A 72,089-nucleotide genomic window follows, 5' to 3' on the forward strand; every position below is an offset into this window, starting at 1 on the left:
TATTCTAGGATAATTATTAAAGTAAAGACTTAAGATATTGAATTAAAAAAAATATAGTTTTATTATTCTAGGATAATTATTAAAGTAAAGACTTAAGATATTGAATTAAAAAAATATAGTTTTATTATTCTAGGATAATTATTAAAGTAAAGTCTTAAGATATTGAATTTAAAAAATATAGTTTTATTATTCTAGGATAATTATTAAAGTAAAGACTTAAGATATTGAATTAAAAAAAGATAGTTTTATTATTCTAGGTTAAATATTAAAGTAAAGTCTTAAGATATTGAATTTAAAAAAAATAGTTTTATTATTCTAGGATAATTATTAAAGTAAAGACTTAAGATATTGAATTAAAAAAAATAGTTTTATTATTCTAGGTTAATTATTAAAGTAAAGTCTTAAGATATTGAATTTAAAAAAATAGTTTTATTATTCTAGGATAATTATTAAAGTAAAGACTTAAGATATTGAATTAAAAAAAAATAGTTTTATTATTCTAGGTTAATTATTAAAGTAAAGTCTTAAGATATTGAATTTAAAAAAATATAGTTTTATTATTCTAGGATAATTATTAAAGTAAAATCTTAAGATATTGAATTAAAAAAAAATATAGTTTTATTATTCTAGGATAATTATTAAATTAAAGTCTTAAGATATTGAATTGAAAAAAATATAGTTTTATTATTCTAGGATAATTATTAAAGTAAAGTCTTAAGATATTGAATTAAAAAATAGTTTTATTATTCTAGGATAATTATTAAAGTAAAGTCTTAAGATATTGAATTGAAAAAAATATAGTTTTATTATACTAGGATAATTATTAAATTAAAGTCTTAAGATATTGAATTAAAAAAATATATATAGTTTTATTATTCTAGGACAATTATTAAAGTAAAGTCTAAAAATATTGAATTTAAAAAAAATATAGTTTTATTATTCTAGGTTAATTATTAAGGTAAAGTCTTAAGATATTGAATTAAAAAATATATAGTTTTATTATTCTAGGTTAATTATTAAAGTAAAGTCTTAAGATATTGAATTTGAAAAAATATAGTTTTATTATTCTAGGATAATTATTAAGGTAAAGTCTTAAGATATTGAATTTAAAAAATATATATAGTTTTATTATACCAGGACAATTATTAAAGTAAAGTCTAAAGATATTGAATTAAAAAAATATATAGTTTTATTATTCTAGGTTAATTATTAAGGTAAAGTCTTGAGTTATTGAATTAAAAAATATATAGTTTTATTATTCTAGGTTAATTATTAAAGTAAAGTCTTAAGATATTGAATTTGAAAAAATATAGTTTTATTATTCTAGGATAATTATTAAAGTAAAGTCTTAAGATATTGAATTTAAAAAAAGATACTTTTATTATTCTAGGTTAATTATTAAAGTAAAGTCTTAAGATATTGAATTTAAAAAAAGATAGTTTTATTATTCTAGGTTAATTATTAAAGTAAAGTCTTAAGATATTGAATTTAAAAAAAGATAGTTTTATTATTCTAGGTTAATTATTAAAGTAAAGTCTTAAGATATTGAATTAAAAAAAAATAGTTTTATTATTCTAGGATAATTATTAAGGTAAAGTCTTAAGATATTGAATTTTAAAAAAGATAGTTTTATTATTCTAGGATTATTATTAAAGTAAAGTCTTGAGATATTGAATTAAAAAAAAAGATAGTTTTATTATTCTTGGATAATTATTAAAGTAAAGTCTTAAGATATTGAATTTAAAAAAAGATAGTTTTATTATTCTAGGATAATTATTAAAGTAAAGTCTTAAGATATTGCATTAAAAAAAGAAAGTTGATTTTTTTTCATACCTAGCGTGGAAGGGGGGGGGGCGCCCAGCTTTGCCAAGTCATTAAATATGCTTAAATATGATATTTTAAATTTTTTCAGATTTTGTATATATGATTATAGTAAAAACGTATTTGGGTGTCATCAGCTAGAATCGAAACCAAAATCAAAACTGTAACATTCAAAGCTGGTGACGTCACTGGAAGTAATTATCTCCCTTCGTAATTATATTCGTTTTTATTTAACATTTTTAATTAACACACGCATATTGAGAGTAGATATTGTAAAAAAATGAAAGGGGGGGAAAAAACAAAAAACACACAAAAAATGAAACAAACAAACAAATTGTTAACAACACAAAGAGAAAAGATAAGAATGGAGAAGTTACAAAGCGCGGAATGGGGAGTCGTATGCGTAAGGAAATGAACAACACAGCTAGAAGTAAGGGGGTCGGACATGTGGGTAAAAAAATAAATAAAGTTCGTAGTTAAGACGAAATAATATTTTAAAAAATAACGTTAAAAATATTAAAAAGTGTTTTTAAGAAGGAGATATATAATGTTTCTTACCGGAAATGCCCTAAAACGGCGAAGGGCAACGAGGTAAACGACAGAGGCATGTGCGGCTAGAAAGGATGCTGACTACAATTAGGGAACACGTTAAAAAACGACCCTGGTGTCTAACTCTGTCCCGTGGGGAGGCATAGTAAATAGGTACAATTAGGGAACACGACACCGGTCAACTTACCGGTGTTGAGTCAGGAGAAACTCTATAATAAAAATATCCGACCAAGGGAGGTAACTGTTGAATAAATTATTCATGCAAAATAGACAACTATTTAAAAAAGAAACTAACTTTTATAATTATTGTAATTTATTTATATTTTAAAAAGTATTTTTTTTTAAAATTGAAAAGACGGGTTAAAAGTTAATCTTGAAACTTAACTCTACTGTTTGGTAAGTAAACTAGTTTTAATTTAACCGATTTCGAACTTTATTCTAACTTAAAATATTTGTGTATTTCTGATTATATATATATATATATATATATATATATATATATATATATATATATATATATATATATAGTAGAGTCCAAAACAAAGGGACAAAATTATAAAACCTAATATTTGTTATAAGTGAAAAGCTGAAATTTTGACAAGTGGCAGTCGTTATTATCCATAATAACATACTAAAATTTGAATTATTTTCTAAAAGAATTATAACAATTATTATTATATTTTTTTTTTCAAAATAAGAACGTCCGAAAATAAGGGACAAAATTGAGAAAACAATGTAAACAGTATGCTATATTCAAATGTTTTGATTTCCTCTAAAGAATAAGTCTTACTTAGTCATTTGTAAACGTTGCATTAGCCGGCACCATGGCAAAACGCCAAAAACTTGGTCACTGTGTGAGACAAGCTATTGTGGAGCTACACAAGGAAAACAACACCATTAGAGAGATTTCAGAAAAAGTGAAACGTTCCAAGAGTGTTGTAGGTAGGGTTGTTAAATCCTACACTGATACTGGCAAAATAGTGCTTTTAAAACCTGCAGACCCCACAAAACTTCAGCAAGAGAAGAGTGAATAATGCAGCATAAGTTTAAAGCACCTTTTAAAGTCTTGTACAAAAATTAAAAGGATTATGAATAGTACCTCATGTGTTAATGTGTCAGGACAGATTGTTTCTTGACTACTGCAAGAAATAAGGTTGTTTAATCGAACCCCAGGGAAGAAACCACTTGTTAGTTCGAAGAATAGAAGAAGAAATAGAGTTAGGTATCTAATTTGAATAATGCAGTGTATGTCATTAAATGACCGTTTTAATTCTTGCACAGAGATCAAAAGAATTATGAATAATACCTCATGTGTGTCAAGACAGATTGTTTCTAGATGACTGCAAGAAATAGGGCTATTTAATCGATCCCCAGGAATGAAATAACTTGTTAGTTCGAAGAATAAGAAGAGATTAGAGTTTGCAAACAGGTATGTAATTTGGACATGAAAATTAGGCAAAAGTATTTTTCAGTGATGAAAGCAATTTTAATTTATTTGGAAATGATGGGAAAAAACAAAGAGACGTATTGGTAAAAGAAGTGCAAAGTGTCAAGCTTGTGGGCGGAAGCGTCATGGTATTTGAAATGTTTGTTGCGGGGCCGGTCGTCCGGGAACAATCGACCCAACAACGAACAAAGTAGACATGGGAAAATGTAAGCAGCAAAAATGCAAAGAAAAATGACAGACACGGGTTGTTTTGTTAAAGATGAGGGATCATCTTTTATTTGCAAAGAAAGCTAAAAAGCATATGATCTGGATGTTAGTTGTCTGGAAGGTCGCATATCACCAATAGCTAATGTCTGAAGGTCTGGAACAGTTTCTCTAGACGCAGAGTGTTTTAAGGCTGCTCTGAGAACGCGGGGGTCAGTGTTAAGGAACGGGCGACACTGAGAACGTAGGATCAGTGCTAAGGAATGGACGACACTGAGAACGTAGAGTCAATGTAAAGGAACAAGCAACACTGAGAGCGTAGGGTCAGCGTTAAGGAACGGACAACACTGAGAACATAGGGTTAGTGTAAAGGAAAGGACGGTCGGTAGGGAGCCAGCTGCAAGTAAGGTTGCATGCCAGAGGAGCGAGGTGCAAGTGAGGTTGCAGACCGGAGGAGCGATGTGCAGGTGAGGTTGCAGGAAAGCTGCAGGAGTGAGCTGTAGGTTCTGGAACGAGCTGGAAGCGCTGGAGACTGGGGGTGAAGTCGCTGCTGGTGGATCTCAGGAGGCAAGTAGTAATGAATCACATTAGTAGAAAAACTTATTAGTCCTGATAAGGGCTGTTTGAACTACTGCTAAGACGTCTGGTATCACTGGGACTCCTTCAGCTGGTGGATTTGGTCGATGTAATTGGTAGCATCAGTTGTCGCCTCGGGAGCCTTTCCTACTCCCCGGCCGAGCTGCTTTGACTGGACTGAAACGGGCTGTATTCATTGGCGAGGAGTAATATTAATGGTGTCGCTCCTCATAAGACAAACAAACGACTCTAATTAATTCTAGGACAGAGTTTTATGCAATCAAAAGTAGTTTGTGAGTTTGTTGATTCCATTTAAATTGCTTTCGTCTAAAAGTAAAAAAAAATCAATAGTTTGAATTGTTGACGTTAAGCTGGATATATTTTAATTCCGACGTGTGTAGAGGAGTTGATGGCGGAAAGAAAGGGAAGGTGAATGTATTCACTGAACCCGGATATGGTTCATACGTTTAGGTTGCGTTAGTCTATCGCATCCTTTGTTTAAGGGAAGAGAAGGCAAAGGGAAACAGCGGTGGTGAAGAACAAAGAAAAACAAAGGAAAATGGAGACAGTGATTTTGAAACTGCAACATGTTTTCTAGCCAAGGTGCAGTGCTTTTTATCCGGTTACAAACTCGTATTAACGTGCAGATTTATAAAAATATTGTTCAAGATCATGCTGTGCCAATCATACAGAATTAAGGTCTCGATAGGTCTACTTTTATGCAAGATAATGCCCCATGTCACAAGGCAAAGGTGGTAATGAGTTACCTTAGCTAGCCAGATTTCGAAATTATGGATTGGCCACCGCAAAGTCGTGAATTAAATCGAATAGAAAATCTTTGGGAGACCTTAGGAGTGAAAGTTATTGAAAGAAATCCCACTAACACGTAGGATTTGTAGGTGAAGAATGGTCTAAAATTCGTTCTTGTAGTCGAATATGTGCAGCTATCTTTGAGAACAAGGGTTCATTTACTAAATATTGATTGTACATGTATTTTTATTATTTTTGGCTGTTTACATTGTTTTCCACAATTTTGTCCCTTACATTTGGACCTTCCTATTTTGAAAATAATTAAATAATTGTTGTAATTCTTTTTCTATCCTTTGCAAATGATTCAAATTTTAGTATGTTATTATGGATGATAACGACTACCAGTTGTCAAAATTTCAGCTTTTCACAGTTGTTATTTCTAAAAAATATTAGATTTTAAAATTTGTCCCTTAGTTTTGAACGCTACTTTACATATATATATTTATGAATATATATATATATATATATATCTATATATATATATATATATATATATACATTACATAAAAGTGAAAGTTTGAAAGGTAATATATATATATATATATATATATCTCATAGCATTAAGAAGAAACAAATATTCTATTAAAAAATAAAATCAATTTATAACTTAAAACATTGCAGCATTAAGGATTTTTTAAAAATTCAATTTCAAATTATATAATCAATTCCTTATGCTGCAATATTTTAAGTCATAAATTTATTATATTTTTACTAGAATATCTTGTTTTTTTTTGTTTTAACAACTAGTCCTTTTACTTTTCCAATTTTCATCTTAACCATATTAATTTTATGTTCGCATTTTCTTTGTAATCCATGATTTTTTCAGGCTTTAATTTGAAATAATATTTTCTTTCTGTTTCACTTGTTATACTCTCTCTCTCTCTCTCTCTCTCTCTCTCTCTCTCTCTCTCTCTCTCTCTCTCTCTCTCTATCTCTCTCTCTCTCTCTCTGGATTGTGCCATTCATTCAGCAGTTAGTTTTTGCAAATGCAAAAGGCCAGTTAGCACTTGAGCACAGCTGAGCGATAAATCATGACAGCGATGAATTATTAACAACAGTTTTTTTTTAAAATATCTTGTTATGTCATCATCTCCGTCGTCCCAAGCTGATTTGACATAGCATAACAGATTTCGTTGCTATAGTAATCAACAGCCAATCAGAAAAAAACTGTTGTCTCATTCCTTACGAATTCTAAGAATTTTGGAATTGTAATTTTATTTTTAGTAACTTTTATTTTATAAACGAAAATTGAATTTTTTTTCAAAATATAGATGAGAAAGTGATCTTTGAACTGCAAAAAAAATGTTTGAAATTTAGTCGGAAAATGAATAAGCGGTAAAACTAAAGCTTGTCCGAAATTCCGAACAAATAAGCAGGCTCCTCATTGGTCAGTTTGTCCGCCCACGGTTTTGTTTGAACCATTCAGATATCTTGTTATTACTAATTGTCGAGGGTACTCTTGGCGCCAAATTTATCAAGTGAAGATGTTATTAATATTTCTTGGTCAGAAGATAATATAAAAAGTATTAATTATAATTTTATTATGTTGTTTGTCTGTTGCTTAAATGCTGTGTTGGAAATTTTAGTTTTTATATAAATTTGGTCCACCATGTGGTCGAAATTATTTTCGGCTTAGCGAAGGTATTGGTTATCTCCCTTGCATTATTACATTTATATCGTTGCTTTACTAGATATTTTATTTGGCAGTGATTTGGGTTCACAAATTCTTCCTTTTTTTCTTTCGACGACTATAATTTAATGTTGTAGTTTTACGTCTTTTTTTATTCCCATGTGAGAACGGCCATTTTGATTTTTCGCTAATTGGGTTATCGGTAGCGTCGAAACATAATGGCTAATTCGAATTTGCTTTCTCGAATAGAAGCAAAATAATTTCGAATAACAACGACCCTAGCTTGGATAGGAGAAAAGCTAGATGAGGAATTTAAAAGAAATTTTTCTCCAGATATACATAAAAATGGATATCGAGTTGGATGATCTTTTCGACCAGTTTATTATAAAATCCTCAGTGGAAGAGAGATTCTATATTATCAAGATTCGGCGCAGTTTATGGCGGAAATTAGAAGGAAATAGCAAGTTTTGGACCTGACTTGGGAAAGTCTAATGTTAATGTTTATATGAAAATTAATAAATTTTATTTATTAATAAATTTTGCAAATTATGTAGGGTTACTGATCACCCGACTAAAGTTTGTCCCAAATATCTACTTTGACTCGAAAATTATAAGAGTAAAAAAACTCAAATTATGGATCAGGTGGCTAGGTAAGCACTCTGAGACTGATTGCAAGGGCATAAAAATGAGGAATTTAAAAGGAATTTTTCTTCAGATATACATAAAATGGATATCCGAGCTAAATGATGATCCTTGCGCCGTTTGTTGATTTAAGAACCATTTTTCTATTATGTGTCCCACATCCTTTGTTGGACGTCCATCATTATCGGGACAGGAAAAATGTATATTTCCTGTATTCAAAATATCAATGAAGGCGAAAAAGTGTCCGGTCTATTTTTACTATCTTTTGGATGCAGTAGCAAGAAATCCTTCTTTTCTGAGGAAATATTAAAGCGTTTAAGTCCCGGGAATAAATTAAAACCATGGACGGTGGAAATGCCTGTTAGTACGCTTGCGGGGACTAATTCATAAAAAACTTAGAGAATGGAAGTATCTTTTAAATTGAGACATCAGCGTCTCTTTTCTTTTTTCTGCTTTGTTGGCAAAGAATTTCAAATTAAAACTTCAATAGATAAATTTGATGAGACCACGTTAAAATTGACTAAAGAGGGGGTTCGTCTTTTTCCTGGATATTCTAAATTGAATGGGTCTGCTATTCATGGCATAATAGGCCTGGACGGTTAAATTATCTCCGTTTAATTGAATGTTTGGGAGGTTCAGCTTGAAAACTCCCAAAGTACATAATTCCATTCGGCCAGGGGTTTAAATTTTTGTATTTCAATGCAAATATTAAGGAAGAGTTACCGGCCTTTGATCAAGTTATTACAACACTATCTGCATGCTATTCATACTTAATTGATATACATAATTATTCATACTTAATTAATATAAAAATTATTCATTTTTAATTGATATCAATAATTATTCATTTTTAATTGATATCAATAATTACTTATATTTAATTGATATCAATAATTATTCATACTTAATTGATATCAATAATTATTCATATTTAATTGATATCAATAATTATTCATATTTAATTGATATCAATAATTATTCATATTTAATTGATATCAATAATTATTCATATTTAATTGATATCAATAATTATTCATATTTAATTGATATCGATAATTATTCATACTAAATTGATATCAATAATGATTAATACTTAATTGATATCAATAATGATTCATATTTAATTGATATCAATAATTATTCATACTTAATTGAAATCAATAATTATTCATATTTAATTGATATCTATAATTATTCATATTTAATTGATGTCAATAATGATTCAAACTTAATTGATATCAATAATGATTCATATTCAATTGATATCAATAATTATTCATACTTAATTGATATCAATAATTATTCATATTTCATAGGAGAGGGGGATTTATACGAGTTGTACGGACAAAATGTCAAAATACATTTTTGTATTCCATTATCGGGGTCTTGACTTAAGTTAAAGCCACCTTTTCTTTATCGTTGATAATTCATTTAGTTAAACTAGTATAGCCCTAACGCCCTCTGTTGTGCGAGGGCCGGACCGCATCCATTGCTAACTTGTGATGTACACTTGGCCATGTTCATTGCTCCCGGCACGCAGGATGCAACCCAGCAGGGCTATATTCTTACTTGTCTAGTGGTGGACCCCTCAAGGGTGACCAGACTCTCACTGGTCACTGGAAAATATCTCTCTGCTTCTCAGGACACGCGAAATGTCCGTGTGGCATCATTGTCGATTCCGACCGTCACTCTGGCTTCGTGTTGGATCCAGTCTATCTCTTTCATCATCTGATGTCAGGGCATACCTGAAATAAACTGTATCCTCAGTCAGGCTGGCAATCGAGAAACAAAGAAAAACTCTGGTTCATTTTCGTAAAAACCAACAAAATAATTATTCATAAATCATTTTACACTTGTTTAAAGTCGAGTTCTTTGATCCGAGCTTCATGATGCAGGTTGTATAACTTAAGTTCATCTAGTTAATTTCCCAGCTAAGAACAAGAGCTTTTCAATATTTCGCCTGCCCTCCCAGGTGGGCGAGAACGATGTGGACGTCTCGATGCCAGCCACAAAAAAAGACCCCAATTCTAAAAATGACAATCGTTTTTTATCAAATCAGAAATTCCTCCCTTTATATTTTTGGAGATATTCTTTCTCTTTTCTCGTGAACCTTCTTCCTCTTCGTGACAATATCTCTCCCCAGGTTCTATTTATTTATTTATCTGTCCAACTAACTTGTCACTAGCTTGGTGGCCTGTTATATAAATACAACAGGTGGACCTAAATGACATCCCCCAGACACCAAAGAAGACATTTTGAATCCAAGTCATTGTACCTGTCTCACTCAATTAGCTAGATAAAATTCATTTTTACCAAACCCAACTAGAAAAACAATCGCTTGTTCAAACGAATCCTATTATCAGATTTTATATTTTCCTTTCATTGAATCAAATACTATTTCTCTTTGGTGGACAGAAATCTCATAAACATCAGTTTTTCCTTGACCAAGTGTCAGCATGGCCCTACCCCCTAACCATACCTCATCCTCTCCCATCTTCATCTAGCTGAACGGGATACCTGCCATTACTGGGACCGCGTTACGCTAGAATTACTGGTTATAAACTTTGAATGTCGGCAACAGACACACATTGAATTCATTACTTGTGTTAATGTTAAGTCCATGGGACAAATTTCTAACCCATCACTTATTGACAGTTCTTTTTTAAAGTACATCATTATCTTGTTTTAAAAAAGTAATGATTATCCATTACTTTTTCTTCCTCTCCTTTGCAGTGTGTAAGAAATTCTGCAGAAATAAGCATGTTCTTCATTGGACGGTTTGTTCGCTTACGAATTTTCTGAACCAATCAGATTGCATATCATTACTTACTGCCGAGGATGTTCTTGGCGCCAAAATTATCTTTTCAGATCGCCAGAATTAACAAGACGCAGGCTCGAATGGGCATTGAATTCTCACTCGCAGCTGAAAGCTTCGAAATTAATTTGTCCTTATGATACGTTTTAATGCCCAACTGTGAGGCGAAATGATATTACCATTTACAAACACCCATGCCCTTATGTTGGGCGAATTGTTATATTTTTTGCAAACTGTTGTACGCTGTGAATTAACTGACCTTTTTCACTTTAATATAATGTCTGTCAAAGACGAAATTAAGGTCGACTGTTAGACTGTTGTCAGTTGCCCGCCGTTGGACTGAATCTACTCCTAGAGGCACCACCCGACTTGCAGTATCGATCTAACCCTCACCCGACTTACAATATCGATCTTGGAAGATATCTCTCAACTCTTCAACGGCGGGGTTTGTAAACCCAATATTTATAGAATATGAACTATCAACCCTTCGGAGACATACCAGCCCAAAAGAGTGGCAGATAGTTGAAGATGACGCATCTTTTCCAACATGGATCTTTTGCTTTAATAAAATTTACGTTGAAGTTTAAAAGTTTATCTGTTTTAATTCTTTTTGAAGTTTAAAACAGCTTAATGAGACACGTGGGAATGGTCTAGCAGTTACAGAGAACTTTTATCTTTAGTAAATCAATGCCCCTCTCTGAGTTCTTCGGTTACAGCCTGACCTATCAGCTAACAGTGCACATTGATTCTATCTGCTCCTTAGAAAGACTTGAGGGGACGTCAGTCAGTCAGTCCGGACCTTGAGCCTAGCAACACCTCTCCTTTTTTCATCCCCTGCCTACCGGACATCTTCATCTAGCATTAACGGTTTCCACTGGAGACAACTGCTATTAGATGAGGACGACACAAGAAATAACCTTCTTAGTGACATGCAATATGGTTTCCGTTCTGCAAGATCTACCGCAGATGTGCTAACGGTTATATCTCATAGGATTAGTGAATCGCTTGACAAAGGCTTCCTTTTTATGGCAATTGCTCTTGACATATCAAAGCCCTTCGACAAGGTATGGCATAAAGGCCTACTTCACAAGATTTCCAGCTACAGTATAACTGGAAATGTTTTCTCTATCATTAAATCATTTCTCTCTGATAGGCTCATAAGAGTAGTGGTCGATGGACAAAAATCAGAAGCCTGCAGTATTAATGTTGGAGCCCCTCAGGGGTCTATCCTGGGCCCAATTCTTTTCCTGATCTACATGAATGATCTCCCTAAACACATACATAACTCATTCGTTGACATTTATGCTGATGACACGACCAGCTATGGCAACACATCAAAGGCTGTAAATGACAATGCTATCTCTGATTCTTTCTCCTCTAATTTCGAGTGTGTGGTTCAGTGGGGACGAGGTGGCTGGTTATGTTTAATGCACCTAAAACGAAGCTCCTATCTTTACATTATCAACGCTCTGATCCCCATCTGGCATCAACTGAAATGGATGGCTTTTGTCTAGGAGAAGCCCCATGTTTTGACAAGCTTTTGGACTTGACCTTTCCTCGTGATCTGAAATGGAACACGTACATAAAGTCTGTTGCAAAGGTCGCTGGAAAGATGGTGGGATCCTTCTACCGCTCCAGAAGATATCGCACTACTGATGCAATTCTCTATCTATATAAAAGCCAAGTTCGTCCAAGGATGGAATACTGCTGCCATATCTGGGCAAGAGCTGCTAAAAACAGCCTATCCTGCCTTGACAGAGTACAAAATAGACTTCGTGGCTTAGTGGAGGATGCCCTTTTCTCTTCCCTGCAACCTCTCTCCCACAGAAGAGACGTTGCGAGCCTATCTTTGTTTTATCGTTATTTCCATGGCAGGTGCTCGTCTGAGCTCGAATCTCTAGTCCCCCTCGAAAATCTTTTACGAAAAACACCCGTCTAGCTGAAACCACTGTCAAAAGTTTTCCCCACTCTTTATCTGTACCTAAATCCAAACGTAGATTCCATGATCAAAGCTTCTTTCTTAGAACTGCACGCCTGTGGAACTCTGTTCCGTCTGCCTGCTTCCCACCTGATTAAAACCTGGATGTCTTCAAGTCCAATGTAAACAAATTCCTGATGAACCGCCCCCTTAAGTAGACATTTTTATTAAATCCCCACACTAACGTACTGTACATGCAATAACCGTTATCCCTGAGTGGCTTCCGGGCCTTGATAAGTGGTGATCACCTTGTAAAAAAATGTACTGACTGACCAATAACGACCTCATAAAGAACATTCTTCCTTTATCTCCGTTTGACCTTCAAGTTTCTGCTGCCATTGTTGTTAAAAAGTTTTTTGTGTTCATTTTGTGTTGCATTTACTAAATAAATTTTATTAGGAATAAAACATTTAAATTCCTAAAGATGATGACCCGACGAATACAAACTTTTTGAGAACATAAAAGAAGGCATAGAACAAACCTTCTTTGAAACATTTTAAAAAACGAAGACAAAAAGAAAAACAAATTCCTCAGCCTCACACAAAAAAAAATATTTAATATCTTACTCAACAGGTACAGAACACTTCTCTTTTCTTTACAAACAAAAAAGAAAAAAGAAATACGTTAGTGCGCTAAAACACGTGCGTGCACAAAAAACACGGTGAAAAAAAAATCCTTTTTCATGATAACTTCTAAATATTCCGTTTTGAAAGTAAAAAAGGATACATTTGTAGCAGTCGTTCCAAACAAGCAAAGACTACTTCTCACAACTTCAAGATTTGAAAGCCATTTCTCCCTGGCTTGTCCAATCACAAGCTCTTTCACGTGACAGTATATAAAAAGCGAAATCTGTAATCATTAATTCTCTTTCTCGTTGTTTTGCCCTGAAGCACACATCGCCTGGGTACTACAAGCTAGCTATGGCTCTTTTCAACTCCTGTTTGTTTCCACATGCGCCAAACGAACATTCTTTACCACGCTAAAGAACATACATTAATACAACTCACACTCAGGCACGTCAACACACTGAAGACTTCGCCCTTTCTTTCTCTTTTAACCGGCTCTCTTTGTTGCAGCAACTACTAGCTATCAACATGTGCGTGCACGAACACTGAACTATTCTCTTCTTCAACCAGCCGGCATGATGTTAATTCTATATTTAAACACATTCAACAGTGTTCTCTCTTTCACTGAACTCTCTTACTAACACGTTTCTCTCTATCAAAGTTACGAACGAAAGTGACAAATAAAGTTTGCTTATTAATATAGAATGAAAATCCATTGCATTTTCTCATTTCTATATTTGGTGACCCCGACACGTTGCATTTTCTCATTTCTATACATACTAAACATTTTTATGTCACACACACATATTGCCCACTCTTTTACCACTGTCCTTCCTTTTAAAAGTATTTTTATTTTATTGAATTTTTCGCATTAAGTATTTCCTCTTATTCTTGTTCCTTTTTCCTCGTTGAATAATTGGAAGTTTTGTTCCCTAGATAAACGCATGAGAAATGCAAGTGTTGGCAAACGTAAATAAGGGGGGAAAATTTCAGACAGTTTGAATCAGGGAGCGAGACAGGCAAAATGTCTGGCTGTCTGCGTTTCTTACTTCTTACCCTTATGACTAACAAAGAAAAACTGATTAAGAAGTAATTAGTTAATTATATATTGGTCTCTCCTCCCATGAACAATTTCTTTTTACATAAAAACTTTAAAACCAGAGAATATTTATTGTACTTTACTACAATGAGTGTCAGGGGTCAAGAACCACGAGAATATAAGGGCACGTCAGGAAAATATTTAAATTGACTATAAAACAAAGACCTTGATCGCGTTTTACATCAAGTTAAATTTACAAAATCGGATTTCTTCAGATTTCTTAAGACGAAAAGGCAAGTGAGAAAAAACATGCATTTATGAAAAGACTATGAAATTTGGTTGAACATTACATTAAATTAAATAAACAAAACAAAATCACATTTCTTATATTACTTACATGTTTACTATGAACATATTAACTCACACATCTACAAAGCTTTGTGATTACTTACTTTGCTTTCTGTACAAAACACGACCTTTTAATAAAGAACCTTACTGATTAAAAATAATTATTATATCCTTATAAAATTGTAAATATAAAAATGTTTTCTTATAAAATTTCGCTTTCCTTTATTTTTTATTTAAAAAAATATTTATGTTTTAATTATCACTTGTTAACTGATAACCGCAATATTCATTAATACTTTATTTTCTTTATAATAAATAAGCACTTCACAATGTGGTCATCCTCAACTAATCCAGCAAAGGTCCATGGAAAAAACAAACACAATTTTTAATGCTAAATTACGTGTGACCATAAAAAATTATTTTAAAAATGCCAAATAAAATATAAAAGAGCCCTACAAAATATAACTGCTACACAACTATCACCATCGACGTTGTATATGGCTAATCAGTTTATAATTGTTGAGTAAATGATAATCAGATGTTGTTCAAGCATGGATCTTCAAAAAATGTAGCATCCCAATGGATGATAGCTGCCTCATCAATGACAGATGGATGGCAACTGGATATAGGTGCTACTGCTACAGATTTCCTGGCATATCGGAATTCACAATGTCAAAGTTTTACAAGAATATGATATATTGTTTCACTTTTCATCGGTCGAAGTTCTCAGAAATTAATAGGCTTCCTACGTGAGGCTTACGTTAAAGTCTATATGAAATACATAGATATTTGAATGTTCTATTAAAGTTCTTTTGTCTTCCATATGTTTTTGCATTTGACACAACAAATATTCCTTCTACGCAAAGAACCACATACGTCAAAGGAATGTGGTTTGGCTACTTTTTAATTTAATTTTTTTTGTTTAAGCTGGTGGTTAATGCCTGGCATCCTATCTCATATATTTCCCCCGAACAATCATTTTGAGATTCTAACGTTTGCTTTTGAACAATTCCATTGTATAGTAGCCATCCTCTAGAAGAACCTGATAGCTCGATGTCAAATGGCTCATCCTCCCTATTTCTGTGTAGTTCAAACTTATATAGTCCGATATGAATGAATCCAAAAAATATTTCTCACAATATTTTTTGACCCATTTTTCCAATTTTCGTTAATAAAAAGTTATAGAGTATTTTTAACAACTCTTCTGGGTGATTTCCGTAGCAGACTTGTTTTCTAATTCTGTCATATTTATAAAACAGTCTTGATTAAAATGGTTTGCCAATTGCATGATAGAGGTTGTTCTGCTGGCTCCTTCCATGAGGGTCTTGTTTAATGAAGCTGGAATGCAACGTTGACGTATCGATATTTTGAAGATCATCCGATACTGTTTCTTGTATGTGTTTTCATATGACGCAACAAATCTGACTTCTGTGCCCAACAAAAATCACATACTTCACATTAATGTAGTTTATCTCTTTTTCAAAATTTTTCTTCCTTTGAAGATTATAACACTAAGTATGGGGCAGCCAAACCAGTTGATAACATTCTCCTGCTTTTCATTGAAATCAACCGAGAGCTTTTTTTTTAGTATCCTAGTTGTTCCCGTAATTGCAGTTATCTGGATCTCTTTTGCACTTGGTTCACCAGGAATATTATTTAGGTATGATTGATATCTCTCTAATATTCCAGTTTCTTTTCATATCATACATGAGATCTGTTTCTCCCTTTCAGCTCTGTTCAGACCTCCATCATTAGGGGCAATAACTTCAACCAAGGTTGCAACTCTCTCTGACTTATTCCATATAACTATGTCAGGTCGTCTCCTGTATGCGTTTTCATATGACGCAACAAGTATGACATGTGCAAAAGAAGAATGTGGCTAATCTTCGTCTTTTTCCTTAACATTCTTATCACATCGTTTTTGCTGGGGATGGGGCATTCTACCGGATGTGAAACATTCTCCCATTAGTTTTACTCCAACCGAGAGACCTTTTTAAGATTCTAACTCTTCCTCTATTGCCATTGGTTGTATTTATTTTGCACTTGGTTCTCCGGGTATATTCGCCAGATAGTTTCTGAAGTTCTTTTTCATTAGCCCGAGTGTTCCTACAATCCATTCGTATCATTGGTATTTTGCTATTTTCTTTCTTGCTGCTGTGTTAATGCCAGCATCATTATTGACGCTTCAACTACAGTTACCGCTTTCTTCCTCTTGTCCCACATGTGTTTTTATGATTAAACAAATTTTACTGGCATGAAAAAGGAGAACCACATACTTCACAAGAATGTTGTTTTTCTCCTTTTTTTTATTTTCTTATTTTTAGAAGGCAGCAAAACAACGAACATTTCCATACTTTTAATTGAAATCAACCAAAAAATTAACTATAAATTTGACTCTCTTGCAAAAGAAGAATTTATACTATATTTGAATGTGGTTTGTCTTCCGTATGTGTTTTCATATGATTCAACAAATGTGACCTCCGTGCAAAAGAAGAACCACAAACTTCAGAAGAATGTGGCTTCTCTCCCGTGTGTGTTAGCATATGACGCGACAAAGTTGACTTTTCTGCAAAAGAAGAACCACATACTTCACAAGAATGCGGTTTCTCTCCCGTATGTGTTGCCATATGCCTCAACAAACGTGACTTCTGTGCAAAAGAAGAACCACATACTTTACAAGAATGTGGTTTGACTCCCAGATGTGTTAGCATATGCTGTGATAAAGTTGACTTCTCTGCAAAAGAAAAACCACATATCTCACAAGAATGTGGTTTGTCTCCCGTATGTGTGATCATATGCTTCGATAAATATGACTTCCGTGCAAAAGAAGAGCCACAAACCTCACAAGAATGTGGTTTGTCTCCCGTATGTGTTAGTATATGGCTCAACAAATTTGCTTTCCAGGCAAAAGAAGAACCACATACTTCACAAGAATGTGGTTTCTCTCCCGTATGTGTTGTCATATGACTCAACAAATGTGACTTCTGTGCAAAAGAAGAACCACATACTTCACAAGAATGTGGTTTTACTCCCATATGTGTTTTCATATGACGCACCAAATGTGACTTCTGTGCAAAAGGAGAGGCACATACCTCACAAGAATGTGGTTTTTCTCCCGTATGTGTTTTCAGATGACTCACCAAATGTGACTTCCGTGCAAAAGAAGAACCACATACTTCACAAGAATGTGGTTTGTCTCCCATATGTGTTATCATATTTTTCAACAAATGTGACTTCCATGAAAAAAAAGAAGAATGTAGTTTGTCTCTTTCTTATTTTAAATTCCTTATCATTTGGTTTTTCCTGGGGATTTAAGAACTTTAAGTGCTATTGTTTGTACTTTTGCACTTGGTTAACTGTGTATATTAGCCAGATAGTTTTTGAAATTATTTTTCCTTAGCCCAGTTGCTGCTAGAATGACTGGTATGATTGATACATTGGAAGATTCCAGTTTATTTTCATGTCGTACATAAGTTATTGGTATTTTGTTATGTTCCTGAGATTTGCTACTACATTGGATATCCAGTTCTTTCTCAGATTTTCCAGTGTAGATATATATATATATTCCACAAAATGTGTATGCAATGTAGTGTATGATCATAGGCATGCTAGTAAAATTCATATGACAAAAATGTAAAATAATTTAAAACCTTTAAATCACCAATGAAGAAAAGCCCTTCTTACCCATTAATTCGTTTCCTTTCAGTGTTGCAAATTCTGAAAATATGAAATAAATTTAAAATAATATATTTCATGTTTATTTTTTATTAAAAATATCAAAAACATCTATTATTAATGAAAATAAAAAAATGAGTAGAGTGTTATGCAATACTGCTTGGTTAAAAAAAATTGATGTGCTTTTTTTTTGTTGGATTTGTGAAGCCATTTTAAATCTATTGCTGACGTTGTTATCTATAGCATTCCCTTTCCTGTACGAAGTAACTTTAGGATGGCCAGATTTATCCATTAGATATACAAGAAAGGCGGAATTAGTGAGCTCCTAACAGTGGCTAAGAAATCGAGGCATATGGACTAGATGTTACATTGTCTAAACTGGAACGACAACAATTACGATTAGAGATGCTTTGTTGCCTAAAAGGTGGAATTTTAAGATGGTTTAAAGCTCATTTGTTTCCTTAAGACAGCTTTTCACTGTTGTTTTTAATCTATAATTATTTACTTCATCCTATAATCTATAATTATTTACTTCATCCTATAATCTATTATTTACTTCATCCTATAATCTATAATTATTTACTTCATCCTATAATCTATAATTATTTACTTCATCCTATAATCTATAATTATTTACTTCATCCTATAATCTATTATTTACTTCATCCTATAATCTATAATTATTTACTTCATCCTATAATCTATAATCTATAATTTACTTCATCCTATAATCTATAATTATTTACTTCATCCTATAATCTATTATTTACTTCATCCTATAATCTATAATTATTTACTTCATCCTATAATCTATAATTATTTACTTCATCCTATAATCTATAATTATTTACTTCATCCTATAATCTATAATTATTTACTTCATCCTATAATCTATAATTATTTACTTCATCCTATAATCTATTATTTACTTCATCCTATAATCTATAATTATTTACTTCATCCTATAATCTATAATCTATTATTTACTTCATCCTATAATCTATAATTATTTACTTCATCCTATAATCTATTATTTACTTCATCCTATAATCTATAATTATTTACTTCATCCTATAATCTATAATTATTTACTTCATCCTATAATCTATAATTATTTACTTCTGCCTATAATCTATTATTTAGTTCATCCTATAATCTATAATTATTTACTTCATCCTATAATCTATAATTTACTTCATCCTATAATCTATAATTATTTACTTCATCCTATAATCTATAATTATTTACTTCATCCTATAATCTATAATTAATTACTTCATCCTATAATCTATAATTATTTACTTCATCCTATAATCTATAATTATTTACTTCATCCTATAATCTATAATCTATAATTTACTTCATCCTATAATCTATAATTATTTACTTCATCCTATAATCTATTATTTACTTCATCCTATAATCTATAATTATTTACTTCATCCTATAATCTATAATTATTTACTTCATCCTATAATCTATAATTATTTACTTCTGCCTATAATCTATTATTTAGTTCATCCTATAATCTATAATTATTTACTTCATCCTATAATCTATAATTTACTTCATCCTATAATCTATAATTATTTACTTCATCCTATAATCTATAATTTACTTCATCCTATAATCTATAATTATTTACTTCATCCTATAATCTATAATTAATTACTTCATCCTATAATCTATAATTATTTACTTCATCCTATAATCTATAATTATTTACTTCATCCTATAATCTATTATTTACTTCATCCTATAATCTATAATTATTTACTTCATCCTATAATCTATAATCTATAATTTACTTCATCCTATAATCTATAATTATTTACTTCATCCTATAATCTATTATTTACTTCATCCTATAATCTATAATTATTTACTTCATCCTATAATCTATAATTATTTACTTCATCCTATAATCTATAATTATTTACTTCTGCCTATAATCTATTATTTAGTTCATCCTATAATCTATAATTATTTACTTCATCCTATAATCTATAATTTACTTCATCCTATAATTATTTACTTCATCCTATAATCTATAATTATTTACCTCATCCTATAATCTATAATTTACTTCATCCTATAATCTATAATTATTTACTTCATCCGATAATCTATAATTATTTACTTCATCCTATAATCTATAATTATTTACTTCATCCTATAAGGGTCAATAGTTTCCCTTTTCCATCCATATATATTCTGATATAACTGATTTTTCAATCTCTTAACATATTACAGTTTTTCAATATTTTACTAATCTTACTGTTAATGAATGACATGGCTCACATTTGTATAATTTTCCACATTTACATGGAATCTCTTAGTCATGATTTTTTTACAAGCGACTACATTTTGCATGCCCATGAGAAGCAGAAAGATATTTTCCAGTGACCGGTGAGAGGCTGGTCACTCTTGAGGGGTTCACCACTAGACAAGTAAGAATGTAGTCCTGCTGGGTTGCATCTATGGTCCTACGAGCCAAGAGCGATGAACACTGACAAGAGTACATCACAAGTATACTCCCGTGAACCAGGATAGTGACGGATGTGCCCTGCTCCCAGATAAGAGAGGGGGTTAGGGTAATATTATAGTGCCGATTACCTAGGACATCACATCTCTGAGATGTGCACAAATGAGTAACCATGAACACATTTTTGAAGCGTCTGGAACTCAGTTTTCTTGAAGAAAAAACATCGAAAAATATAAGAAAAAGGAAAATGGCACAGAAAAATGTTTTTAAAAAAATCGGGGGGAAAAAGAACGATTGAAAAGAAAACTTATCGAAAAGAAAAGACAGACCGACATTGAACTTATCAAAAAGAAAGATTGAAATTGAACTTTGAGGGCATAGCTAAAAAAAAATAATAGCCAGCAGTCAGAATGCAGGGAAAAACTGTGCAGCAAGGAGCAAGGAAGACCACAAGAGACAAAGAAAAGGAGATCGAAAGAAGCAGACGAGAAGAAGGTAAGGGCAGATTTTTATTAGTTCATTTTGCTTTGCTCCAATGATTTTTTTAGGTGCGGTTGTCAGTGTGGTTTTTCTTGATTAAGTCTCCGTAGCGAAAGTTTTGTCTTAATATGCAACGTATTGTTGATTTGTTTCTCACACCCCAAAGGAAAAAGTGAAAATTAAATATGTATTCGTATAAACTGGTTGATACGTCGTCGTTGTATAAGAACGGACGTGCATATGTTGTCATTGATATGAGAGAGAGAGAGAGAGAGAGAGAGAGAGAAAGAGAGAGAGAGAGAGAGAGAGAGAGAGAGAGAGAGAGAGAGGCAAGTCCCCTTAAAAGGCATAGCAGTAAACAGAGTTTAGTTTAAGACTAACTAAATTTGAGAAAGAAGAGAAATATCAGAAAAATGAATATGTGGATAGGATCTGACCTTTCTTTTACTCAATGAGGTGTGAGAGAAATCTTGAGATTGTTTTTTAATTAGCAGATAGCTGGATAAGGATGTGGGGGTCAATGATGAAGGAATTCCCCAGTGTTAAATGTAAGAACTGACTTTATTAAGAAGACGGAAATAATAGATAATAATTGTTCTTTAAGCGGTTTTAATTTCCATTTTGTACTTATCACAAACCACTGACAACTGACAAGAGCACACCTGAGCAAAGTGCGGATATCAATGAGTGCCCTCCACCGAAACCTGGATAGCATGCATGAGCTGCAACCATCGCCAAAACCCAAGGTGACAGCAGGGACCCCAAGATCAGTCCTTAAGCCATTATTAAAAAAAGAAAAAGAATGAAAAAGCAAATATCAAAAGTGCAAATATTTTTCTGATTATTTTATGAGTTTTTATGAGAAAGGTAAAATGAGCAAGTAGTTTAAAGGGTGTATGAGCCCTCATTTAATAGTGAACTGAGCATGGTTATCTTTCCTCAGTTGCATGCACATAGGTTAAGTCATAGAGAAGGACCGAAAATGGAAAAAAATGAAAAGAAAAAAACATGTTTTGCATGCACAAAAAAACATGTTTTGCAGTTGTAGAGAAGACTGAAACAAAAAGAAAGAAAAGAGAAACTGTTTTGCATGTACATGGTTTAGTCACCTTAAAAAAAAGGGCTAGTAAAGTGAAAAAAATGGGAGTTTATCAATAAAAAAAAAACAAATATATGCATGTGAAGGCGAATATGAAATCCCTGACTCCCGAGCTGTTGAAGCTTACAAATGCATTGGTGCATGTTTAGTTATTGAGCGAGTTTCATTTTCTCTGAGGATAAGAACTATGGACTAACCACAAGTACATATGCACGCATACAAGCTCATGCACAAAAATAAGCAGAACTATTAGAGCAGAACATTTTTGCATACCGAATGGACCATTAATCCACGAACATTTTTGCATGCTGAATGAACAATTTTGTCGGTTGTTTTTTTTATGATTAATTTTTGATTGTAGAATCCCTAGTTTCTGGTCGTGCTTCTGATGCAGGGTGCTTCAGTGTAATTTGCAAGCAAATGGCAAGGAAAAGGAAGGGGTAGATGTAGCAAGATCCCCCGGGATACCAGATGGTCATGATTTTCAAATAGAGGAAGAGAAGGAAGGGGAAGGGGTGTGATAGTTGGTCAAGAAAAAAAAAAGAAAAATGTCTCTGGGACTTTATTAAGAAGAAGGAAATAATAGATAATAATTGTTCTTTAAGCAGTTTTAATTTACATTTTGTACTTATGTAGCGATAAGAAGAGGCAGAAATAAATAAAATATTTCAATGATCCAAAAAAAATATGATAATGAGATTCTTGAGTTTAGCAGAACAACAATACAGGATCGTTTTCTGGTTGAGTTGAGAACAATTCAGATATTATGGAAACAATATATTCTGTTGAAAGGTATGTAAGGGATACGATCTCACTGGCTGACATCTATAGGAAATTTAGGGTAAAAAAAAGTCGCCAACCAAATATATTCGACTCAGATGACGAACCACTCATGGTTAAATAAATAATTATCGCGTCAGTCCCAAAGTTCGGTTAAAAAAAAGTAAAAGTAAAATTAAATGGAGGTATGATGTTGAGGAGGAGGGAGAAAATTCAAGACAAGAGAAAAGAGGAAGAATATAAGACAATGGGAAATAGAAAGAAGATGTGTAGAAAAAGTAATCTTAAAAATGACAGAGGAGGGGGAAAAAGCCAGTGTTATAAAAACGATTGTCTTTTTAGATTTAGGGTTTTTTTACTTGCTGGCATCGAGACGTCCACATCGCTCTCGCCCCGCCTGGGGTGGGGACAGAAACCCTCATAGGAGCTAAGTTGAAAAGCTCTTTTTCTTAGCTGGGAAATCAACTAGATGAACTTAAGTTATACAACCTGCATCACAAAGCTCGGATCAAAGAACTCGACTTTAAACAAGTGTAAAATTATTTATAAATAATTATTTTGTTTGTTTTTTTACGAAAATGAACCAGAGTTTTTCTTTGTTTCTCGACTGCCGGCCTGAATGAAGATGCAGTTTATTTAAGGTATGCCTTGACGCCAGATGATGCAGGAGACAGACTGGATCCAGCACGAAGCCAGAGTGATGGCCGAAGTGAATGATGTTGCCACACGGACTTAGGGTCATGCACACTTCGCATGCCCTGAGCAGCAGAGAGATATTTTCCAGTGACCGGTGGGAGGCTGGTCACCCTTGAGGGGTCCACCACCAGACAAGTAAGAATGTAGCCCTGCTGGGTTGCATCTATCGTCCTGTGAGCTGGGAGTGATGAACACTGCCAAGAGTACATCACAAGTATGCTCCCGTGAACCAGGATAGTGACGGATGCGTCCCGCCCCCAGACAAGAGAGGGTGTTACGGTTATAACTGTACATGCACATGTTCCTGGAGAGTTGAATCCCCCTTGTATACTCTCGTGTTTATCTCTCTAGTGGATGGTTTCTCTCAAATTTTCCACCTCACTTTGACATGTATTGCTATTAGTACATATTGTTTTTGCTCGGTGTTGTAGGAAACAAACTATTACATTGTTTACATTATATATATTGTAAGAATTGACTAGCTACATATTTAAAGATATTAAAAAATATTTGGGCTGTTATGAAAGTCTTTTAATGATGTTAACCTCACATGGAATCACATGACTTGTAAAGTAAAAGCGACAAGAGTTTAATTCCTTGGTGTAATGTGATGGTGCACATATGCAAACGCATGCATTACAGATGGTAACAAATGCACAGGAAGATGAGGTTAGTTTGTCATGATTGATATTGTCAGTGGTGTAAGGTCAACTATTTAACACCCACAGCTGTCAAGGCCGAGCTCATGTCAACGACAGCAGAACATACATTCCATTTGCTGAAGGTTTTTACGAGTTATTCGAACAAATATTAAAGAAGCCTGGACGAACTGTAAACATACAACAAAGAAAGGTCTCGTGAAGTTTAGGAAAACAAAAACATAAAACAATACGGTACGTGACATTCCATTTTTAACCCTCCTGTTTCTGCTCGAAAACAACAAATATATACATATATGTGATGCACATAAGATAATAAAAATCAGATGTATGCTCAAAATTTTTTAAGCTAATTTTTTTCTCTCTTTCGTATTTATTAAAAAAATCATTTTGTTGTTTTATTTTCTTGTTCTTTCGTCAGTAGCTTACGATTGTTATAATGAAGTAGCAGCTATTTTCAAATTTTTCGCAGGGACTGACTTCAGAATTGAAAAAAACCAGTAGGGTAGGTTAAAATGGATACAGGGCTATATGCAAAAGATAGATTAGCAGAAGGTGTTTAAAGTGGAATAGACTGGAGGAGCAGACAAGTCAGAAAACAGGTACTGGGATTTTTTTTAGGGTTTAAGGGATAGGAGAGTGAAGATGTTTGTGATGAGACACAAGCCACAAGATCTTCAAGTGGATTATCAGAAAGCTATAGCAGAAGTTAAATGGAGGATCTGGCTTGACGCAAAAGAGGAAACAAAGTAGAGAGTAGAGGACTAGGACTTAAAACTTAAGTAAGTAAAAAAGCTAGGTAGATAATTAGGTGTTACTGAACAAGGGTGTACCAATGCACATAGAGTTGATTAGAATTGAGGAAAAAAATTATAGAGGAGCAGAAAGGTCAGTAATAAATATGTGATAATAAACCATTACTGGCTTAATAAAAATGAGGTGAGGATGTATTGTTATACTGACTTATCCCAATACTGAGAAATACTACAGACTGTACACGGATCAGAGAGAGCAGAGAGGTTGATAAACCAATTAATTTATTCTTATCCCATAAACTTAGTAATATGCAGACAAGATGGTCGACTATAGAAAAAGAAGCATACACGATACACTTAATAATTACATGATACACTATGCCCTTAATAAGTTGAATGAATATTTTCATAGTATGAAGGTCAACATCTATAAAAATCACATACCTTTAAAATATTTATTCAATATTAATATTAAACTCGCCTATATAGAATAGGAAAATACAGACGTGGGCTTTGAAGGAGAAGAAAAACGTTTGTGTGGATCTTTTGTTATGCACCGTTGATTTGAGCAGAGACGTTTCCTGGTAGAAATAGATGGTAGGAATTACTCTGTAAATAAGAAGGTTCAAGACTCATCAGTATCGCACAAACATCATACGTTATTGGGTTTTGATTTAATTAGGGAACAAGAGGCAGATAAGGTCATTTTTAGATTTAAAGATGCAGATGAAGAACGGTAAGTCGTCTAAAATGGAATAAAAACGTTGATGGTGATGACCGAGATTCTGTATTACTTCTTGCAGACGATGAACAATTATGGACAATTATATGTACTGCAACATATGGTCACAATATATATATATATTGTTGTGGAGAAATCCACTAATTAACATAGGTTAATGAGTGAGATAAAGGTATCAATCACCAATACCGGAAGAGTCCTGCAACTACCGCCAAGTAGGCAAGACGCCTATGTTGCCTTCAGTAAGACATGCAACACGCCACCTGCTAGAATATCTCCAACTGAAGTATATCTGAAGACATGTAAATATGCATATAACTTTTCTTCCTAATATATTCTTGTTATACTTTTACTTTCCGTGTTCTTGTTAATTATTTGTGCAGACACAATATATATATATATATATATATATGAGCAAAAATATTTCTGACCATGTTTATTTAAGGTGAACGAATAGGCAAATGTATTCCATGCTCATCGATATGTATAGTGGTTGGCTGGAGGTTTTTGTGGCCACTTACAAGAAGGCTGAAACAGTTTTTCTCTGCTGTAGGATGAAATAAGTTTTTATATTTTTATCTAAAAATGAAGTGCACAATTTTTTTCTTGCTGATGAAAAATGTACTGCAGAACAAATGTTTAACTTGACAGTCATGTATGTAAATGATATGTAAGGGTTTACTGTTTCCCCCTAACACGTTTCATATACCCTTAGACTCCAACCATAACCTTAACACGTTTCATATACCCTTAGACTCCAACAATAGCCTTACCACGTCTCATATACCTTAAGACTCCAACCATAACCTTAACACATTTCATATACCATTAGACTCCAGCCATAACCTTAACACGTTTCATATACCCTAACACTCCAACCATAACCTTAACACGTTTTATATACATAAAGACCCCAACAATAACCTTAACACATTCAATATACCTTTAGACTCCAACCATAACCTTAACACGTTTCATACACACATAGACTCCAACCATAACCTTAACACATTACATATATCTTTAGATTCCAACCATAACCTAAACACGTTTCATATACCCTAACACTCCAACAATAACGTTAACACATTCTATATACCCTTAAACTCAAATGATAACCGTAACAAATTCACTATACCCTTAGACTCCAACCATAACCTTAATACGTTTCATATACCATTAGACTCAAACCATAACTTTAATACGTTTCATATAACATTAGACTCTAACCATAACTTTAACACGTGTAATACCACTAGACACCAACCATAACCTTTAAACATTTTATATATATTTAGACACCAACCATAACCTTAATACGCTGCATATACTATTAGACTTCAGCCATAAGATATATACTTCCATATACACTTAAACTCAAGCCATAACCTTTACACGTTTAATATACACATAGACTCCAACCATAACCTTAACACATTCCATATACTTTTTGACTCCAACCATAACATTAACACGTTTCATATACCCTTACACTCCAACCATAACCTTAACACGTTACATATACCCGTACACTCCACCATAACCTTAACACATTTAATATATATTTAGACTCCAACAATAACCTTAAAACATTCCGTATACATTTAGACTCCAACCATAACCTTCATACGTTTCATATACACTTAGAATCACACCATAACCTTAACACGTTCCATATACCCTTAAGCTCAATCGATAACCTTAACACGTTCACTAGACCCTTAGACTCCAACCATAACATTAACACGTTTCATATGCCATAAGACTCCAACCATAACCTTAACACGTTTCATATACCATTAGACTCCAACCATAAGCTTAACAGGTTTAATATACAATTAGACTCCAACCATAACCTTAATACGTTTCATATACACAAAGACTCCAACCATAACCTTAACATGTTTCTTATATCATTAGACTCCAACCATAACTTTGACACGTTTAATACCATTAGACACCAACCATAACCTTTACAGGTTTCATATACCCTTACACTCCAACCATAACCCAAATACGTTTACTATACCCTTAAACTCCAACCATAACATTAACACGTTTCATATGCACTTAAACTCCACCCATAACCTTAACACGTTTCATATACCATTAGACTCCAAGCATAACCTTAACATGTTTCATATACTCCTACACTCCATCATAACCTTAACACGTTTAATATATATTTAGACTCCAACAATAACCTTAAAACATTCCATATACCTTTAGACTCCAACAATAACCTTAAAACATTCCATATACCTTTAGACTCCAACCATAACCTTAACACGTTTCGTATACACTTAAACTCCAACCATAACCATAACACGTTCACTAGAACCTTAGACTCCAACCATAACCTTAACACGTTTCATACACCATTAGACTCCAACGATAATCTTAACACGTTTCATATACTCTTAGACTCCACAATAACCTTAACACGTTTTATATACCCTTACACTCCAACCATAACCTTAACACGTTTCATATACACTTACACTGCAACGATAACACGTTTCATATACCATTAGATTCCAACCATAACATTAACCCGTTTGCTATACTATTAGACTTCAACCATTACCTTAACATGTTTCATATACCATTAGACTCCAACCATGACCTTAACACGTTTCATATACCCTTACACTCCAACCATAACACGTTTTATATACATTTAGACTCCAACCATAACCTTAACACGTTTCATATACCTTTAGACTTCAACCATAACCTTAACACATTACATATACCTTTAGACTCCAACCATAACCTTAACACATTACATATACCTTTGGACTCCAACCATAACCTTAACACATTACATATACCTTTAGACTCCAACCATAACCTTAACACATTACATATACCTTTGGACTCCAACCATAACCTTAACACATTACATATACCTTTGGACTCCAACCATAACCTTAACACGTTTCATATACCTTTGGACTCCAACCATAACCTTAACACGTTTCATATACCTTTAGACTCCAACCATAACCTTAACACGTTTCATATACCTTTAGACTCCAACCATAACCTTAACACATTACATATACCTTTGGACTCCAACCATAACCTTAACACGTTTCATATACCTTTAGACTCCAACCATAACCTTAACACATTACATATACCTTTGGACTCCAACCATAACCTTAACACATTACATATACCTTTGGACTCCAACCATAACCTTAACACGTTTCATATACCTTTAGACTCCAACCATAACCTTAACACGTTTCATATACCTTTAGACTCCAACCATAACCTTAACACATTACATATACCATTAGACTCCAACCATAACCTTAACACATTACATATACCTTTGGACTCCAACCATAACCTTAACACATTACATATACCTTTAGACTCCAACCATAACCTTAACACGTTTCATATACCTTTAGACTCCAACCATAACCTTAACACATTACATATACCATTAGACTCCAACCATAACCTTAACACATTACATATACCTTTGGACTCCAACCATAACCTTAACACATTACATATACCTTTAGACTCCAACCATAACCTTAACACGTTTCATATACCTTTAGACTCCAACCATAACCTTAACAAATTACATATACCATTAGACTCCAACCATAACCTTAACACATTACATATACCTTTGGACTCCAACCATAACCTTAACACATTACATATACCTTTAGACTCCAACCATAACCTTAACACGTTTCATATACCTTTAGACTCCAACCATAACCTTAACACATTACATATACCTTTGGACTCCAACCATAACCTTAACACGTTTCATATACTCTTAGACTCCAACCATAACCTTAACACATTACATATACCTTTGGACTCCAACCATAACCTTAACACGTTTCATATACCTTTAGACTCCAACCATAACCTTAACACATTACATATACCTTTAGACTCCAACCATAACCTTAACACGTTTCATATACCTTTAGACTCCAACCATAACCTTAACACATTACATATACCTTTGGACTCCAACCATAACCTTAACACGTTTCATATACTCTTAGACTCCAACCATAACCTTAACACATTACATATACCTTTAGACTCCAACCATAACCTTAACACATTACATATACCTTTGGACTCCAACCATAACCTTAACACATTACATATACCTTTGGACTCCAACCATAACCTTAACACGTTTCATATACTCTTAGACTCCAACCATAACCTTAACACATTACATATACCTTTAGACTCCAACCATAACCTTAACACATTACATATACCTTTAGACTCCAACCATAACCTTAACACATTACATATACCTTTGGACTCCAACCATAACCTTAACACATTACATATACCTTTAGACTCCAACCATAACCTTAACACGTTTCATATACCTTTAGACTCCAACCATAACCTTAACACATTACATATACCTTTAGACTCCAACCATAAACTTAACACGTTTCATATACCTTTAGACTCCAACCATAACCTTAACACATTACATATACCATTAGACTCCAACCATAACCTTAACACATTACATATACCTTTGGACTCCAACCATAACCTTAACACATTACATATACCTTTAGACTCCAACCATAACCTTAACACATTACATATACCTTTAGACTCCAACCATAACCTTAACACGTTTCATATACCTTTAGACTCCAACCATAACCTTAACACATTACATATACCTTTGGACTCCAACCATAACCTTAACACATTACATATACCTTTAGACTCCAACCATAACCTTAACACATTACATATACCTTTAGACTCCAACCATAACCTTAACACATTACATATACCTTTAGACTCCAACCATAACCTTAACACATTACATATACCTTTGGACTCCAACCATAACCTTAACACATTACATATACCTTTAGACTCCAACCATAACCTTAACACGTTTCATATACCTTTAGACTCCAACCATAACCTTAACACATTACATATACCTTTAGACTCCAACCATAACCTTAACACGTTTCATATACCTTTAGACTCCAACCATAACCTTAACACATTACATATACCATTAGACTCCAACCATAACCTTAACACATTACATATACCTTTGGACTCCAACCATAACCTTAACACATTACATATACCTTTAGACTCCAACCATAACCTTAACACGTTTCATATACCTTTAGACTCCAACCATAACCTTAACACATTACATATACCATTAGACTCCAACCATAACCTTAACACATTACATATACCTTTGGACTCCAACCATAACCTTAACACATTACATATACCTTTGGACTCCAACCATAACCTTAACACGTTTCATATACCTTTAGACTCCAACCATAACCTTAACACATTACATATACCTTTGGACTCCAACCATAACCTTAACACGTTTCATATACTCTTAGACTCCAACAATAACCTTAACAGGTTTCATATACCTTTAGATGTCGACCATAACCTTTTTACGTTTCATATACCTTACACTCCAAGCATAACCTTTACATTTCCATATACCCTTAAACTCAAACCACAACCTTTGCACGTTTTATATACACATAGACTCCAACAATAACCTTAACACATTCCATATAGCTTTAGACTCCAACCATAACCAAAACATAACACGTTTAATATACCTTTGCACTTTACCAATAACCTTAACACGTTTCATATACCTTTAGACTCCAACCATAACCTTATCACGTTTCATATACACTTAGACCCCAACCATACCCTTAACACATTCCATATACCCTAAGACTCCAACCATAACAGGTTTCATATACCATTAGACTTCAACCATAACCTTAACACGTTTCATATACTTTAAAATTCATTTTTTTTTCATTGTAAACTATGAAGAAATTGTTCTGGTCTATGTCTAGAATATTTCAATCCCCTCCCCCAAAAAACATTTATGATTACCACTTTTATAAGTTTTGGGGGTGCTGAAACTTATATATGCTTTAACAGTGGCGTAGAGAAATAGTTTTCATGATATGAAAAATGTACTCTTTTTACATTTTTTTATTAAGAATTTAACGTAAAATCAGCCAACCTATTGAGTGAAGATAAAAGTATTTTTTCCTAATTTCATCTTTCAATAAACTCGAGAATATTAAAGAAAAGAAAAAGAGAAAAACCTGCATACAGATACGTGTTATTCCTTATGTTATCAGTGGTGACCATTTCTGTATGTGCAAGCATATGCATATTTTTGCCACAAAGAAGTTTTCTGATTATGAAGCCGTGTAATTCCTTATGTTATCATTGTGGCCAATTCTTTACATTGTAGAATATTCAGAAAACGACTTGTTTGTGACAAAGTTTAATGGGATATTCGTTTTCAGCACACAAAAAAAACTATAGAAATCGTCATCTGATTGTTAAGGTCTAAAGTAAGTAACTATTTAACAAAACGCCTTTCAGCCCCCTCCCCCCACTCCCCAAAATTATCACTGTGTGGCCTGAAAGTGAGTGCTTATTTGGTGCTAGTGCACTTATGGATCCGCACCATTTTTTAAATAGTATTTTCAGGATTAATTAAAGTTTTATGATATCTTTTTTATTCAATTCTTAGGTTAAAGTACAGAATAGGTACAAAACACCCTCCTCTTCACATGTTAAGAATGGCTTTCTAAAAATAACATTATTATTTCAGCATGGATCAATAAGTGCTCTAGTACCGCTCATTTTACATTAAATTTATATATATAAAAAAAATGATTCCCACTTTTGAAAAAAGTAATTTCCTCATATCATGAAATCGAATTCCTTCCACTTTTGAAGCATATATTTGTTTTCAGCACAATCGAAAAATTATAAAATTGTAAAGATTTTTTAAGAGTTTTTAACATTTTTTTGTTTTGTTTTTTGCTTTACGTCAGATTCTAGACATCCATCGTTATTTTTTATGTTTAAGTATTGAAAATAAAATAATAAATTAATGATAATAATCCACTGAGAAAATTGAAAAAAAAAACAACATAAATTAAAAATATTTAAAATTTATAAAATTATTTTTTTCTTTACATTTAAGTCAATATTGAAAACAAAAAATCAATCTACATTGAAAAAATTTCAACGATAAATCAACATTTTCATTAGGATTATTCGTTTAGTAAAGATAGTTATCTCCCTTACATTTTTAACGTATTCTGCAAATGCGCAAAAATCGATACTTACGTTTTTGTTTTATAATCTGCTTTCGATTAACTTTATCTGCTTTTATAAAGGAAACGATTTTTCAAATGTGATTGACTTTACAAACTCAAGTTAACATTCAAGATGACGAACGGAAGAGCAAGTTCGCAGAAAACAAAATTGAAGAGGAAAAATAAAAAAATAAATCATTTCAAAATAGAGCCGATCTATTTGGTGAATATCATGGATAAAATTAGTATTATTTTATTTAACATTTTAATATTTACATGAGAGAGAACAGATTACAAGTTTCATTTTTATTAATTCTCTAATTCGTTGCATGTGCAATTTAATGGCGGAAACTAATAGTGTTTAAAGCCGTATTTTCGTATTTTTATTTATTTTTTTTAATATAGATTTCTGATTATTTCTTGATTGTGTTTAAAAGATTAATCTAAAGTAAAGTTTTTATAGCCGCCTTTTCGTATTTTTATTTATTTATTTATTTGTTGTTTGTTTCCTGATTATTTTGATTGTTTGAAAGATTAAAGCCTAAAGTTAATCTGATGATTGTGCAGTTTACCAAACATATTAAAAATAAATACATTGAAAAAGAACTATATTGTAAGTGCCTAAAATTTATATCTATGCGGAAAAAAAATTACACGTGAAAAAAATATTCTGAAAAATGTATTTACGGCGTCGTCAGAAACTGAGAGACGAAACTGACAAATTCAACTAAATTTAGAAGTTAAATAAATCTTGAAAGATTAATATTAGTTTTCTGAGATTATTTCAAAGATAAAATTAGGCACCGCCAAAAATAGCCGAAAAATCAAGTTGTTGTTGTTGTTTTTTAAAATGAAATTATATTTATTAAAATCCATTATTTCTGAGTAACTTTTTTTTCCAAAAAGATAAAACCCTGAATTTTATCATATAGAAAACAGAATAATGTAAAACTTTTTCTACTATTTTTAATTAAATTTTAAATGTTAAATTTTCCCAAAAAGTTAACAATTGACATTTTTTGTCTTGCACAAAAAACGTACATAAATATTTTTAAAAGAGGGTTTTGAAATAATTTATTTATTTATTGTCTAACTAAAATTTAGGGTGATTTTCTATGAGGATATGCAAAAATATTATGATATAAGCACCTGGATTTAAAATAATTCCACTTATTCATATAGGCAACCAGTTACTTCGCGTCGATCTAGAGTCTAGATCGACAATGTTTACGTTTGTAGTTGATAAAAAGCAAACTATGGAATACCAAACAGGCCAAAAACAAATATTTTTCAGTGACGAAAATTTCAATGTATTATTAACGCTGAGGCTGGCCAGTACCAGATGGGTGACTATTTGTATGAGTTTGGTTTTTAATGTGTATGTGTGTGGGGGTCAGGCTCCCCAAAATGGGGGGGGGGATTTAATGCAAAATAATAAAAAAATATTTCAGCACGTTTGGTCCACCATAGTCGAAAGACGGCAAACGTTTTCAAACGGGATCGAAAAAATGATGCTATTTTTAAAACAAAGGGCACAATATTTATCGATTTTTTTTTGTATCGATTCTTCAAAGCATGCCCTGTTTAATAATGGTCATGTATTATTCGGCTCGCTAAAAAAAAATTGTTAATTTATTTATTAAAGATTTTAAAATGGCTTTTTTCGTATAAATATTTAAAAAAATTTTTTTTGTTTTGCTTAACTTAAATTAATTATTTTACTTAACATATTCACTGAATTTCACACTTCAAAACTCAAACCGGGATAATTAAACACAATCGAAGTTCTGATATTCAGACGTCAAAATAAGGTATGCAAACAAATTTTTTTTAATCTATAATTCTGTCCCTTACAACAACACAATATGTTTTGTTCAGTTTCAGATGATTATTTTAAGCATATTTGTACCCCCCTCAAGTAATATATATATATATATATATATATATATATATATATATATATATATATATATATATATATATATATATATATATATATATAAATATCGTTTATGAAAAATAAGTACACTGTTATAAAGTTCATTCTTCTCTTAATAATCGCTGAAAATTTCGTATTGATCGGATAAGTAACTGATTTTTGGTAGATTTTTAAAAAGACGGTCCGTCAAAAAGTTCTGCCCCCCCCCGAGTTTTGGCGGTGCCTACTTAAAATGTTGAATAAAAAAACAACTTGTTTCTGAAAAAATAAAAATAAATAAAATAATAATAATAATAATAAGAAGAAGAAGAAGAAGAAGAAGAAGAAGAAGAAGAAGTTCCTTCGCCCGAAGCTAGAGTTTATCACACTCAAACAACGCAGCCGTATTTGTCTAACTTGATAATTAAAAAAAAAAAACATAAATTAATTATTATTAAAAATAATACAATTTTTAGTTACTTTTCTTAATGATCTTTTCTTTTAAATCTTTAAAAGTTTTGCAAATATATATATATTTTTAAATCTTGCTCGGTAACATTGTTTGCAATTTGATGTGTTTACAAACAACCAAGGCAATGTCAAGGTCGAACAACCAGTGCCACTTGAAATGTTCGACAATCTTTGTATTCTGCTATGGGGTATCTAATCTTTACTTGATCCAAAAATTCTGATATTTAAACCGGTGCCCGGAAAACTCGTACCCTATTAACCCGTACCCAGAAAACTCATACCCGGTAAACTCGCCTCTTTTTGCTAGGTAGGAAAACTGGTCCCTTATTGATTAAATATCGATTGAAAACCCATTTTATGACCATTTTTGCAGGAGATATTTTTAAAAAAAGACTATCTCCTATAATATTTTCAAAAAATATTTTTAATTTGTTTACTGTTGTTTAAAAAAAATAGATTTTCTAAGTGTCCGTTTTTTACCTAACTGGCTAAGTCGTTAGTTGTTTCACTCATTTTAGGGCGTTTATTGTGCTCCAAAACGGGATTACAGACCACATAATATTTTTAACAATATATATACTTGTTTACTGTTCTTTTTAAATAAAATATTTATTAAATATAACTTTTAAATATTTCTTGGAGAAAGAAACGGTAAAAATTGACGGGACTGTGATGTTTTGCGGTTGTCACAAAAATGGAACGGAAATTTAAATTTCGTCCCGGTGCAGTGATTATAGTTCTAAACTATGCATGCGTGAAAGAAATTGATTTTAATTGAAAAACTAATCAAGCGAAAAAGTAATTAATGAAAGAAAATGACTAGATTACACTATTTTTTTTATTTCATTGTTTTTGTTTTCTTTTTCATTTCATTTTTTGGTTTTTCTAATTATACAGAGAAAGGAACATGAAATTCAAAATTTACGGTGTTATGTCAGGTTTCTATTAATAATAACAGGACAAGGATATGTGACCGTTCAGACCAACATGGCCGACTGACCAAGTCTCGTTTATTCACGTTTACGTCCGAGAGTTTACATTATAAACATTGAACAAAGGGGGACAACTCCCACCGATCCAAGGGACAAAATATCTCCTTTTTTTATTTTATTTAATAATGTTTAATGTTCTTTTACTATATGGTCTCTCTCTCTCTCTCTCTCACACACACACACACACACACACACACTTTATATATCTATTAAAAGAAAAGAGTTCATTTATTTACTTGTATATATATATATATATATATATATATATATATATTTGTATATACATATATTATAGGTCTAATTTAATAGGTGGTCTTGACTGACGCCCAGATCTGGTTGTTGCATACTCTTGAGAGGTGAGAGTGGGGCATGCTGTTTTGACTGTTTCTTCCCTAGGTAGATGACTGTCTTCATGGGTCTCCGATGTGTGAGCCTCGACCATTTCTGGTGGTTTGGGTACAATGTGTCGTCGATTGCGTCGGATTATTGTCCCTTCTTCTTTGGTCCGTAGAATGTAGGAACGTGGTGTATTTGCCATTCCAACAACGATGCCTTCCTGGTTTGGGGGGTTGGAGCTTCTGACCCATACCGGTGCGCCATTTTCGAGTGGTTGTAGCTCTTTAGCTTTTTTTTGATAGGCGGTGTGTGAGTTGCTGTTGAGCCTTCTGGTTCCTTTCCCTCTGTCTAAAATTCTCAAGATCGGGCCAACTGGGGTTTAGTAGATCCGGGTGAGTTGGGAAGTTTGTCCTCAGACGTCGGCTCATTAACAGTTCGCTGCGGCTAAACCCACAGTCTATTGGTGTCGCTCTGTGTGCAAGAAAGAAAGATATGGGTCTTTTGCCTTCTTTAACATTCTCTTCATTGTTTTTCACACAGGCTTCTGCAGCTCCGTTGCTTTGGGAATAGCGAGGACTGTTTGTAACGTGCTGGAAACCCCAGTCATTTGCGAACTTGGCAAAGTCCTTCGAAGTGTACTGGCTTCCTGGGTCTTTTCTTAGGATGACAGGTACCCCATGTCTGGCAAAAATAGCTTTAAAACTCTGTATCATTGCGCTGGAAGTCATTGATGTAAGCATGGCGATTTCTGCATATCGAGAGAAGTAGTCGACAAGGATGACATAGCTGCTGCCTTTCAACTCAAATAGATCAGAGGCTACAGTGTGCCATAGTCTTGTTGGAAGCTCAGTTGTCATGAGGGGTTCAGGCAGTTGGTGTCTTAGCTCGGTGCATCTTGGACAGTTTTCTACAGTTCTCTTGATTTGTTCAGATAGTCCTGGCCACCATACGGACTGGCGAGCTCTTTGTCTGCACCTGGTAATTCCCTGATGACCAGAGTGGATTTTGGCAATAATAGTCGGTCTCAGTAGCGATGGGATTATGATCCGTGTGCCATACATCAGTAATCCATTCTCACACGTGATGCTGCCACGGTAGGCCGAATAGGGTTTAATTTATGCTGGGACATGATCCTTTGATGGCCAGCCATTTCTTACATATTGTAATATGCAGTTGCTGATTTCATCAATTTTAGTGGCTTCCTCCAGCTCTTTCAGACGTTTTTCTGTGTCAGTTAAAGATTCCATCATGGTGTGGACGAACGCTGTTGCTAACTCTTCGAGGTCCTTGTCTTGTTTGGTGGGTCCGTTGTCAGATACCGCTCTTGACAGAGCATCAGCTGTGTATAGTTCCTTACCAGGGACATAGCGAATTGTGTATGCATACCTCATTAAACGCATTCGAAACCTCTGTATCCTTGCTGGAAGTTCACTGAGGTCCTTCGTATCTAGTAGTGGCGCCAGTGGTTTGTGATCTGTCTCCACTGTGAAGTGTAGTCCAACAAGATACTGAAAAGCGTTCACAAGCCCATGTTATGGCTAGGGCCTCCTTTTCTATCTGTGCATAACGAGTTTCAGTTTCTGACATGGCTCGTGAAGCGTAGGCGATGGGATGTAATTTTGTGTTATCCTGTCGTTGTAATAATACTGCTCCCAGCCCATTAGATGAAGCATCGCTAGAAACCACAGTTTCACTTGATGGATTGTACAGGCATAGCACAGGTGCTAAACACAATGCTTTCTTGATGGAGGAGAATGCATCCTGCTGTGTATTGTCCCAAACAAACGCATATTTATGACTCAATAAATCCCTTAATGGTTTAGTCATGTCTGCTAGGTTTGGAATGAATTTTCCTAATTGATTCATCATCTCTAAGAACCGGCGGGTTTCTGTCATGTTCGTTGGTGTTTGGAATTTCGAGATACCAGTGAGCCTTTCTGGATCAGGTCGCAGGCTGTCAGCACTGAGTATATGTCCAAGAAATTTTACTGACGACTTGGATATTTCGCATTTTCCCGAATTGAGCGTAATACCAGCAGCCTGAATTTTTTTTCAGTGTGCTCTTCAGCCGGGCATCATGTTCTTGTTGTTTTTTTTCCATATACTAAAACATCATCTTGCATGCATATGGCTCCAATTTCGGTCTCTAGTACTTGTGACATGCGTCTCTGGTAGATCTCACTCGCTGATGAAATACCAAACGGGAGGCGGTTGAATTGGCATCGTCCGAATGGAGTTATGAAGGTCGTCAGCGAACGAGATTCTGATGAAAGTGGAATCTGCCAATACCCGCTGTTGACACCCAACTTGCTCATGATTTTTACTTTCCCTAACTGAGCCAAAAGGTGGTCGACTGTGGGGAGCATGTGGAGTTCACGTTTTACGCACTTATTGAGATTTGTGAGATCTACGCATATCCTAATCGTTCCATTTGCTTTTGGTACTACAACCATGGGGGAACATTATTCGGTGGGTGTGTCAACCTTGCTTATGACCTCCAATTTCTCCATTCTCTGGAGCTCAGCCCGTGTTTTCTCCATCAAGGGTAGTGGTACGCGTCGTGGTGTGGGTACTGAGTATGGACTCGCATCCGGATGTAAGAGTACGGTACATTCTTCTCCAAATGTGCTTAGGCCTGTGAATAAGTCTGGCATTTCTATTTTTCGGTCGAATGGGCGTTTCTGGCTGCTGATGGTATGTAAGTTTGGGTGGACAGTTACGAGCTTAAGTGCTTCGATGGCTGGCCTTCCTAACAGTGGCTCCTCGAGATTGGGGATAATAAATATCCTCTGTTCTGCTGAAAGATCTTCATGCAAGACAGTTGCAGTGACCACTTCAGTCACTTTGAGTGGAATACGTCTTGGACCATGAAGAATTTTGTGGGTATCTGAGAGGTCTGATAGGTCTTTCCGTAACTTATATATGTGCTCTGGAATCGCGGTCACATCCGCCCCAGAGTTCAGCTTGAATTTCAGTGGCACTCCATTGATGGCGATATTGGTTCGCGAAGGCTTACTTATGCTGATCTCTGATATCGTCAGAACACCAAGGTACGCATTCTGATCGCTTTCACATTCATCTGAGCTAGGTTTAATTTCATGCAGCCTTCATGTGCGGCAGCACTGAGCATAGTTGCCAACCCTACCACAATTGTGGCAGGTGGCTGAGATGGCAGGACACGTGCGTCTCTGGTGTTGGGTTTTGTTACTACAGCGGTGGCACTCAGCCTCTGGTCTATACTGCTGTGTGCGCTCATTTTTTTGTCGATTTTCGTAGTGCAGTTCTCGCCCGGGTCTTGTCGTGTTTACTCTGACCTTGTCTGCGAATTCGGTTGTCACTAACGTAGTGGACTGCACTATTATTGTCAGCTGGATCTTCACCAACGATATGTTCTGGGGACCGTAGGAGATGCTGTTGTGATTTTATTGTTTCACTCTGTCGTGCGCGTCTGATGGTCCCATCCAAGGTGAGGTTTGGAATCATTTGCAGACTTAGTGATAGCTTAGGATCTGTGCACCCAACTACAATTCTATCACGAATTAGATCCTCGTGCAGGTCTCGAAAATTGCAGTTTTTAACTAGTGTGTGGAGGTTAGTGATGAATGAATCAATGGACTCACCTTCCTCTTGACACCTGCGGTTGAATCTGACCCGTTCATAAATTACGTTCGTATCACCCTTGAAATGCTCATTGAACTTTGCTACCACTATATTGAAGTTCTGGGCTTCCTCGGGTGCAAGTTTGAATGTGGCGAAAATGTCATCGGCTTTATCACCCATACAATATATTAGGGTGCCCACTGTACAAGCATTTGGTTTTTCGTCAAGGCTGGACACTGTCTGGTAACGGTTGAACCGTCATATCCATTTTTCCCATGACTCGGATTCATACTGGGGGTTATTATGGAACTTCACGTATTTCTTTTTTTTTAACGGCTCTTAGGCTCGATATTTAGTATAACTATTTCCCTGTATTTTGATCACCTGTTAGTAAATCCCTTGTTCTGACACCATGTTATGTCAGGTTTCTATTAATAATAACAGGACAAGGATATGTGACTGTTCAGACCAACATGGCCGACTGACCAAGTCTCGTTTATTCACGTTTTCGTCCGAGAGTTTACATTATAAACATTGAACAAAGGGGGACAACTCCCACCCATCCAAGGGACATAACATCTCCCTTTTTTATTTTATTTAATAACGTTTAATGTTCTTTTACTATATGGTCTCTCTCTCTCACACACACACACACACACTTGATATCGGTATCTTTTGTTTATGAAATTGTTATGTGAAACTACAGTCCTGTTTCTTAGTTATTTTATTTTATATCTATATTCATATGCATATATTTTCATGAAAACATTTTCTGGAGCAGTATAACAGAGCGCGCGTGAGAAAATCAGCAGCAGCTGTAGGATAGCTGGATTATGAAGATGGATTCGTGAAAATGAAATTTTTTTCTGAATCAGCACTGCCATTAATTTTAGCCACGAGTTGCCACAGTTTATTTGAACATGTGTTATTATATATTACAAGTTGTTGGATATATAAGTACGAGACAAACATACTAAATCTATTTTTATCATGTACCACTTTTCCTATTAATTCACTTGTAACATTGTATCTGTGCCATTATTACCTAAATTCATTTTTGCAGCCAGATTATCGCCCCCTTTTTTGTGGCTGTAGAAATCCTATCATAAACTGTGCCTAATCTTTCTTCTATGGCATGCATATCAACAACTCATATATTTTGATTAATATCGGAGTTTAGTATCGGAATATTTGTTCCTGTTAAGAAAAGTATCATCACAAGCATTGCCTTGATCTTACAGGGTGTGGTTGAATTTATTGCCTTTAACCTTAATAATTACTTGTTTGGAAGAATTGCTAAGAAAGAATCCCGACAAGGTTTTGTGTGTAATTGGAACATATCTTCTCTTAAAGTTATTACTTTGTTTTAACCATAATTTGTTTTTAAGAATTTAATAAGAGTTCCGACAGGATATGGGCGTAATTACAACATATCTTCTCTTTGCTGGGTATCAGATTAGGATGCAATTTTTATGAAGCTGGATTTTTTATAGAAATTCAAGCTGTGTCTTATATTGCTGGTGTGGAAAGCATATAAAAATCCGATCTTCGTTGTTTATTATTTTATATTGTCACGGAGTTATTATTTTGTTTTACATAAGCATGCCTCTGGTGTGGAACGTGTATAAACATATGGAGGTGTTGCCAAGCATCCAAACCATTATTGTGACATTGGAAAACTTTCATTTGTTATCTTTTATTGTATTAACAAGGTTTTGAATAGAATTCATTTTGTAATCTTGCTTTGATAATGTTATATGGGCTTTACTTCAATGTATTGCATCTTTCTTTTGATGAGTGACAATATTTGCGTCTTATCATCTTAGTTGCTATCAGCTTTAATGCCAACATTACATAATTGTGTGAAATTGATCGAAATATAAATTGAATAAGATTATAAAAATAATTATAAAATCGAAACAAGTAATTGTATTAAAAGAAACTAAAAAAATAACTAGGATTAAAGATAGGAATTCATATGTAGCATTATTACATTTAATGGAATTTGTCTTTTCATTTTGAATAAATGTTTCTATCTGTTAGATTTCCACGGACATATGTTTACTCATGGCTAAGCGTTGTTGTTCGAACATGTTTTCCCCTCACATACACACACCCACATGTACGCACGTACGCACAAACACACACATATTCACGTTCACGTATATACACTCACATTCATGTGCATACACACACACGCGCTAATGTACACACATGTATGCACACATAGGCGCACATGCGTGCACACATGGGAAACGTTACTTCCCCTGAAAGGAATTCCAGACATGAGCAGTCAGAACACTGACCCTGGTATAAAATTCAACAACAAACATTCAACTTCCACTTTCTTCTCTTTTGCCTTTGTTCGTCAAACAGGCAAGTTCGCGTCCACAGCTCTTGGCTTGAAGACTTCTCCACGTGGACGACTGCTATCATGGACGTGCGGCTTTACTGAGGGCGGCACCCTATCTCTTTCTCTTTTGACATGCTCAACTGCCACTTCTTGTCCTATACTTCCTTCCTTTCTTTTCTACGCGTGTAGTCGTCAACGACTGAATGAATACTTGTGCCACCCAAGCCCTTTTATCTTCGACAGAAAATAAACGACATGTTTATTTTATTCAGCAATTGAGTTTTGTTTCCTTCTTTCCATTCGTTTCAGTATTTTCTTTTGTAGCGGGTTAGGATTATTATATCCTGGTCCGCAACAAACGATGGTGACCCTGTTATTTTAAAATGGGAGGAATGAGTTTGAACAAAGCACGAGGTGTAAACTAAACTCTTCCACACAAATCCACGGCACACACGAAAAATAATTTTTCTTTAAAAAAACAAAAAAAAATGGAACTTTAACAGACGAACTCCTACAACGAAACCATGGCATTAAATATTCCACCCTTCAACCCAACAAATACAAAAATATGGTTCGTCCAATTACAGGCCATATTTGATGCTAAACGGGTAACGTCACAACGAGTGCGTTATTGTTACCTAGTGGAAAAACTGCCATTGGAGGTGGTAGAGGAAGTCACAGATTTTCTCGAAATGTAACCTGACCAAAACCGAGATGAGGACTTAGCAGAATTAAAGTCTACGGTGTAAAAGCTTTCAAAGCAGCTAGCCGACATACTTCAAACGCATCAGCATTATCCTAAAAACTACAACGACACACAACGAAGTTACAGACGAAGCAGTTTAAGCAAGAACCGGTCCACGTCACGAGATAGATAAGATGTTTGCTTCTACCACACGAGATTCGGTGTCGACATGAGAAAATGCACTACACCCTGCGCCTTCAAAAAAACAGCACAGAGAAACGAACCTTCCAGCCAGTAACGACGACAACTGTAGCTGGAGCACAAAAAATGTCATCTGTTTTATATCTGTGACAAAATTCAAGGATATACCTTTTTAATAGACACCGGAGCGGAAATCAGCGTCATACTGACACCGCATGACCACCCAACAGGAACTCAATTTTTTAGCCTACAAGCCGTCAACGGTACAAAAATACCCACTTTTGGCGGGAAAACTTTAAATTTAAACCTGGGAATGCAAAGGAATTTTTTTCTGGAATTTCACCATAACCAGCATAACCACTCCAATTTTGGTGGCAGACATTTTAGCCCATTTCAACCTGTCGGTCGACATGACTCATCACACATTGACAGAAAACGAAACGAAGATTTAGGTGAAAGGAACTACCTCGAAATTTTTAACCACTGGAATCAGCACTGTCCTACCCGAACATTTACACGTCCGCCGGTTACTTCAAAAATTTCCTCAACTTTCCCAGCCATTTAAAAACATCAAGCATAGTGCTAAGCATTATATTAAGACCACAGGACGCCCATCTATTCAACCTCCAGACGCCTGAAACCGGATAAATACAAATTGGCAAAATCCGAGTTTCAAAACCTACTCAACATGGGGATAATACGGCCCTCGAAAAGTGCTTGCTCATCACCACTCCACATGGTGCAGAAAGTTGACAATACCACATGGCGCTAGTGTGGAGATTTTAGATGCTTAAACGCGAAAACAGTTCCGGATAGATATCCTATCTCCCATATCTATGACTTCGCCAATGGACTCCGAGGCGCCACAGTTTTCTCCAAACTGGACCTCGTAAATTCCAGTCGCAGAAGAAGACATTCATAAAACTTCACTGACCACACCATTTGGCCTTTACGAGTTCCTAAGGATGTCTTTCTGGCTGAGAAACGCCTGTCAAACTTTCCAGCGTTTGATTGACGAAGTTTTCAGAGATCTGCTGTTCATATTCGCATATGTGGACGATGTTTTAATCGCCAGCAGAAACCTCGAAGAACACCAGCTAAACCTGGAACAAACTTTCGAAAGACTGTCACAAACTAAACACCGATAAATGTGTTTTGGGCCACCAGGAAGTTCAATTTCTCGGTCATTTAATTGACAAGGATGGAATCTCCCCTTTGCCTGAAAAAGTGCCATTTCAAATTTCCCTCTACCGACATCTGTCAGACAAGTACGCCGTTTTGTAGGCATAATTAACTATTACCGACGCTTTTTGCCTAACTGTTCCGCGTTTTCGCACCTTTAACGGACTTATTAAAAAAAGGAACCAAAAACCAACAGTTAGTTTTGGAAGGACCTGCACTACAGGCCTTCGTACAATCAAAAACTGCTTTGGCAAACGTCACCAAACTCACTTATATCCAAGATAGCGATACAACGTAACTTACACTTACGACGGATGCATCGGAAATAGCAGTAGGAGCTTTCATTCACCAAATTTATGACAACAAAATGACCCCTATTTCATTTTTTCTGCCAAATTAAACAAAGCGCAGACTAAATATAGCATTTCTAAAGAGTTATTTGCAATTCACCTTGCAATTAAGCAGTTAAAATATCTCCTTGAAGGCAGAAAATTTTCCATTTATACAGAGCATAAACCCCTAACATTTGCTCTACACACACATGTCGACAAATATGGTCCACGAGAAATTTTACATCTTGACTATATAGCTCAATATTCTACCGATATATGGTACGTAAAAGGACAAGAAAACGTTGTAGCTGACGCTTTATCTCGCGCAACAATTGCTTCTTTAAATTCCACTCCACTAAGTATGGAATTAATAGCACAGGAGCAATTAGCCGATACCACGTCCCCAGCTATAATGGACAAAACTTCACTGAAGCTAAAAGAAATGCCGATACCATTCGGAACAACACATTTCTATTGCGATGTTTCACAAAAAACACCCTCGCCCTTATATTTCACCCAGCCTCAGATGACAAGTTTTCCAGCACTTCCACAGTTTCTCCCACCCAGGAAAACGTGTCACCGTGAAATTAATAGCGGAACGTTTTGTTTGCCAAATATGAATACGGACATCGGCAGTTGGACTAAAACTTTGCAAAAAAAAAAAGTTCACAGGCACACAAAATCACCTTCAGGAACTTTCAGTGTACCAGATGCTAGGCTTACTCATGTTCATATCGACTTGGCTGGACACTTGCCCAATTCAAAAGGACATACCCACATCCTTACTATAGTCGATAGATTCAGCAGATGGCCAACAGCAATCCCAGTAAAAGAAATATCAGCTACAACAATAGCCAGAGTGATTTTACAAGCTTGGATAGCGATTTTCGGACTACCTTCCATAATCACAACGGACAGGAGCTCACAGTTTCAATCAACTCTTTTCGCTGAATTCTACCATTTTGGGGAACAAAGCACATTAAAACTACTGTCTCCCACCCTTGCGCAAGCGGTATGGCGGAACGGTTTCATGGACAATTAAAAGCATCTTTGGCTATGAAGGAAAACAAAGCGGACTGGTCAGACAATTGGCCACTCATTCTCCTAGCAATTCGCAACACTGTGAAGGAAGATTTGCAGAGCATACCTGCAGAATTAGTTTTCGGATCAGCACTGATTTTACTGCGACAATTCTGCGAAAACAATAGACATTTCCCCAACGACAACTTTTGTGACGGATTTAAAACATAAAATGTCACGATTAAAATTCACTCCAACCAAAAATCCAGACACGAACATTTTTGTTCCAAGCGATATTCAAACCTGTAAATATGTTTTTATCAGGAATGACGCAGTCAAAAAAACATTCTGTCCCAATTATTCCGGACCGTATCTAGTTCTCGACAGAAGTGAAAAGTATTTTACCATATTAAAAAGAGATAAAAAGACACTATTGCAATAGACAGACTTAAACCTGCATTCATAGACGAACAATTACACATTTCTCCTAGTCTAATACAAGAACATACACACTCAGAAACGGACAAAGAAATAAAAAAAACACCATACCACAAACAACAACAAAAATAGGTCGGAAAGTTTATTGGCCAAAACATTTCAAACAATACATAACTTATCAATATATATATATGTATATATATATATATATATATATATATATATATATACATAATATACAAAAAGGAAATACGTTTCTCTTGTATATAGTACATGTATTTTTTCTCGCAAAGAAGGGGAGTCTTGTTCGAACATGTTTTTTCCTCACATGTACGCACGCACATACATACAAACACACACATATATTCACGTTCGCGTATATACACTCAATTCGTGCATACACACACACGCTAATGTGCGCACATGCACGCACACATGGGAAACGTTACTTCCCCTGAAAGGAATTCCAGACATGCGCAGTCAGAACACTGATCCCGGTATAAAAGTCAACAACAAACATTCAACTTCCTCTTCCCTTTTGCCTTTGTTCGTCAAACTGGCAAGTTCGCGTCCACAGCTCTTGGCTTGAAGACTTCTCCATGTGGACGACTGCTATCATGGACGTGCGGCTTTACTGAGGTCAACACCCTCTCTCTTTCTCTTTCTACTGAACTGCCACTTCTCGTCCTATACTTCATTCCTTTCTTTTCTACGCGTGTAGTCGTCAACGACTGAATGAACACTTGTGCAACCTAAACCCTTTATTTTCGACAGAAAATAAACGACATTTTTATTTTATTCAGCAATTGAGTTTTGTTTCCTTCTTTCCATTCGTTTCATTATTTTCTTTTGTAGCGGGTTAGGATTATTATATCCTGGTCCGCAACAGCGTACATCGATTAAAGACTGCTAAAGACTGAATTGTTGGCACATACTGCTCTACTAGCAATAGAATTTATCCATATTTACACTTATATTCCATGTCTTTTTTAAATAAAATATTTTTTAAACAAGGGGGAAAAAGGCTAAGTGTTTGTCGTAAAACAAAAAAAAACAGCTGACAGATTTTTTTTTCTTCTCTTAATGAAATACATGAGATTTTGATTGATATATTTTAATACTTCGTTATCGACTGAATTTTCTTAATATCTAAAAAAGAAAATATTGAATGAAATAGAAAAAATTGTTGTAAGCGTCCCATATTTACTTGACATTCTAAGCATAACATAAGCTTCCACTTAAAAAATATCACCGTGTTTAAAAAAAAAAGGTTTTACACTTTCTAAGTAAATTTTCCCCAAAACACTTCTGTTTTTATTTTAAATTAGAATATTTTATTTATTGATATTTTATCTTCAATTTGTGATATATAAAACTTTGGTACATAAATTAATTATCAAAAATTCCAAAAAAATTCTAATAAACCTAGTGCTCTACCATTTGAGCGATTGAAAAAACTGCTTGTGACATTGAAACTTGAATGAAGCTCTTCATCTTATACTATTTCACACGACGGTTAATGAGACACGTAAGTCGGAAAAAGGGATTTGAAAAGTCAGCGTTCAAATAGGAGAACACACTAGTCTGAAAAACATGGGAAGTCTCGCCACATTCCACAGTAGAGGTTTCCTTAAGGTATTAGCGATAATTATAATAAGCGATTGATGAAGGTAAAAATCAACTATATGTTTTGTTTTCTAACATATGTATCACCACTTATCAAGGCCCAAAGACAAGTCGAGGATATGGGTTCAGAGTGTACAGTAGTCAGTTGAACAATATAGCAATTGTCAGTAATAGAAATTCGGTAAATTTGTTAACTTAAGTGGAACGGCTCATCAGATTGTAGTCAACTGGAAAGCAGGAAAACGGAAGACAGTTCCACAGGCGTCCAGTTTTAAGGAAGCTTTTTTCATGGACTCTACGTTTAGGTTTAGGCACAAATAAAGAGTGGGGGGAGGATTATTGATAGTGTTTTCAGCTAGACGAGTGTTTCTTGTGAAATTTAACGATGTGTTGTTTCATGTATCCATTATCCCAGGCATTATCTACATATTTTGGATCAAAAATTTTATATTCTTATTGTGTGAAGTATGGCAAGGGACTAATAAGGCTGTTTGCAGCTAAATTAATTTGACATTTTAAGAGCTTAATTTGTGGTAGTAGTGTTTGTTTTGTCCTAATTGAAATCTAGAAGGTTTAAACTATATGTTAGTTATAAACTATGAAGCACATTCCATCGCAAAATTATTACCAATGAGTTTCTCAGTTTAAACTAGAAAAATTGTACCTCCATCAGAATTTTGTTAATTCATATAAATTTTAGCAAAAGTTAAAGTCGTACATGTCAGGATAACCTGTTTACAAACGAAATATGATGTCTTACAGGTGGCGTTATTTAAAGTATCGTTACCTTGTAAGTCATAAGAAATTAAACTGTCACATGATATGGCAAAGAAGTATCTTACGTGTTTGACGATAGAAGAGAATTTCCGGACAATCTGAATCATGAAGCGAGATAGACAAGATGTTCCTGTCCTTAAGACTAAGAAAAACTGATTAAGAAATAATTAGTTAATTAGATATTGGTCTCTCCTCCCATGAACAATTTATCTTTAAATCATTAAATCATTTCTCTCCAATAGTCTAATAAGAGTAGTGGTCGATGGACAAAAATCAGAGTCATGCAGTATTAATGCTGGAGTCCCTCAAGGGTCAATCCTGGGCCCAACTCTCTTCTTGATCTACATCAATGATCTCCCTAAACACATACTTTAATCATTCGTTGACATCTATGCTGATTACACGACCATCTACGGCAACACATCAAAGGCTGTAAATGAAAAAGTTCTCTCTGATTATCTCTCCTCTGATCTCGAACGCATGGTTCAGTGGGGGATGACGTGGCTGCCCAGCCAGCCTGAATGATCGGCCCATTAGGTGTTTGTCGGCTGATCGTCAGTTATGTAATGGGCCGATGATGGGCCGATCATTCAGGCTGGCTGGGTGGTTACCTTTAATGCATCTAAAACCAAACTCCTATCTTTACATCATCAACGCTCTGATCCCATCTGGCATCAACTGAAATGGATGGCTCTCGTCTAGGAGAAGCCCCATGTTTTGACAAGTTTCTGGGTTTGTCCTTTACTCCTGATCTGAAATGGAGCACGCACATCAAGTCTGTTGCCAAAGTCGCTGGAAAGATGGTGGGATTCTTCTACCGCTCCAGAAGATATCTCACTACTGATGCAATTCTCTATCTATATAAAAGCCAAGTACGTCCAAGATGGAATACTGCTGCCATATCTGGGCAGGAGCTGCTAAAAACAGCCTATCCTGCCTTAACAGAGTACAAAATAGACTTCGTAGCTTAGTGGGGGATGCCATTTTCTCTTCCATGCAACCTCTCTCCCACAGAAGAGACGTTGCGAGCCTGTCTTTGTTTTATCGTTATTTCCATAGCAGGTGCTCGTCTGAACTCCAATTTCTAGTTCACCCTCGCCAATCTTTTACGAAAAACACCCGTCTAGCTGAATCCACTGTCAAAAATTTTCCCCACTCTTTATCTGTGCCTAAATCAAAACGTAGATTCCATTAAAAAGCTTCTTTCTTAGAACTGCACGCCTGTGGAACTTTCTTCCGTCTGCCTACTTCCCACCTTACTACAACCTGGATATCAAGTCCAACGTAAACAAATTCCTAATGAACCGTCCCCTTAAGTAAACACTTCATTAAATCTCAACACAAACGTACTGTACTTGCAATAATAACATCCCTGAGTAGCTTCCGGGCCTTGATAAGTGGTAACCACCATGTAAAAAATATAACATAAAATAAAACCTTTAAAACCAGCAAATCTTTATTGTACTTTACTATACGTGTAGTTTTTGTTTGATAACTCATTTTACTTACAGTGGGGACGAGGGGGAAACAACAATGGGAATATAACTGAAGGCGAAAATGCAAGTGAGAAAAAGCCATGTTTTTGTTAAGTTAAATTAACCAAGCCTATATAAATAGTACCCTGGGTAACACAATCAGATTCCTGCAAAGTTTCCAAGCTTATTGGTCCGCAAGTACCTGTGCCAAACGATAACCCTTTCTCTGCACTTGGCCAGAAGAGGCAACGTAGCGAAAAAGAAATCCTCAATAACTCACATGATCACTATATCACGGACATATTCTTACACATTAGCGAGTCTGTGGAACAGAAAAAAATTGCAACATACACGAACTAAAAACAAGGTAAATCAACACACATCCACAGTGTCATGCATTCACATACATATATTTCTTACATATGCATATCATTTACACTAACACGTTGATCCACACATCTCTAAAGTTTATTAATTTACTTTACTTTGTGTACCAAAACCAGACATTTAATGAATAACCTTTACTGATTTAAGATAACTATTATATCTTTATATAATTGTTGATATAAACATATTTTGTTACCAAATTTCGTTTCACTCAATTTTTTATTAAAAAATTCTGTTGATCTTTTTATCAACTGGTGATCGTGATATGCATTAATGTTCAATTTATTTCCTTTATAATAAATATGCATTAATGTTCAATTTATTTCCTTTATAATAAATATGCATTAATGTTCAATTTATTTCCTTTATAATAAACATGCATTAATGTTCAATTTATTTCCTTTATAATAAATATGCATTAATGTTCAATTTATTTCCTTTATAATAAATATGCATTAATGTTCAATTCATTTCCTTTATAATAAATATGCATTAATGTTCAATTTATTTCCTTTATAATAAATATGCATTAATGTTCAATTCATTTCCTTTATAATAAATATGCATTAATGTTCAATTTATTTCCTTTATAATAAATATGCATTAATATTCAGTTTATTTCATTTATAATAAATATGCATTAATGTTCAATTTATTTCCTTTATAATAAATATGCATTAATGTTCAATTTATTTCCTTTATAATAAATATGCATTAATGTTCAATTTATTTCCTTTATAATAAATATGCATTAATGTCCAATTTATTTCCTTTATAATAAATATGCATTAATGTTCAATTTATTTCCTTTATAATAAATATGCATTAATGTTCAATTTATTTCCTTTATAATAAATATGCATTAATGTTCAATTCATTTCCTTTATAATAAATATGCATTAATGTTCAATTTATTTCCTTTATAATAAATATGCATTAATATTCAGTTTATTTCATTTATAATAAATATGCATTAATGTTCAATTTATTTCCTTTATAATAAATATGCATTAATGTTCAATTTATTTCCTTTATAATAAATATGCATTAATGTTCAATTTATTTCCTTTATAATAAATATGCATTAATGTCCAATTTATTTCCTTTATAATAAATATGCATTAATGTTCAATTTATTTCCTTTATAATAAATATGCACGTCACAATGTATACTTTCTCAACTTACCTAGCAATGGTCATTAGAAAAATGAAATACAATTTTAATGCAAAATTACATGAAAAAATAAAGAAAATGCAGATTAAAACTATTTAATCCAAAGTTAAATTAATGGAAACGTCTAACATTTTGTTAACTTTATTTAATGTTTTCGCTCCTTTAACAAAAGAATAAAGTTAAGAAATAATTTAACACAAAATGTTATGTCATATTGATGATGAGTTGAATAAGATCGTTTAAAAATGTTATGGCATATTGCTGATGACTTGAATAAGATCGTTTAAAAATGTTATGTCATATTGATGATGAGTTGAATAAGATCGTTTAAAAATGTTATGGCATATTGATGATGAGTTGAATAAGATCGTTTACAAATGTTATGTAATATTGCTGATGACTTGAATAAGATCGTTTAAAAATGTTATGTCATATTGATGATGAGTTGAATAAGATCGTTTAAAAATGTTATGGCATATTGATGATGAGTTGAATAAGATCGTTTACAAATGTTATGTAATATTGCTGATGACTTGAATAAGATCGTTTACACAAATGTTATGTAATATTGATGATGACTTGAATAAGATCGTTTACACAAATGTTATGTCATATTGATGATGACTTGAATAAGATCGTTTAAAAATGTTATGTCATATTGATGATGAGTTGAATAAGATCGTTTACAAATGTTATGTCATGTCGATGATGACTTGAACAAGATCGTTTACAAATGTTATGTGATATTGCTGATGACTTGAATAAGATCGTTTACACGACCGGTGTTGTTGATGTTGTAATGCTCTGCTCTAATTTCTCACACAAATAAGGTAAAAATCAGATGGTGCATTGTGTGTTGTGAACCGTAGTGATATCTTTCAGGGGGATAGTTGCTGATCTTGATTTTACAAGAATAATATGATATGACATTGTTTCTTTTAATTTGTGGGAACTGATATTCCCAGGCTAACTCGATTATCGCCCTTTAACTCTGGTAACCAGAGAGCGACACAGCCACGTCACTTCATGTTCTTTATATTTCCATCTCTTTTTGTTGAACCCTCAACCAGTCAACATGTGACAACACGCTCTCCAGTTTGCCTGGCCAGCCAACCAGCCTTTCTGACTAACCAGCCTAGTCTCTCTTCAAAATACTTCACAAGTAACGTTAATTCCTTCTTTTTTTCTCAGCGAACTCTATATTGATTTCGTCACATGAATATTTATGTAAATAAATCTAAATTGATTCACTATCATATATCAGTATGTTTCGTCTCTTCACTTGCGACCCTTTGCTTCACTCTCAATAAGGATGGGATCGTCTATAACATAAACAGGCCATCCTGTCCTCAAGAAATTTTATCAAGAGTTTCCTGTGATGTGTGTGATTTCAAATAAAACAACTGATCAATGCATGACAATTGATGGGCTCCATTTTACACTTAACCAATTTCAAACGCTAGTAAATCAGGAACAACACGTAGTTCAGAGTTGTAATTTACATATTTAACATCCCTCGTATTTAACATATTTTTCACAATAAACATTTTTTATGACAACAACAATGATAAAAGGCTAACACCTTGATTAGTCATTTAGATATAATACTCAATATAAAATAGACGTTTTATTTATTTATTAAATTAAAAAGAAAAAAGTGTTAAAACATGACCTTTGCATAAAGACTGTATGTTATTTTCTTATTTTACTTGCATGTGTGCGTGCTTCTAAAGAGTCGGCCGGCAAACAAAAATAGAAAGATTAAAATTGTTGCCATTATTGAGATGAATTAAATTAAAAAAAAAATAAAAACTCTTAAGACATGACCTCATCATAAAAAATGTTCTTTCAGGTGGTTTTAAAAATTTACACGAGAATATATACATAATGAAAGTATCATATTCTTTTCGCAAGTTTTTGTGAGAAAATCAGTTTTCGTTCATACAAGAATATTCATGCATATAACAAAAATATTGTTTTGAACTTTTTTAAACGTTTATGATTTTAGTTCTTGATGTGGATGGATGAGTAAGAAGAAGGTCTGCTACATACGTAATCATGAGCAACTTAACTTGAAAGCTGAGTTTTGGAGTTGGAAGTTTTGACGACAGAGTTACTGTATAAATTGTTAGCTTACCCATACATTTAATTTGAAGAAATCCTCCAGGAACTTACAATTAATTTTATTACGATATAAATTCATATCATTGCTAAAGTTTGGTCTTCTAGGCATTGTGTCTAAATATTTCTTAGGATTTTTCATTAAGCCAGTTAATATATTTCATATACTTTTGTCTTTTTGTTTCATTTTCTCCACTAAAAATCCTCGTAAATCAATGCCCCCCTTGCTTGGACTCACACTTAAACTCTACATGACGTACATAGATATTTGAATGTTCTATGAAAGTTCGTTTGTCTTCCATTTTTTTGCATATGACACAACGAATGTGCTTTTTATGCAATGAACTACATACGTCACAGAAATGTGGGTTTTCTCTTTTTTAAGATCGTAATGTAGATATATTTACACATTGCATTGTATAGTAGCCATCCTCTAGAAAAAACATGTCAGCTCGATATCAATGGCTTACACTATTTCTGTGTGGTAAAAAGTGCACTTGTCATTGCGGAGATCACTCGTCTTCTTAGAAGTATTTGTCATAAACTTTGATCATGAGAATTCATTATAATTATGTCCTGATCATAGTGGAGACATTCTCTTTAATGTTAGTAAATAAAGCCTTCCTTATATAGTCCTTGATGAATAAATCCAGAAAATACTTGTTACGATATTGTTTGGCTCATTTTTCCTGGCAGCTAGAATAACTGGTTGATATCTCCCTAAGATTCCAGTTTCATAACGCAAAAAAAAAACAGCTGCCAAAAGTGTTCTGCTTTTTATTGAAACCAACCGAGAGCTCTTTTTAGTATCCTCGTTATTCCCTTAAGTGCACTTCTCTGGACCTCTTTTGCACATGGTTCATCAGTTTCATGACGCAAAAAATCTCACTTCTGTACAAAAGAACATAACATTTCTCAATAATGTGGTTTGTCTCCAGTATGTGTTTTAATATAATGCAAAAAAATTGTACTTCTGTGCAAAATAAGAACCATATCCTTAACAAAAATGGGGTTTCTCTCCAGTACGTGTTTTTATGTCTCAGCAAATGTGACTTCCGTGCAAAAGAAAAACCACATATGTCACAAGAATGTGGCTTTTCTCTTTTTTTGTTCATTTTTCTTAACCTTTTTCTTCTGGGGGGGGACATCCAAACAGATGTCTGACATTTACCCCTATTTTAGTGAGCCCAACCAAGAGATCTTTTTAGGATTCTAGCCGTCCCTTTCAGTGCAATCGTTTGTATTTCACTTGCACTTGGTTCACCGGGTATGCTTGCTATGTACTTTTTAAAGTTCTTTTTCATAAGCCCAGTTGCACCTATGATGACTGGTATAATTGAAACGTCTTTTAGTTTCCAATTTCGTTTCATATCATAAATAAGTCCTTGATACTTTGTTATCTTTTCTCTCTCAGCTCTGTTAGCCCTGTATCATTGGGTACACTGACCTCTATTATGGTGGCTTTTTTGTTTGCTCTGTCCCAAATCACTATATCTGGTTTAACAGCTGCGTTTTCAAGATATGTACCAGTCGGGATTATGTAGTCATAGTAAATGGTGTAGTTGTCATTCCCAACTGTTTGTTCGGGTGTATGTTCCCAGGAGTTTTTATTACACTGAATGTTGAGTTTCTTACATATCTTCCAGTGAAGGTATTTGCAAACTCCGTTATGGCGATCTGTATAACAACCGTCTCCAAGTAGGACCTTGCAACTAGGAATAAGGTGGCCCACATTCTCAACCTCAGTGCTACAGAACCTGCATTTATTATTGCTGCTTAGATCACTCATCTTTTTGAATGCGTTCGTCATGAGGCCCTGGTCTTGTGCAGCCAATATCAACCTCTCGTGGTCGTAATGGAGGGATCCTCTTTTGAGCCAGCCCAGGGAACCATCCCTATCGATATATTCTTGGGATATTTCAGTCGGTAGATATTTTGCCCGTTTATGGTTGGTCCATTCTTCTGTTTTAACACTATGGAACTGGCTAGTGTATTTTTTCCGACTTTTCTGGGCTATGTCAGTGGCAGGCTTGTTTGGATTCTCAGCATCATTTGTAAGGCAATCTTTTTCAAAATGAGTGACAAGTTGTGTTATAGATGTTGTACTACTTGCTCGGTTCTCATAATGGTCTTTAATTTTCATTATCTTTGGATTACAGGAACTTATTATGTACTGACCTATGCTGACGATTGTGGCTCTGTGTTGATGATTGACTTCCGAGAGTCCCATACCTCCTTCTCGCCTGGGTAGGTAAAAACGAGGCATGCACTGATTTCGATAAATAACTCGGTACAAGGTTAGCATTTTCCTTGTCTTTGTGTCAAGCCAATTTATGTCTTTCTGAGGCCAGTCAATAATGCCAAAACCATCTGTTAGTACTGGCATGGCAAGTTGGTCAATTGCCGTAACTTTGCTCTTGTTTGTTATTTCAGTTTTGCAGATTGTTCTTACTCGGCGTAAATATTCTTGGCTTAGTTTCTCTCTCATCTTGGAATGCTGGATGGACTCATTTTCATCAATGCCGAGGTATTTGTATGTTTCCTGGTCATCCAGTTCTCTGATTTCACTATTTTCATTGTGCTGAATGTTTTCAGTAGATATCTTCTTGCCAGCATTCAGAGTACACTTAGCACACTTATCCAGTCCGAGCTTCATTTTGATGTCATTGGAAAAAGTGTGGACAATTTTCAGTAGATTATCTAAAACCTCATCAGAGCTAGCATACAGCTTAAGATCATCCATGAAAAATAAATGATTTATTACCTTGGAGGATTCTCTTTGGCGGCTGTAGCTTAGATTATAAGCACCTTGGCAGTTCTTACTTAGAGGATCAATTGCTAAGCAAAATAGTAGAGGAGATAAACTGTCTCCTTGGAAGATTCCTTTTTTGATTTTTATATTTGGAATGGATATCCTTCCCCCGCTATGGTTTAAGGTAATGGATGTTTGCCACTCCTTCATTTGGGCAGCTATAATTTCTCGTATGCTCGGGTGGATCTTGTATAATGAGCAATTGATCTTTGGTGCCCAGACAGTTTTTCCTACGTCCTGTTTGTTCCTCCTCAAGATAATCTCCGGATGAAAGATGGTCATAAATGCTGTCAGCTATTAATCCAGTGAATAGCTTGTAGGTCGTGGTTAGGCAGCATATTGGGCGATATTTGCTGGGGTTTTTAGTTTCTGTGCTTTTAACTATTAAGCTTGTATCGCCTTTTAATAGCCATGATGGTGTCGCTTCATAAGCTTTCAACATTCTGGTGAAACATCTGCTATAATGATCATGCAATGCTGTTAGCTGTTTTAACCAGAAGTTAGATATGTTGTCGATGCCAGGTTTCTTGTGATTTGAAGCTCGTGCCAGCTTTGATCTTATTTTATCTGGCGTTATTTCTGGCTCTGGCATTTCTCTTTTATTTTTATTTGCATTGATAATATCACCGATCCACTGGGCCGCTTCGTTATGTACTTCCTCTTTTTCAAATAAGGGTCTTCAGTAATCGTCTAATTCCTGTTTACATGGGGGATCTTGTATTTTAATTTCTTCTCTTATTAGATTTCTGTAGACAGTTCTTGGATTGTTTGCAAAAAGCTTATTCTGTGTCTTTGCATTAATCTTAGCCATGCGATGTTTAATTTTTTGGGCAATGGCTGGTATTTTGCCTTCCAGTTCCTTCACTATGTTTCCAATATTTTTACAATTTGTTTTAAATTTCGCACAGATTCTTTTGACACTGTTTTTGAGTCTACCTTCCATTGTGGGATTCTTCATGAACTGCTTTAATTGGCTAAGCTTTTTTCTACAGGTGTTTATTCAGAGGAAGTATTTTGTTGCTAATGTATAGTCCAGCTGCATATGTGACGTTATTTAGCTGCCTAAGGTCTATTTCTTCTGGAACAAGCCTTATAAGAGCAATATTGACTTTGATGGTCAATGACTTAAAGAATCTTGTGGCTTGTATTTTAGGTAACATAGGCCTTTCTTCCATGCTCATATTGTTGACTTTTTCTATTGTGTTACACAGTTCTTCTTCTATTCCCAATTGCTCATCATCTGGTTCTGGAAGCAAAACACAAGATGGAGTTTTTCTTGGTGAGGGAGTTATTTCACATGTTGATGGGGATGAAGATTTGTAATCTGCTTTATAATGACAGTGAATGGGTTTTCATATGTCTCAACAAATTTGACCTCCGTGCAAAAGAATAACCACATACTTCACAAGAATGCGGTTTTTCTCCCATATGTGTTGCTATATGATCCAGCAAAGTTGACTTCCGTGTAAAAGAAGAACCACATACTTCACAAGAATGTGGTTTGTCCCCCGTATGTGTTTGCATATGTCTCAACAAATGTGACTTCTGTACAAATGAAAACCCACATACTTCACAAGAATGTGGTTTCTCTCCGGTATGTGTTCTCATATGAGTCAATAAATTCGACTTCGATGCAAAAAAAGAACCACATACTTCACAAGAATGTGGTTTCTCTCCCGTATGTGTTTTCATATGATCAAACAAATGTGACTTCCGTGCAAAAGAAGAACCACACACTTCACAAGAATGTGGTTTGTCCCTCGTATGTGTTTTCATATGGTTCAACAACGTTGACTTCTCTGCAAAAGAATTACCACATACTTCACAAGAATGTGGTTTGTCACCTGTATGTGTTTTCATATGATTCAACAACGTTGACTTCCTTGCAAAAGAATTACCACATACTTCACAAGAATGTGGTTTGTCACCTGTATGTGTTTTCATATGACTCAACAAATGTGACTTCCGTGCAAAAGAAGAACCACATACTTCACATGAATGTGGTTTTTCTCCTGTATGTCTTTTCATATGACGCAACAGATGTGATTTCTGTGCAAAAGAAAAACCACATACTTCACAAGAATATGGTTTTTCACCTGTATGCGTTGTCATATGATGCAACAATGTTGCTTTCAATGCAAAAGAAGAACCACATACTTCACAAGAATGTGGTTGGTCAGCCATGTTTGACTGCATCATATCCCACAAAAAGTATATGCAATGTAGTGTTTGATGAAAGGAAGGCTTGTAAATTTTAACTTTAGAAAATTTATATGAAGATATTTATAATTATTTTAAACCTTTTTTAATCACCAATAATGAAAGGTCCTTCTTATTAATCAATAAATTTCTTTTCATTGCTGCAAATCCTGTAAATATAAAATAAATTTTAAAATATATATTTCACGTGGAAAAATTGACATCTTACATTGATTTTTATAAAAATTATCTAAAACACCTATTCTTATTGAAATTCAAAAAAAAGAAAATGAGTAGAGTTTATAATAAGACTCCAAACCTGCAAAAGCCAACACTCAAGCCTTGCTCATTCATACTAGCTAATCTGAATGCTATTGAGTTGGTTAAGAATATCAATAGCATATCTCATAAAATATTGGCCTATTTTAACAGTCATCCTATCACTCTAGGACTGACAACAAATACCTATAAGGGGTGTCAATTTTAAAGTTTTGTAAAATTAGTATTTTAATTAGAACCGTCTAAATGTATTTTCTTGATTTTAATTTTAGTGATGACTCCAACCATAACCTTAATACGTTTCATATACCCTTAGACTCCAACCATAACCTTAACATTTTTAATGTACCATTAGACACCAACCATAACCTTAATACGTTTCATATACCATTAGACTCCAATCATAACACTTTTCATAGACCATTACATTCCAACCATATACTTAACACTTTTCATATACCATTACACTCCAACCATAACTGTAACACATTTCATATAGTCCAACCATAATTTTAACACTTTTCATATATCATTACACTCCAACCATAACTGTAACAAATTTCATATACTATTAGACTCCAACCATAACCTTAACACGGATTATATACCCTTAGACTTCAACCATAACCTTAATAGGTTTCATATACACTTAGACTCCAAGCACTACCTTAACACGTTTCATATACCCTTAGACTCCAACCATAACCTTAACACGTTTCATATACCCTTAGACTCCAACCATAACCTCAACACGTGTCATATACCCTTAGACCGCAAGCACAACTTTAACACGTTTCATATACCATTAGACTCCAACTATAACCTTAACACGTTTCATATACCCTTAGACTCCAACCATAACCTTAACATGTTTTATATACCATTAGACTCCAACCATAACCTTTACAGGTTTCATATACTCTTAGAATCCAATCCAATCATAATGTTAACACTTTTCATATATCCTTAGACTCCAAACATAACAACCACATCACCACTAGGACCAATCATACAGCTTCAGAACATTCAGTGAGGAACTCGATTGCAAGATGATTGTCCTTCACCATGATCAGGAGAATTTTTCAATTTACATTTTGTTTGCATATTCATAATTTCCTCTTCTTTCTCTTGTTATTATCTTATGGGCAAAGCCCTTTTATCTATGCAGGCAAATAAATCTTTGTTAGTGTCTCATTATTTGAAATGAAGTCTTTTGGGGAGGGGGTAAACCAGAAACCACTGATGATTTTGCAGTTGAAATCTTTCACATATGCCAGGAAATTATCAGCTTTTTCTCATATTAATCTGAGACATTATGGCTTTTTGGCGACCAATGAAAATAAGATGCTCTATGTCTTAATAGAACTTACAAGAACCTCTACCCCTTGTGACAATTACTAGGTGTCTATCTTCATTGACCTCAAGATGAGGAAGGGAATAAACATTTTACTTGTTTACAGCCTCCCAGATGATTAACATAGTCAACACTTGAAACATAATCAAATTTCATAAACACATGGCTAGATACACAGGTTCTTTTAATCATAGTCGGAAGAAAAATAAAAATTCATACAAATAACAAGAGGGGATAACGGTTCCTTACTTAATTTACATGGACACAAGGCCACTTTCAGTCATAACCGGAAGAAAAATAAAAGTCCATAACAATCACAAAGGGGGAGTAACAGCAGTAGTAATAAATAACAAGAGGAAATAAACAGCTGAAATAAATTATGAAAGAAACAAGAGATATAATACTAAAATTTAGATTAATTGCTGCATATATAATTCAACTATCCACAAACAAATATTCTTGTAATATAACGTGCATGATACACATGTGTGAAAATCAGCAGCAGCTGTATGATAGCTTACAAACCATAAAACTAACTGGGTTTTGTCATTTTAGCCTTTCTTTTGCTACAGTGCCAATCTGTGAAGCACACACACACACACACACACATGCTAGCCAAGTAAGTTATAATTTTCCATACACAAATTCAGAACATCTACTTATGAAATCCCCATTTAACATAACTTCCTTATCACAGTTAATGTCCCCAAAATACAAAATAATTTAATTTTATGTCACCTTTACTTTTCAAAGCATAATTAAAGTTAAAGTGTACTATCACAATCTGGTCAGTAAATATGGAATTTCCATTATTGCAAGGAACAACAAAAACAAGTTTTCAACATGTAAAAAATACATGAAAATAAAATATCACGTGATTTGTTTGTATCATTTGGATTATTTGAACTATTGTTTTCATCTTAAGTGTTATTTTTACAATGTTTGGATAATAAATAACACTCAAGATGAGAATAGTAGTCTTAATAATCAAAACAATACTATGAATCATTCCTCATCTATAAAACCCAGAACAATAATATTGTAATTTGTTTAAGAATCATTATCATTTTGTTTAGTCAAAGTTATTTGTAAGGTTTTTAAATGTACTTTTGATAGAACTTAAAATGGAACATAATAAATTTCTTTAACCATCAGCATTCTATAAACAAACGAACAGAATATTTGATAACTTCATTTCCAAATAAATAAACAGGAAAACTCTTTGCTACGTTTGTACACAGTTTCTAATACATCGATCCCTCATATTGAAACCAATCGACGAGAATACAAACATTAATTAACGAAATAAGAAAACAACTATTGAATGTCAAAAAGGCTAAATTATATATTTTTTTAATCCACTGAAAAAATATGAAAATAGAAAAATACACGGGGGGAACCTCTTCCATGCATGCACCGCACCGAGCCCTATTGTTTGCTTGTGAAAAAGAAATGTAAAATTTATCTTTTTTTCTTTTCTAAACGATAAAGAAGTTATTTTGGTCAATGTCTAGAATCTTTCCAACTCCCCCAAACCTTCAAAATAACGACTTTGTAAAATTTTACTGAAAACGAATATATTCTTTAAAAAGTGGCACAGATGATATGAAAAATTAACATTTTTAATAAGTCGGGGGCCACTTTTCATTATAATTTTCACGTTAAATCAGCACCCACTTTATGGCCATATAGTGAGGGGCGTTTTTTGTTTTTGTCTTTTAGGCTGACACTTTATTTGTCCAATTTCATCTTTCAATAAAGGCATGAGGAGATTAAAGAACAAAAATAAAGAAAACTATGTATACTGATATGTGTCATTCCTTATGTTATCAGTGGTGACCATTTCTGTAACTGTAAGCGCATGCATATTTTTGCTGCAAACTAGTAGTTTTTTTTTAATATTAATCAATGTAATTCCTTATGTTATCAATGGTGGACAATTCTGTACATTGTTTCTCACCTGGAAAACTTGTGTGCGGCAAATTTAAATGCGATATTCATTTTCAGCATACATGAAAACCTATAGAAGTCGTCATGTAAAAGACGATTGTTTTAATGAAAAGTAAGTAACAATTTACCAAAACGGCTTTCATGCAGCCCCCCTCCAAATTATAACCATGTGTCCAGAAAGTGGGTGCTCATTTTACATTAAATTGATATAAAAAAGTGATTCCCACTTTTTGAAAAATATTTGCCATGGAAACTAATTCTCTGCACCACTTTTGAAGTATATATTCGTTTTAAGCAACCCCAAAAACTTTCCAAAGTCTTCATTGTAAATTGGAGCTGGAATGATTTTAGACATTGACCTTTTTTTAAGTAAAAGTCAGTATTGAAAACAAAATCTTAGTGACCATTCGATAATAATGAAAAAGTGAAAAAAATATGAATATAAAAAAATACACAGGGGGGGTACCGCTTCTACACGTGCGCCGGCATTTTTTTTTCACTTTAAACTTTTGAAGCAGTGAAAAACGTTTAAAAGTTATAAAATTATTATTTGCCCCAGCATATTATAAAAACCCTTACCTCCCTATGTTAAGAACGGCTTTTATTGTCTATTTTTCTGTCAAGCTGAACACGTGACAAATGCAGAGGATGCATTAATTATGAAAACTGCATTAATAATAATTCTAATCATTTCATCTATCACAGTTAATGTCTCTCAAAAGACAAAATAGTTTCATGTTATCTCGTCCTCACTTTTCAAAACAAAAAGTTAAAATGTCTATCATCACAATCCGGTAAGTAAATCAGAAATCCATTATTGGATTCTTCACACTATTGTTCTCATCTTAAATTTCATTTTTACAATGTTTGCACAATAAATAACAATCCAGATGAGAACAATAGTCTTAATTGTGAAAAAATTAATTTCCAGAAAAGAATCAATGACTGCTCAGAACGAGAAGGGAGCAATGCACTTACCTTAGGTTATAAAAAAATTGCCATCTTCCGCAACATAACCTTCTTGTAGTATCTTCGCCAGATGAAAGTGAAAGAGATTTAATCACCGGCAACCGAATCAACTTGTGGTGAAAGAAAGAGAAAGGAAAAAAGACTAGGGAATTTCCCCTCTTATATAATGGAAGGATCAGATGATTAACTATCACATGATCCGGAGCACTGAAAAAACTTTAAAAGGGTGGCTAACAACAACAACAACAACAACAACAATTCTTGGTTAGTATTCAAGGTAAGTGCATGCCGATCCTTCTCTTCTCGATCAATCATTTTTTCCTTTTCTTCACATAATAATCTAAATAACACAAAGAATCATTCCTCATCTAAAAAATTCAGAACCGTAATATTGTAATTTGTTTAAGAATCATGATTCTTTTTTAATTTAGTCAAAGTTATTTGTAAGGTTTGTTTATTTGGTCAAGTGCACACATATGTGTGTTGCAAGTTAGTTTAGTTTATGTTATCAGTGTATGTGCAAGTGCATACTGAATTGGCCACCACTAATAAGAATAACAATGTTTAATATCCAGATGCATACTTGTTTGCAACAAATTTAAATGTGATATTCGTTTTCAGCATACCCGAAAACCTATAAAGGTTGTCATGTTAAAAAAGAGTGTTAATGTGGAAAGTAAACAACAATTTACCAAAACGGCCAACAAAACAAATAAAACAAATTATCACCATGTGGCCAGAAAGTGGGTGCTTATTTTACATTAAATTTATATAGAAAATTGATCCCCACTTTTTATAAAAGTTATTTCCTCATATCATGAAAATAATTCTCTGTGCCACATATGAAGTATATATTCGTTTTTAGCACACCCGAAAAACTATAAAATAATTTGCTGAAAAAAAATGAAAACACAAAAAACAATTTCTTTTTTACTTTAAACTTGCGAAGAAGTTAAAAACAAATTTATAAAATTATTTTTTCTTTGGTAAACGACCATGAAGTTTTTTTATGTTTGAGTCAATATTAAATACAAAAAACAATCGGCAGCAAAAAGTTTCAATGATAAATCAACATTTTCATTAGGATTATTCGTTTAGTAAATGTAGTTATCTCCCTTACATTTTTAACATATTCTGCAAATGCGCAAAAATCGATACTAAATTCATGTAGTAATACTTACGTTTTTTTTATAATCTGCTTTCGATTAACTTTATCTGCTTTTATAAAAGAAACAATTTTTCAAATGTGATTGATTTTAAAAGCTCAACTTAACATTCAAGATGACGAACGGAAGAGTAAGTTTGCAGAAAATAAAACTGAAAATAAACCACGATAAAATATTTAGTTTAAAATACAAATAATGACTTACTAAACGCCATTTTATTTACTGGATATTTTCCCGGAATTCACCGGAAGTTATTATCTCCCTTAGTAAGTTCGATTTGTTTCTATTTTTAATCCTTTTAATTAACACTAGGTACAGGCAAAAATGGACGGGCAAAAATAAAGGGACCTAGTTTTGAAAGCCGATTTATCCGTGTATTTATGTTTATATATTAGGTACGAGCAAAATGGGCGGATACAGATAAAGGGACCTAGTTTTGAAAGCCGATTTATCATCATTTTTTGTACGTTTCCGACTACTTTTTGATTGTATTTTAAAGTGTAGAGACTAAAGTTAATTTCCAAAAGAAAAAACAATATTTGTACACGTGAAAAAAAAGAAAAGTTATGAAAATTTTTTTCACGGCGAGCTAACCAATTCAGCTAAATTTTGAAGTTAAATATATTCATTGTAAAACTCCTTTAAAAGATAAATATTATTTTTCTGGGACTATTTCAAAGATAATTAGTAAAGTAAAGTCCTAAGATATTGAGTTAAATAAAAAAAAAAACACATTGTTTGAGCAAAAATAACTTAATTAGCCCTCAAAAAGCAAGTAATTTACCGTTCACCAAAAACGTAACAAACTAAACTTTTGTAAACATGATTATAAGGAGATCCAAAATTTCAGCCAATCGAAACGTTGTTTCAAAATGAAATCATGATAGTAAAAGGAGGTAGAGGTGTCAGATTTCTTCCCCTCCCCAGACGTGCATCCATACATTCATATTCTGAATGTTTGTATCAATTTTTATCATTTTTTTTATTTATTTTAATATTTTTTATGTTCCTGTTTTAATTTTATTTTTTAATTATTGTTTGAGATTATATAAAAATTTTGTTACACCGAAAGTTTCACATTCTTGCGAGCAAGGAAATTATTAAAATCTTGCATATAAAAATTAAGCGAAATCTGTAATTAAAAAAAAAGTAGAAATATTTTTGCTATTATAATTTTTGTGTGTGTGAAAATACTAAATAAATAATGTTTAATTCAATGGTAATATTGGTAGTTCGAGAAATTCATTTTTCTTCGAGTTATATCGAATTAATTAATACGGACTTTCAGTGTTTTTTTTCGTAATGTTTCTGTAAAAATTATTTTTATTGTTACAAATTACGATGCTTTATTATATAAATAAAGCATCGTAATTTGTAACAAACAATTAAAAAAAAGCAAAAATACATTCTTGCGTTTTTTATTTATTACTGAAAACCGTAACTTTAGTAAAGGTATTTTTTTTTGTTTAAATAGAATAATGCATTTCCACTCAAATTTAAATAAAAAATAAAGAGTTTTTTTTTACATTCCGCGATCATTATTTTATAAATACTGAAAATTTCATTAAAATTAGTTAATTTCCTGAGTTTTTGGTGAATTTTTAAGTAAAAGTCAAAATGTTTATACGTTTTGAGCATCGGCATTCATTTTACCCGTAACTAATTAATTCCATAAATTACGATAAGCAGTATTCATTCAATATTTTCACAAAAACACACGCATATTGAAAGAAACAAAGCAAACGAAAGAAAAATGTTGAGAACACAAAAAGAAAAGCTACGAATCGAGAAGTAGGGGTGAAATGCGGAGTCGTATACGTAAGGAAATGAACAACACAGCTAAAAGTGAGGGGGTCGGACATGTGGGTAGAGAAAATAAACAAAGTTCCTAGTTAAGATGAAATAATATTAAAAAAATAATAATAACGTTCAAATTATTTTTAAAAAAGTGTCTTTAAGAAGGAGATATATAATGTTTCTTACCGGAGATGACTAAAAACGGCGAAGGACAACAGAAGATAAAAGACAGAGACATGAAAGGCTGCTGATTACAATTAAGGAATAAAACACCGGTCAACCTGCCGGTGTCGAGTCAGGGGAAACCCTATAAGAAAAATGACCGGCCAAGGGAGATAACTGTTTAAGGGACCTCATAAGACTAAGGGGCATAACATGCAAAATAGACAACCATTTTAAAAAAAGAAAAAAACTTTTATAATTATTGTAATTTGCTTATATTTTTTAAAAAAATATGTTTTTTAAACTGAAATTAAAAATTAATTAAAAAGTACTTTTTTAATTGCAAAGAAATTAATATTTTTTAATTGCAGAAAAGTTAATCTTGGAACGTTACTCTACTGTTTTGTAACTTCTAATTTCACTTAAAAAATATGCGTGTATTTATGATTACACATATATATATATATATATAATATAGAAAAATGCGAGCATGAAAAGATATATATATATATATGATGATTGCAACGTCTTGTCAGACGAGTGTCACTCCCTCAGACGCTTAAAGTCTGTAGCAGACACAAATAGACCCCTTTTCTTCTCGCGCATTCGCTTCCTCTGAGTGAGTGATGAGGCGCTAGACTGTCCAATCTGAGGACTTGCGCACGAATACAAATTGACCCCTAGGGACCAGACAGCTTCCGGTCCCAGAAGAAAACTCTCTCTTACGCTACCAGCCTTCGTCGGTGCTAGACGCCTGTTCTCTTCGCTGCTCCTACTAAAGGTATTGACGACAGCCGCGGGTTGTAACTACCTCGTAAGGCAGTGGAGATCCGACTCTGCTTTCTTCCTTCAGTACGCTTTGCAAATAAACCTTTCCCTTGTTAAGTTGAAGAAGTTGTTTGTCATTGTTCATAGAATTGTGTTATTTTATTTTATTAGGGAAATTCCCTAAAAATGGTGACTCCGTCGTGATAACACATTTCCGAACAGACACTTCTTTCGCTTTTTAACAGGGTAAGGCGCGCATTTTAAAAACCAGCACATGGTTTCCAACCACACTCATAAACAGACAACGGATTCGGGAGAGCACATTTAAAACTTAAAAAAAAAAAGACGTTATTTCCCTCTCTTCCTTATCGTTTTTTTCCCGTTATATATATATATATATATATATATATATATATATATATATATATATATATATATATATATATATATATATATATTATAAACTAAGGAGCATACGAAAAAAAACAAAAAAACAAACAAAACAAAGAAAAAACACCCTTTTCTTTCACAACGGCGGGCTACACATAAAAAAAAAGAACGCCAACCTACAAAAAGAGGTGACACTTTCTTGGTGTACGAAAAAGAAAAAACTCAAAAAAAAAAAAAAAAAAAAAAAAAAAAAGAACTTTCACGAAGTTTTTCCGCATTAGCACTCTTCGGCCAAAATGTAAGTACTTAAAGAGTTCATTTATCTTCAGGTTCACACACATTTATAAAAAAAAAAAAAAAAAAAAAAAAAAAAAAAAACCCATATTGTCCACATTTTTTTTGCTTCACGGCTCTTCCTGATATAATTTTGTTTTAGCTTTATTTCATGGTAATTTTGTTTCTTTCTTCTCCTCCCCCATTAGCCTGTTAAATTTTTTTTTTTTTGTATTGTCTCTGTTTAAAGATTTTCTCCATATTTCTCCTTTCTTCTCCACGTGGTCCATATTCGGCGTCCTTTCAGATTTCGGATACATTATATATATATATTTTTTTTAAAAATATTTGGTATCTACTTTCGGTAGTGACGATGACAACGTTGCCTGCCTTCGCTGGGGACGTCCGGGTCTGGTTTGCTCAACTCGAGTCTTATTTTGCGGCAAACAACGTGTCAGAGCAAACGAAGCTGCACATTTTATTCAGTGCCTTCCCCACGTCATTGACTCCTGCGGTCAAGGACTTAATAACGGACACCCCGTTAAACTCCACTTACGATAGCATAAAACGGGAGGTGCTACTACGGACGTCCGTGTCGGCGGAAAAGCGTTTTCAAACGCTGGTCCATGACGAGCACTTAGGTGACCGCAGGCCGACGGAACTACTCCGTAGAATGAGGGAACTGGCAGAGGACGTCCCTCCTGACAGTGCCTTAATTAAGCAGCTCTTTTTCTCAAGGCTGCCGGCGCAGGTAAAGGCCATACTTGCGCCAATGTTTGAAAAACACACCGTCGATGTAGTAGCAGCATCGGCGGACAAGGTCATGGACTTTGTGAGGGGGCCTACCACCGCGGCGATTCCACAACAGCCTGCTGAGGTACCCGCAGGCACCGCAAATGTAAGACAGGATGCTACATCGGTGGCTATACTAACGGCCATCGAACGCCTCACTAGAGAGGTGAGCAAGCTCAATATGGGCAGGTCGCACTCACCCAGACGCCGCTACAAAAGCCGCTCATCTTCCCCGCACCACCGCCGCCGTGCAAACATGCCGGGACTATGTTTTTATCATAGTCGCTATGGCGCTGAAGCACGGAATTGTAAAATGCCCTGCACTTTTAACAACCAGGGAAACTAAATTGTGGAAAGACGAGCACGGCAAACTTTCCACAAAATGCAAATAACCGTGCCTATTTCGTCACTGACGTAAAATCTCAAGCACGTTGCTTGGTAGACACTGGCGCTGTTTGTAGTATATGGCCACTTAGGCTACTTAAAGAAAGGCCACCAGTGTCATTGATAACACTGCAAGCGGTGAACCATTCACCTATCCCCACGTACGGTCAAATTTCACGTTCTCTGGACTTGAATTTACGGAGAGACTTTACGTGGGTTTTCACTGTAGCAGATCTACCGTACCCCATACTAGGCGCGGATTTCTTGCATAATTTTAATTTAATGGTCGACATGCGCAGACGCCGGCTGATAGACGCTAGCACGGAACTTTCCGTCCCTGGCTCGTTATCTAATGCCCCATCTATCAGCCCGGTATTTTTCATTGCCGCTGCAAATGACCCATACCATGAGGTGCTACACTCCTACCCGGAGTTAACCAATTTAAATTTTGTGGTGAGCAAACCCACGCACACCACAAAACATCATATTGAGACCACAGGTGCTCCTGTGTTCTCACGCCCTCGTCGCCTTCCTGTGGATAAACTTAAAGCAGCGAAGGCAGAATTTAATCATATGCTACAGTTGGGAATTATACGCCCCTCGTCCAGTCCTTGGGCTTCCTCTCTGCATATGGTTCCAAAACGAGACGGAGATTGGCGTCCAACTGGGGACTATAGACGACTCAATGCCATGACGGTACCTGATCGTTACCCAATCCCGCATATTCAGGACTTCGCTTCCTCTCTGCATGGCTGTAAGACTTTCTCTAAGCTAGATCTGGTTAAGGCTTACCATCAGATCCCGGTGAATCCGGCCGACATACCCAAGACTGCGGTTACAACCCCATTTGGAGCGTTTGAATTTCTTACTATGCCTTTCGGCCTACGTAACGCTGCCAGTACTTTTCAGCGCTTTATGGATGAAGTAGTGCGTGATTTAGATTTCGTCTATAACTATATAGATGACATTCTCGTGGCTAGTGCCTCACCTGAGGAACACGTCACTCACCTCCGCCTACTTTTTGAACGGTTTCAGCAATACCAAGTGAGGATTAACCCTGGTAAGTGCGTTTTCGGTGTTACGTCACTAGTTTTCCTGGGCCACATTATCAGCCCAGACGGTATATCTCCGTTGCCGGAAAAGGTGAAGGCTCTACAAGACCTTCAACCGCCCACTTCACTTCGCCAACTTAGGCACTTCCTTGGTCTGTTGAATTACTACAGACGCTTTATCCCACACTGTGCGGATCTCTTAGCTCCTCTTTCCGACCTGTTACGTAACAGGAAGAAGAAAAACGAGCAGATCTCACTTAATGAGATCCAACTTAAAGCATTTGCGGAAGTGAAAAATAAACTAGCGACGACATCTTTGCTGGCACATCCTGTACCCGATGCCCAGTTTTCACTGGTCGTTGATGCATCGGGCACAGCTGTAGGTGCAGTGCTGCAACAGCAGCACCAACAACAGTTACAACCTCTAGCATACTTTTCGCGACAGCTGAAACCGGCCGAACAACGTTACAGCACATTTGGCCGCGAACTACTGGCAATGTACCTCGCAGTGAAACACTTCCAACATTCACTCGAGGGCCGACAATTTGTGATCTACACCGATCACCGTCCGCTTACATACGCACTGCGTGCTAAGCCGGACAAATATTCTCCCCGCGAAACACGTCATTTGGACTTTGTTTCGCAGTTTACTAGTGATATCCGACATATCGCGGGTGAGCAGAACGCAGCAGCAGACGCATTGTCTCGCCTGCCCATCAATTCTCTGTCCTCACCATCGGATATCGATTTGCAACAGATGGCCTTAGACCAGCCAAGTCTGGACACGTTGGATCCATCGTCACCTGAATTCGGGACTTGCAAATTCGCATATCTGCCCGTGCCTACTTCTGACACGCAGATCATCTGTGACACCTCAACGGATTCACCTCGACCATTCGTTCCAACGACCCACCGTAGAGTTGTTTTCGACACTCTACACAACCTGGCACACCCCGGACGCAAAGCCACAGTAAAGCTGATTACAGCTAGATTTTTCTGGCCTAACATGAGGCGTGACATCATTGCTTGGTCACGTTCCTGTGTATCCTGCCAAAAGTCAAAGGTGCACGAGCATATCCGCGCACCCCTTGGAACATTCAGCACCCCAGACGCTCGGTTTAGCCATGTTCACATTGACTTGGTTGGACCATGGCCGGTCAGTCAGGGATTCACTTATCTCCTGACCTGCATACACCGCTTCACACGGTGGCCAGAAGCCATCCCACTTAGTGACATTTCGGCTGAATCTGTAGCGCGAGCCCTTATATCAGGCTGGATATCGCGCTACGGAGTTCCCACTACAATCACCACTGATCGTGGTGCACAATTCTAATCCCACCTATTCCGGGAACTGTCCAAGATCCTCGGGATCACTCGCATTCGGACAACAAGCTATCACCCTGCTTCAAATGGGATGATAGAACGCTTCCATCGCCAATTGAAAGCTGCATTACGCGCTTACCCTGATCAACAGCGATGGAGCGAGTACATACCGGTCATCCTTCTTGGCTGTCGGGCATCAATCAAGGAGGACCTGGGATATTCCGCAGCCGAACTGGTCTATGGAGCACCTCTATCGTTGCCAGGTCAGATGCTGACCCCGATAGAGGATATATCAACTGACACAGCTCTATATGTCAACAGACTACGAGCTTATCTCAGTAAGCTACCGCCGATGCACCCTAGGGAACAGAC

The 72,089-nt window shown here is 34.5% G+C and overlaps 1 protein-coding gene and 1 long non-coding RNA gene across 2 annotated transcripts; both read right to left on the reverse strand.

Moving 5' to 3' along the window:
- Positions 1–15,910: 15,910 nt before the first annotated feature.
- On the reverse strand, positions 15,911–33,092 carry LOC145270722 (uncharacterized). The gene is made up of 2 exons (XR_013865537.1): positions 32,991–33,092; positions 15,911–18,142 (listed from the first exon to the last, which is right to left on the reverse strand). It is a non-coding gene; the product is annotated as an uncharacterized LOC145270722 (long non-coding RNA).
- Positions 33,093–39,138: 6,046 nt separating this feature from the next.
- On the reverse strand, positions 39,139–40,456 carry LOC145271362 (uncharacterized). Its single transcript, XM_080126903.1, has 2 exons — positions 39,991–40,456; positions 39,139–39,704 (listed from the first exon to the last, which is right to left on the reverse strand). Exons 1-2 carry the CDS (start codon positions 40,454–40,456, stop codon positions 39,139–39,141), a joined length of 1,032 nt encoding a protein of 343 aa, XP_079983029.1.
- Positions 40,457–72,089: the final 31,633 nt, after the last annotated feature.

Source organism: Euprymna scolopes, chromosome 46 (assembly GCF_053919585.1).
Source record: "Euprymna scolopes isolate OS-2025 chromosome 46, ASM5391958v1, whole genome shotgun sequence".
NCBI lineage: Eukaryota > Metazoa > Mollusca > Cephalopoda > Sepiida > Sepiolidae > Euprymna > Euprymna scolopes.

Bases quoted from the DNA above. Each gene is read 5' to 3' on its own strand.
- LOC145271362 (XM_080126903.1), bottom strand. From the start codon at position 40,456: ATGGGTGATAAAGCCGATGACATTTTCGCCACATTCAAACTTGCACCC. The intron at 39,705-39,990 runs GTCAGAGTAAAC...TGACGATATCAG, and splicing joins CAACCGAATTCGCAGACAAG to AGATCAGCATAAGTAAGCCT.